Source organism: Xenia sp. Carnegie-2017, unplaced genomic scaffold (genome assembly GCF_021976095.1).
Source record: "Xenia sp. Carnegie-2017 unplaced genomic scaffold, XeniaSp_v1 HiC_scaffold_26, whole genome shotgun sequence".
Taxonomy (NCBI): domain Eukaryota; kingdom Metazoa; phylum Cnidaria; class Anthozoa; order Malacalcyonacea; family Xeniidae; genus Xenia; species Xenia sp. Carnegie-2017.
The window spans coordinates 1,057,497-1,119,675 of NW_025813489.1; the positions used below are offsets into that span (position 1 = coordinate 1,057,497).

Here is a 62,179-nt window from a genome sequence, read left to right on the forward strand (position 1 = left end):
ATTTCTATTTCTATTATCTATTCTCATTTCTCTTTTTAAAGTTTTAACATCATACTACGTAATGAAGACAACTTAGACTGTGGCTGTGACAATAGTATATAGAGGGACTTAAGATTAGACTCAAGTTATCTAGTTATTTCTGAATATGACACATGACACGACTAAACATGACCTCTTCATGACTCTAGACTAGTAGAAATTAAATATCAAATCACTCTTGATGTAGTATGTGCGTAAGAATCAAAGTTTCAACATTATGTCACTGCCGAAGAAGCCATTATATTGGGGTGTATAATAACCCAAGAATGAACTCTTAAAAATCAAGTTGTAATAATTGCTTAAATTTGAACCTAGGGAGAAGTCAGTAGACATGGAATAACACCTTGAATTATCACAAATTACCTTACCTGGGAACAACTGGCAATTTTACTTGTAGGCAATCCAATATTTGGCGCCCAGGCCACATCACACACCCAATCGCTATGTGCTTCCAGCTTCTCTTCCTCTTCCCACTGGCCATCAGTTGCACTTAATTAATAATGGAGAGATTACATAGAAAACCACGCTGACTTTTGTAAATTGCTGTTTTCTGAATAACATAAAATAATGGAAAACAGTATGGGGTTTACAACGCAAGTCTAGGAGGTGAAATTAAAGGCAATAAAGACCGTTAAAATAGAGTTATAATTGTTATCAAAGGAAAAACAAAACATGAACACAATATAAAATCCGTCGATCATTCACGATGTTAGTAAGCCCTTAATAACCGAGCACGAGAATAATAAAAGGTTTAATAAAGGTGTAAAAAAACGTTCTTTCTTTTCTCGTTCTCGCTGCTTTACAAAGACTTGTTTTCACTCCTCCACTCTTCGTCCGCAAAAAGAAATGATTTGAAAATGTGTCCTCCAAAAAACTAATTTTCTGAGTGCTCTTCCTTTCCCTTACATTCCTACATGATTTTTTCTTGTTTTTTTTTCGTTTCACAAAAATTTTAATGTTTGCTTCACGAAGCTAACATTTATTTGAAAAAATTACATGCAATGGAGCGCTGATCCATTACAGGAAAGTAATTCTGCGCCAGCAAAAATACTTCTGAGCCAATCAAAACACGCCATTTCACCGGAAGTGTCGCTTGCCATATAAATATACATAGTTAAAGTACCTCATCTTCCATATTTTTACCAAACTATCGCAGCCTCCAGTCACTAATCGTTTCTCTATTTCGCCACGCTTCGGTTCATCAGCAATCTAAAGAACACGAAATTATATTCAAATCCCACAAGTCATGCACCATGTTCCGTCAAAAATTGTTACTCTAAATCAAACATGCTTTTAGCTACAGTCTGATTTGAAAGTTTAAAGTCGTTCCTATGAAAAGTAACTTTTCAATGTTACAATGAAAAAATGTTCAATTCTTTAGTTAGTTTCCATATTATGTAATACTACTTACATTAAAAAGGGACCCAGGATGCGTCGAAGGCGCCCAACTGACAGCATTACATCCAATCTAGAAGAACATTAAAAATTGCAACACAGAAAAGTTTCAGTACATGGGCCGTTTGTACGAAAGGCGTTTTAATCATCGTTCAAATCGCTATCTACCATATAAATTTCAAACGCTTAATTTAAATTCATTTCACAATACGTTATGGTGTGTTTTATGTGACATCAAAGCAGTGGCAACGGAGTGGAGAAATACTATTACTTCTTACTGTGTGTGCATTGTTGATCTTTTTTACCTGCCAGTGTCCGTCACCTACGGTACAAACAGAGTTTCATTAGAGCAAGATATTTTCACATGAAAATAACAAAGTCTTTTCATTAATTAATATCGTAATATTTTTACCAGTCTTTTGTCTTAGTAAGGTAAATGATTCTTTAAGACAAGCATACATTCATAAATTTACGAGGTACGTATCTTGTCATCATACGTACAATACTGCTATATTTCTATGTTTAAAAATATCGTATACCTTCACTTGATATGATTGAAACACTTCCATCTGAGGAGCCACAAGCCAGCATCAATCCATAGGCTTCGGGAGCCCAGCAAAGAGAATTCACTACAAATGGTATAGTAGTTATATAGGTGCTGTGTATGCTAAATGTGATTCCTAAAGCATGGTATATGGACCATATGCGTGTGTTCTGACCCTACGGATGAATTGCAAGACATGTATGTCAACTTTTGTAAAGTAAACTGTAAGATTCGGGCATGTTTTGGCCGTTATTTCGAGATGGCCAATGGATAGATGTAATTCTACAACTAGTTGACCGGTCACAAAAATTTGGTGTGTCAAAGCAATGAATATGGCTGGTTAATGACCACTGACCAACACTTCTTGGTAACCCGAGAGGTTACCAGTAGCGTAGCCAGCCTGGGGATTTACTCCTAATAGTAAAAGTCGGGCTAACTAAGCTACTGATGGTGATGTGTTGATACCTGATGAATCGTGGTTGATAAATTCTTGCAGCTTCATCCATCCATTACTGTTTTCTTTCCAGATAATTACCTACGTACCACAGTTAAAATATTGTAACGTTGAGCCGTATAACGGTCAGATTTGGATCCTCATGTCCCTCGGTATATGCACTTGCGCCAGGAAATCATACACTTGCCACGTATCGTTATTGTTGCATTATATTTAATCATACGAGTTTATATACAATTTTACTATGCTCTATTCATCTCTTGTCTTGTCTTGTCTTGTCTTGTCGTGCATTTATGTAATAACTAAAGGGAGTGTTCTCCGTCATGTCCTGCACGTAATAGTGGGATGACTTAGTTCATTCTAAGCGCGTTATAGCTGCTTTCATGCTTTGTGGTCGGGCTTGTGTGGTTAGCTTGTAGCGCGTTGTTGTGCTTACTCACATCCTATATCCGTTGACGCACAACAACTATGACTAAGCTTGATTCGTCGCTACACTACCCCCTTCTTAGAGAAAGCATGTCCCATGCGCTGATAAACCTAGTATGTGATATATGTCTACTAAATCATGCAAAATTTAAACAATTAAAATCATGTTGTTCAGAATATTCAGTTTATGTCTACGTCAAAATCCGCCATCCATCCGGGAGGTCGAATTTGACGCCGTGGTCGGGACAATGAAGGTTGCCGTTCCTCATGTATGGGCAGTTCGCCCTCATGTATTGGGTTTGTGTACTCGAAGACAGGTGAGTCGTGGGTGTACATAAGATCAGTTTCGTCCGGAACGTAACGTTGCTCGTTGACACGAGGTCGGTCATCTTCATGAACACTCTGTCCACGCGTTGCTTGAGGGTGACTATTCTCCACAGAATTGATTGTGCAATGTTTCAACCGATTGTAGTGAACAATTTGCTTTCTTCCTTCTCCATTCTCTGCCCCAATCTTGTAATTCACGTCAGAAAGTTTGTCAAGGATGACAAACGGTCCTACCCATGGTGATCGTAACTTGCGTGACTCACCTTGTTTCATTGCGGAATTGAGAAGCCAAACACAATCGCCGATACCAAAACCATCACCAGTACCGCGAGCGTCATAATACCGCTTTTGCCGCTTCTGTGCTGTTTTCAGGTGTTCACGAGCTAGATCGTGCGCTGCCACGAGGCTGTCTCTCAACTCCTCGACGTACGCGTGCACATCCTTTGATTGGTCAGGAGTGTTTCCGAACATCACATCTGCAGGTAAACGGATTTCTCGTCCAAACATTAGCTGGTATGGAGTAAAGCCAGTTGATTCCTGCACACTCGATCGGTAAGCCATCATTACTCGGGAAGATGTACGTCCCAATCCTTTTGATGTTTTGCTACATATTTGGAAAGCATCGCTTCAAGAGTTCTATTAAAGCGTTCAATCATTCCATCTCCTCCGGGCGATACGCCGATGTGCGAGTCTTATGGATTCCCAAAGCCTACACACTTCTTGGAATAGTGAAGACTCAAAATTCCTACCTTGATCTGTGTGGATGGTATCTGGTGCACCAAAACGGCAGATGAATTCGTTCACCAACTTTTCCGCAACTGTATATGCCTCTTGGTTTGGAATGGCATAACTCTCCGTCCATTTTGACAAGTAGTCGCCAACCACCATGATGTATTTGTTGCCGTTTGTAGACACTGGTAAAGGTCCCAGTATATCGATTGCAATTCGTTCTAAAGGATAACCAGGGGGACAACTTACCAGTGGTGCCCGATTCCCTTTGTTGCACCCTTACCTACAGCGCACTTTTCACATTTCATCAACCATTCTTCGACATCTTGACGTTGACCAGGCCAGTAAAATCTCTGTCGTACTTTCGAGAGAGTTTTTGTTATGCCCAGGTGACCGGAAGTTGGACTGTCGTGCAGACTTCGTAACACATCGTTCACTAAACAACGAGGTACTACCAACAGGGCTCCGTCGTTGTGCCATCGTCATTTTCTAACGACGATACAAAACACCGTCACGAATTTCCAAAACGTCCCAATGTGAACACAAATTGTGCACAGCTCGGCTTAATCCTTTTAATTCTTCTTTTCGTGGAGGATCTACCTGGATCTCCTTCTTAGACAACACATAGCAAATCGTAGGGTCAGCTAACTGTAGTGATCGTAACTCAGCGGACGTCCACGTGGGACACCAAGCTTCCTCAGAATTCGTCCGTTTTTCAAGTTCTATATTTCCTACGTTATGAACTTCGATAGACGGGTTGGGCCGTCGTGACAAACTGTCCGCATGTCCATGTCGCTTCCCAGGTCGAGACTGCACCTTAAAATCAAATTCTGCAAGTTTTTCTAGCCAACGTGCTACTTGCCCGTTTGGTTCTTTAAAGTTCGTTAACCAACGTAAGGCGTCATGATCCGTTCTCGCAATGAAACGTAGTCCGTACGGATAGTGCCGAAATTGTTGGGTATAGAAAACTAAAGCCAACATTTCTCGTTTCGTCACTGAATAGTTACGCTCACTCTTGCGTATCTTTAACAGGGTGTTTTAATGGTATACCCCTACGGCCGTTGTAATTTATCGTTTTTACTTTTCTAAGCATATCTAAAGCTTTGTTCGTAAGTTCTATATCATTATCAGCATATTGAAGTTCTTGTCTTAGCTGTTGTATTTTATCATGCTGTTTGACTTCATTTTCATAGAACGCCTCTTTAGCCTTTGATAAGTCCTCTAGAGCCTTGTTGTGACGTTTCATTTCCTCAGCATAACCGTTTTTATCAAGTTTATGAAATAGCCAGCCTGCTAGGGAAAAACCTAACCCATTAACAACTGCTCCTATAGATGTTGATAATCCACTAGTAATAACACTTGTCATATATATTTATACAGATTTAACTGGATTTTCAGGAATCCATTTTTTGTCTTGAGCATATTTAACTAGCATTGTTGATGCTGTAACAGCAATAGCTAGTTTTGCAAAATCTTTGATACTGTTTGTGTCTGTTAATTTTTGACCTAGTAGTTTTTTAGACGCCATAGAAAGACCTACAGCAGTTGTTGTCACAAGCACTGCATCAAAAGCTTCATTCATAAATTGTTTCTTAGTCATAGTATTACTCATATATAATAGGAAATATTTTATTCAAATGAGTCTAAATTATATTGTTTATTTTTTGTATCAAAACATGTTTTCACTAGTTGTTTCTTCTCTCGCTTTATCGTTTGTTAATTTTTCCTGTCTTTTATCATCTTTCCGTGCATAATAGAGGCTAGCAATAGCGGTTATCACTCCAACTGCTCCAAATAAGAATCCATAATTAATATTCCAGCTATCATCCTCAATTTTCTTTTTATTTTCTAATTCAATCCTATCTCGCATCTTTTTTTCTTTAGAAGCTTTCGATATAGCAGCCAAGCGTTTCCCAGCTTCAACCCTAAATGCATCTTTCTCTTTCTTAACAGTAGTTATCTTTAAGTTTTCTTCAGACATGTTATATAATACTGTAGATTTTGTTCACAGGTAACTAACAGATAATCTTATAGATAACTCACAGATAACTTATAGATAACTCACAGATAATCTTATAGATAACTAACAGATAACTTACAGATCATTATATTTTTTGTTATATTTACTCACCATACCATCTATAGTAGTACAAAAGTCGATTATAATATCATCGATAACTTTTATGTCTGATAGAAATATCAATTCATCATAAGCTAATCCTCTTAAATAAGATCTTATAGTCATAAGTATTTTTTCATATAATTTATATGCAAATTTACACATTTCTAAGTTATTATTAATTTTACTTTTAACAATATAACCTTGAATTAAAGCCCCTAAACCACTCAAGGTGGCTATAACTATCGGGTTTACGGTTACACTGCCAGCAATTGCACCAGTCGAGACTAGAAAAATACTTCCCATGTTTAATGATAGTCTAATTTTATTTAATTTATTATACTTCCATTTATAACAGGTATACATCTTGTGATAGTATAAATACAATTTTTTCAGCTTTTCAAATTCCTCTTGACTCAACTCACTCGAAATATGATTAAAATCTATAACTTTTTCATATTATATTATAAGACGTATTTAATTAATATAAATGATGATAGCGTTGATATACCGAGTAAAGTAATCATATCTGTTTGATGGGGATTATTTACTATCATTTTGTATGTTTATGTACTACTGGTTTTTTATGCACTTCATCTAGATTATCTAGGTGTTGTGAGGTTGTATTATCTTGATGTACTTTTTTTCGTTCTTCCTTTTCAACTCCATAATAATTTATTTTAGAATTAATACCGAATTTCATAGTTTTATTAGCTAATGTTAAAATATTATTATACCCATCAATCTTTTTATCTAAGAAAATCATACGGCTGGGTATTAAAATCATACCAGGGCTGATTGCCATATTTAAAATAACATTCGTGTCTTTTATACTCTTTCTCATGTTAGATATCAATACAGTCGTATCATTCTGTACTATAGTATCCTCTAATAATTTCCTAAAAACGGTTTGAGTTTGCAAGCTCTTAGCTCCATGATTAACTATTACCCATCTTGTATTTGCCTGTGAACCAAGAATTGTATAAACAAAGCTTTCAATGCTCTCCTGCAAAAGAACTTTTCCGATTTTTGTAATACCTTCAGAATTATATGCAATGAAGTTCCTATAATCAGTATTTGAATATTGAAAATTAACATAATATCCCCAACCAGTTTCTCCATCACCGTCTTTAGTGGGTGAGAATTTTAAAATACCTTTATAAGGTATATGCTTTTTCAATTCCGTAAAGTCATATTTGTCTAATAACGATGGATGCTTCATAAATTTTCGGATCTGATAATACAAATGGTATTTAACAAGGCTTTGTATAATTCTACTTTTATTAAAACTTAAATGATTAAGCGCAATACCACATAAAAAACTAGCAACATAAGCCCCACAAATCATAGCGTAGTACGCTTCTTTTTTATAATTTAAATGACTTTTAATATTGTATCTTATACCAGTCGGCTGTTCTTTTTTACTTTTAATTTCACTTGTCCACGTTGCTGTTATAGGTGGTAAACTACTCATAAAATAATCATTCTCTGTGACATAAAATCTGAAGTTACAGATGTCGACATTTACCGGCCTTTGAAATGTAGGTTTTACAATAAACTTTGAGGTCCAACGATGTAACATATGATCGAAATAATCCTGACTATGACCTTCATCCCCATTAACAGCTGGTATAAGATTTGTAAACAAAGGCGTTTTAGTTGTTTCTAAATATATTTTTACCATGATGTATATGATACATGTTTTAAATCATCATCTCCTAATTTTATAGCATTTTCTTCTATTTGCTTGTTTGACATATAATATAAGCTATGTTATATATGAAAAAGTTCACTTTTTTTATAAACGGAGATAGTACAAAAATTGACTTACAAGAAAGTATAGTAACATCTAACTATTCATATTTATATATCAAAAAAGCTTATGTGTATTGGGAATATAAAAATGTGAAATTAAATAATACTTTAGCTTTTACAATAGGCGTTATAAAATATAATATAGATGCTGGTTACTGGACTTTTAAAATGCTTAAAACGTTTCTTGAGTCTGTTAACGTAAAGCTTGAGATGGTAGAAAACAACGGAACTTGTAAAATAACTAATAATAATTACGAGATATTAGTATTATCTGATACTCTTATTAAAATGTTAGGTTTTAATGATACCATAAAAACTATTAGAAAAGGTATCGTACAAAATGGTGTTTCTAAAGTGGATATAAACAGAGGATTAAAGTGTGTGCAAATTTCTTCTAATATTGTAAATTCAAGTTATAATTATAACCCTGAAGGAAAAAAAAGTAATATAGCTTTAACTTTACCAGTAATAACAATTCAGTCGTTATTTGGTACTGTATACGAATACAACGATATTGAATCTAAAGTTACAATTATAAAAGGAGTCTTTAACGAGCTAATATTTAATATATTAGATCAAGATGGTAACCCTGTGAATGTAGGTAGCATTCTACTGGAATGTTATCTTGAGTAAGTTAAATGGATGAAGACATTAAAATTGAGCAAAGTTTAAGAGATATTTATGATGATCCAAAAACAGGGTATCAATCAGCAGAACGGCTTTATCAGAAAGCATTAGAAGAAGGTATAGATGTTAGCAGAAAACAGGTTAAAGAATGGTTAATATCTCAAGATACATACACTAGATATAAACCTATTATTAGGAGACATAAATTCAGACAAACAAGGGTAAACTATCTTGGTGAACAAATACAAATGGATTTAGTTGATATGGGTTCTTATAAGTATAAAAACAATGGTTATTATTGGATATTAACAGCTATTGAAATATTAAGTAGATATGCATTTACTATCCCTGTTTATAGAAAAGACACAAATAATATGACAAAAGCTGTTGCAGAACTATTAATTCAATTTAAAGATAGATTTAATGATTACCCAAAACTAGCACAATTTGATGATGGTAAAGAATTTTATAATTTAGGTGTAAAATCATTATTAGAGAAACATGGAATTAAGTACTTCTCTACTAAAAATGATAAAAAGGCTGCAATTGTCGAACGATTCAACAGAACGCTTAAAACATCTATGTGGAAATATTTTTACAGTAAAGGAACATATAAATGGATTGATATATTAGGTGAATTAGTATATAATTATAACAATACAAAACACAGTACAATCTTGATGAAGCCAAAAGATGTTAATAAAAATAATGAAGATGAAGTATGGAATACATTATACGGTTATGAAGTTGCTGATTTACCATTACCTAAGATTAAAATTGATGATATGGTTAGAATATCAAAGTATAAATCTATATTTACGAAAGGCTATGAAGCAAATTTTACAGAAGAGTTGTTTAAAGTGACTAAAGTTATTAGAGGAGATCCAAATTTATATGAGATAGAAGATGTAGAAAGAGAGCCTATAATTGGTAAATTTTATGAAGTGTGAATAAGAAAGATGATGTTTATAGGGTTGAAAAGATATTAAAACGTAAGAAGGTTAAAGGTAAAAAGATGGTTTTAGTTAAATGGTTAGGTTATGATAATAAACATAACAGTTGGATTCCTGAAAGTGAAATACAAAATATAGAGTAATCTATATAATGGCTGAAGGAGGTTTTGATTATATTGAATTAGAAGATAATAAGCAAAAGATAATAATCAAGAAGATAATAAGGATGATAATGGAGATGAAGATTGGTCAAATTTTCAATTTATTGATGAAACATCATTTACTGATGATAATTATGGTGTAACAATAAGAAAAAAGATAAATAAAACTAATATTCTTCCTGATGTTCCTACTTCCACTCCTATTTATACAGATATTATTAGACCTGAAAACGAAGTTTCTTTTGCTGTTGAATATTTTATTACAAAAAATTATAAAAAAGAGTTTAGATTTAATCGCCTAAAAGGTATGGCAGCTTCTGAAGGTTTAAATTTTAGATTAAATTTAGGTAAAACTGAGTCGAATCATATTACTTACAGACCATTAAATACAAAAAATAAGCGAGGAAATAGTATAATTGTTTTAAAACGTAATAGTAATGGAGTGCTACAATATAATAAACTTAAAAGTGCTACAGAAGCTGTTAAACAATTTAAAAACGAAATTAAAAGAATTTTTAAATTGCAAGATGAATTTATAAAAACTGAAGAGAGTATGCCTATGGTTGATTTAAATAATCAACATACAGATAATTTCAACCAAATAACTAATGAAGAACTTAGAGAACATATAGGTGTGATGGCTCCTTCTGGAACTATTGATAAAAGAACACGACCACAATTCATAGAAGCACAAATAAATCACTTTGCTGAAGAGCTAAACAAAACTCTAGCTAGAATAGATGAAATAGAAAATGAAAATAGTATTAACAACAATATTGATGAAATCACTCGTTTGCATGAAAGAGCCGCGGAATTAGAAATTATAATTAGAGAAGAAGAAGAACAATTAGAGAAAGAGGATGTACGAGAGAAACAAGAAGAAGACATTACTAGATTACAGCGGTTTAAAGAATGGGTTAAGGAAAATATCCCAGGATTATCAGCTTTAGTTATATCTGTGGCTGGGATAATTATAACCATTGTCATTAGTGCAAGAAAAGCAATCCTACAAGGTGCTCAAGCTACTAGTAAATTTTCTAAGGCTTTAGCAACTCTAGGTAAAAAATTATGGTCAGTATTAGGACCATTATTGAATATTATCGCCCAGGCTATATCTTGGGGAGCTAAAGGTTTAGCATGGTTATCTTCTAATCTTTGGGTTTTAGCTATTATGATTTTAGCTATTATATATGACCAGCATAAACAAAGAAAAAAATAAAATATGTTTTAATATATATATGAACAGATTACAAGAAGAGCTTTTACCTGGTTATAAAAGAACTGCTAAAACAAAAATTAAAGGAAATAGAACTTTTTATAGTATAACCTTTAACCCAAATAGTGTTAAACCGAATGAACAAGTTTATGTTAATATACCAAAATTAAAACCAAATAGTTGCTTAGTGCCTGGTTCAGTTAATCTATCGTTTGATCTTAAAATCAGTAATACAAAAAGTCACTTTCTAAATAATCTCAGTCAGATTTTACAAAATAGACTACAAATTAAAGTTGCTGGTGAGACATTATACGACTGTAAGAATCATAATGTTATAAGTATATACAAAGACTTGTGGATGCCGAAAAGTGATCGACAAGGCCTTATTGAATATGGTATTTGCCGTCAAAATCTAAGAAAATTGATTTCTGGGGATGATAGTGCTGCAACAAGTGGGGATTCAGAAAAAGTAGCAGACAAATTAATGTATGATATTTATGGTACAAGGCAGAAAATTAATATTGATAATATTCTTAAAGATCATGGTCTTTATTGTCCTTCAATATGAATAATAACTTTCAACACATAATAACATTACCAGCAAGTGATCAAGTCCTTATCCCTCAAAGTGGTCAATCTATTGGTGATTATGAATTAGAAAATATTCAGCTAGAATATGAAACTATATTGAAAATCAAGAAATTGCAGATGAGGTGACAAATTTATATTCTCAAGGAAGGAGTCTATTTTATGAACATATAACCCTCTTAAAAAAGGAAAAATGGGATAAGTCAAGTACATTACAGAATGTTAACGTCAATGTGCCTCGTAAAAGTATGAAAGGCATTGTACTACTATTCACAGAAAATTCAGTTAGTGATAGTGAAAGATTTCCTTACGCACTCATCGATGAAGTTAAAATAACTGTCGAGGGGTGCCTAATGTTATTCTCGCCCAAGGTATGAATAAAAAACTATTTTATGAAGAATCAAGAAGATTTTTTGATAAAACTATCCCAATAAATAGCTTCATGACAATTGAAAAATTTTATAAGGATAAATTTGCATTAGTTATCGATCTACGCACCTTTCAAGAAAAAAATATTGCTGGTAACGGGAAACGAATCGTTAATACTCAAAATGGTATTTTACTAGAGATTAAAAAAAGAGCATATACAAAAGATTTAAACTGTTACATCTATGTTGTTAGTGATGCTCTTGTTCAATTTGTTAATAATGATTTACAAAGTATTCAATACTAAAATAACCAGTAATATATAAATGAATACACCTTTTAATATGATTATTTTAGGTATGACTAATTGTGGAAAATCTTTTTACCTTCTCAAAATGTTAGAAGAAAACTTTAATCACCATTTTGATTACATTATTTTATTATGTCCAACGCTATCATATAATAAAACCTATCACGAATGGAAATATATAAATGATTCTGATTTAATTAAAGTAGAATGTGACCAAGATCGTGTAGATATTTTTTTAAAATATGTTAGTGATGTATATAAAGGCACCAATAGTCTTATTATACTTGATGACTGTGCGAGTTGCTTAGATGTTAAAAATAGGACATCGGAATTAGTAAGATTAGGGTACAGTGCTCGCCATTATGGGCTTTCTACTATTGTGATTACACAGCAATTGACTAGTATTTCTAAACCTTATCGCGAAAATATAAGTTATTTAGTTACATTTTATAATACAAACCGCAATGATATGAAAACCATATTTGATGATTATCTTTATGGTGTTGAAAAAGATGATATAGAAAAAATAACCAAAAAATCGAAAAATAATAAGTATGCACATTTAGAAATCCAACTTGTATACCCATACCAATGGAAAATAGTTATTCCGCAATAAAACATGTGTTATATATATATGCCAAAGCGTAAAGAGCCTGAAACAATTGATGATATAATTAATGAGATTGATTCCACAAATGATATTATCAAAGACGCGGTATGTGATGAAAATATACAAGATAAATCGCAAGAGGGTTTTAATAAAAGAGATCAACTACTTAAGCTAGCTGAAGATGGTTATTTAGACAAGTCAGTTGCTTACATTAAAAAAGCTAGTCAAAAAATTATTGATAAATTATACACTGAATACGAGAAAAAAAGATTACAAAAAACTAATGAGTTTTTAACTGATTTAGTTATATCAAAATTTTCAGATATATTAAAAGGGTTTGATGCTATTGAAGATCCCAAAAAATTAACAAAACAGCTTAAATCAGACGACCTTTTAAAACGAGATGTGTACAGTTTAGTAGAAAAAGTATCACCCCTATTACCTTTTTTAGGGTTTTTATCTGGTGGTTTAACAACTGTTAAACATGTTTACGAACATAAAAATAATAAACCGGATATAAAATCTGAGTAATAATATAAATGAGCTTATTTTATGGGCATGATAAAACAGATATTAATTTAAATATACAAGGATTTGTAGATAAAACACATCTATCAGATAATTATTATACTAAAACTCAAGCTGATGGTAAATTTAATGACTACTATACTAAAACACAAGCTGATGGTAAGTATGCTTTGACTTCTAATTTACTAAAATATTATACTAAAATGCAAGCTGATAATAAATATGTTTTTGTTTCAAGATTAGCCAACTATTATACAAAGAATGAAACAAATGGTAAGTATGCTTTAAGTTCTAATTTAACTAAATATTATACAAAAAATGAAACAGGTAGTAAGTATGCTTTAAATTCTAATTTAACTAACTATTATACTAAAACACAAGCTGATGGTAAGTATGCTTTAAGTTCTAATTTAACTAACTATTATACAAAGAATGAGATTGATAGCAGAGTAAATGGTAAAATAGTATACCATAGCAATCAATTAAATTATAATACAAATGTTAATAGCCGACAAGATACTATCAGAATTATTTTTAATAATATTAAATTTATTGAATTTACACTTTTATTAATAAATCCGTCTGATAACTCTAAAACATTTGAATTAGATATGATGGTAGATAAGATTAAAAAAAAATTTATCATTAAACTAACAAATGATAATGAAAAACAGATAGTTAATGCATTACTAGATTTATATTACGTATACTGTGTTGATGATGATTTCAACTATATTTATATTATTATTGAACCAAAAAAATCTACAGCTTCAATTGATTATAACGAATGGAAAAGAAAATGGCTGACAACATTAAATGGATTAACCAAAATGCAAGTTTATTCACAACATCAATCTACATTATCTAAGACATTTAATAGTTTTTCACAAAATTTTGGGGCTATTATAGAAAATAATATTCCATCAACTAAAAAATTTGTAAATGATGAAATCGAAAAATTAAAAAAATTTATTAAAGATAACTATCAAGCTAAAACTTAAGATGAAGAATAATCCTCAAGTTTGACTACATATCACATAACTGTTTGCAATAAGTAATTAATACAAAAGCGATATACAAAAAAATGCGAAATCCTGAAACAATTAGTAACAAACACTTTTAACAAAAATTATATAAAACATTAAATTATTAAAATGCGGCGACTTACATGTGCTGGTTACATTAAGCAACCATTGTTAAAAACATGCACTAAGACACGCGCCTGACAGACAAATTAAAAAACATATAGATTCCATATTTTTCAAAAGAGCATATGTTAAATGTCTGACATGCTCAAAATTCCAGCTTGGAGCTGGAATTTTTCGCCCCTAGAAACTGGCGAAACAGATGCTTTATTAACAATTGGTTGCTAAATATAGTTTTTAAAGAGCATATGTTAAATATCTGACATGCTCAAAATTCCAGCTTAAAGCTGGAATTTTTCGCCCCTAGAAACTAGCGAAACAGATGCTTTATTAACAATTGGTTGCTAAAGATAGTTTTTAAAGAGCATATGTTAAATGTCTGTTGTCCTTCGGACTCCAACGAAGCGAGCCCGAAAATTCTAGCTAAAGCTAGAATTTTTTACCCACCTGGGCTCGCACGATTCTCGAAAATCCCATCCCCCTGCTCGATCACTTCGTGATCTGCTCTGCCGGATTTTCTCCGAAAAGATGCTTTGTTAACATTTATTTGTAAAGACTGCTTGTAAAATTTAAACGCACCTATATGTTTTTGAAATATATAGATTCCATATTTTTTAAAAGAGCATATGTTAAATGTCTGTTATTCTTCGAATTCTTCGAATTCTCGAATGCCACTTCGGGCTCCGAATTTTCACTTCGTGAAAATTTTCCCCACCGAGCCCGAGGATTCTCGGAAACTCCATTCCCCTGCTCGAGCACTTTGTGCTCTGCGCTGCCGAGTTTCCTCCGAACCGATGCTATGTTAACATTTACTTGTAAAGACTGCTTGTAAAACTTAAACGCCCATATATATTTGAAAAAACATATAGATTCCAAATTTTTAAACGATAGATTGTAAACTCGAGATTTTTACCCACCTTTACAGTACATGAGGGTACAAGCGCAAAAATAACCTGTTAAAACAGGTTCTTTTTTTGCGCTAGTACCCCCATGTACTATACTACTAACATTTTCACGCCATGTATTTCATATGACGAAAATTTTATCTTTATTTGGTCTGTTAGGGACTCCACAATGGATATGACGTAAATGGAAAATCATATTTGCAAGATAAAGCTTTCATTACACAAGCTATAGCAAAAAAAGTATTGCAAATCTTCTTAAAAAACAATAAAAATTCAATTGGTACATATGTGTGTAATTTGACGACATCATCTGACTCTGAGCAAATAATCAAAATAAAATTGTTAGGGCGCTATTTTTTACGAGTCGGTGCACTCACTTCTGCCTGAAACTTCCTGAAATAAACTGCAAACAATGTGTGGTGGTCAAAAGTATTTTTTAACTTATGAGATAATTAGTGAAATATTGATTTCTTGCCGATAGCATTTTGCAATATTGACATAAGAATTAGCAAATGAACATTAGAAAAAGAGAAGAGTAACTAAATCGCAAGGGCGGTGGAACATCGATAATTGGGAGAGGGGGCTATTATTTAAATATACATGTTGTAATTTATTGCTTTCTATCGAAATCAATTGCGATACGGATTATTTCATATGAATATTTGAATACAGCCCATCCCCCCAATTATCAATGTTCCCCCGTCTTTGCATGCTAATTCGCACTACAACATTAAGAAAAGAGGAAGGTACCTCTTACTACAACATTAAGAAAAGAGGAAAGTACCTCGCACTTCAACATTAGGAAAAGAGGAAAGTACCTCGCACTACAACATTACGAAAAGAGGAAGGTACCTCGTACTACAACATTAAGAAAAGAGGAAAGTACCTCGCACTACAATATTAGGAAAAGAGGAAAGTACCCCGCACTACAACATTAAGAAAAGAGGAATGTACCTCACACTACAACATTAGCAAAAGAGGAAAGTACCTCGCACTACAACATTAAGAAAAGAGGAAGGTACCTCACACTACAACATTAGGAAAAGAGGAAAGTACCTCGCACTACAACATTAAGAAAAGAGGAAGGTACCTCACACTACAACATTAGGAAAAGAGGAAAGTACCTCGCACTACAACATTAAGAAAAGAGAAAAGTACCTCGCACTACAACATTAGGAAAAGAGAAAAGTACCTCGCACTACAACATTACGAAAAGAGGTAGGTACCTCGCACTACAACATTACGAAAAGAGAAAAGTACCTCGCACTACAACATTAAGAAAAGAGAAAAGTACCTCGCACTACAACATTAGGAAAAGAGAAAGTACCTCGCACTACAACATTAAGAAAAGAGGAAAGTACCTCGCACTACAACATTACGAAAAGAGGAAGGTACCTCGTACTACAACATTAAGAAAAGAGGTAGGTACCTCGCACTACAACATTAAGAAAAGAGAAAAGTACCTCGCACTACAACATTAAGAAAAGAGAAAAGTACCTCGCACTACAACATTAGGAAAGAGAAAAGTACCTCGCACTACAACATTAAGAAAAGAGGTAGGTACCTCGCACTACAACATTACGAAAAGAGAAAAGTACCTTGCACTACAACATTAAGAAAAGAGAAAAGTACCTCGCACTACAACATTAAGAAAAGAGGAAGGTACTTCACACTACAACATTAGGAAAAGAGGAAAGTACCTCGCACTACAACAGTAAGAAGAGAGAAAAGTACCTCGCACTACAACATTAAGAAAAGAGGAAGGTACCTCGCACTACAACATTAAGAAAAGAGAAAAGTACCTCGCACTACAACATTAAGAAAAGAGAAAGTACCTCGCACTACAACATTAAGAAAAGAGAAAAGTACCTCGCACTACAACATTAAGAAAAGAGGAATGTACCTCGCACTACAACATTAAGAAAAGAGGAAGGTACCTCACACTACAACATTAGGAAAAGAGGAAAGTACCTCGCACTACAACATTAAGAAGAGAGAAAAGTACCTTGCACTACAACATTAAGAAAAGAGGAAGGTACCTCGCACTACAACATTAAGAAAAGAGAAAAGTACCTCACACTACAACATTAAGAAAAGAGAAAAGTACCTCGCACTACAACATTAAGAAAAGAGAAAGGTACCTCACACTACAACATTAGGAAAAGATTAAAGTACCTCGCACTACAACATTAAGAAAAGAGGAATGTACCTCACACTACAACATTAAGAAAAGAGGAAAGTATCTCGCACTACAACATTAAGAAGAGAGGAAGGTACCTCACACTACAACATTAGGAAAAGAGGAAAGTACCTTGCACTACAACATTAAGAAAAGAGGAAGCTACCTCACACTACAACATTAGGAAAAGAGGAAAGTACCTCGCACTACAACATTAAGAAAAGAGGAAAGTACCTCGCACTAGATCATTAAGAAAAGAGGAAGGTACCTCGTACTACAACATTAAGTAAAGAGGAAAGTACCTCGCACTACAATATTAGGAAAAGAGGAAAGTACCTCGCACTACAACATTAGGAAAAGAGGAAAGTACCCCGCACTACAACATTAAGAAAAGAGGAATGTACCTCACACTACAACATTAGCAAAAGAGGAAAGTACCTCGCACTACAACATTAAGAAAAGAGGAAGGTACCTCACACTACAACATTAGGAAAAGAGGAAAGTACCTCGCACTACAACATTAAGAAAAGAGGAAGGTACCTCACACTACAACATTAGGAAAAGAGGAAAGTACTTCGCACTACAACATTAAGAAAAGAGAAAAGTACCTCGCACTAGATCATTAAGAAAAGAGGAAGGTACCTCACACTACAACAATAGAAAAAGAGGATGATACCTCGCACTACAACATTAGAAGAGAAATAAGTTACTTGTGAGACCTATGTAAGAGAGGCGGAGTTTATCATCACAGTAGTACAACACCTTCTACCCATTTGTACAGTAGTGTAACACCTTCTACACATGCTTATTAATGTGGGATTTGTACAGTAGTGTAACACCTTCGAACCATTTGTAAAGTAGTGTAACGCCTGCTACTCATTCTTATTATTGTGGGATTTGTACAGTAAAGTAACACCTTCTACCCATTTGTACAGTAGTGTAACACCTTCCAACCATATGTACAATAGTGTAACACCTTCTACCCATACTTATCATTGCGGGAGTTTTAATTGTTATTGTACATCAAATAAAATTTTTAATACATCTTGAGACTTTATTTCGTTTTTATTTAATCTGTTGTGATTATTAGTGTAGTTTAGATAGATAGATAGATAGATAGATAGATATATAGATAGATAGATGATTTATTTCTTAAAACTGGCAGCCATAATGCTGAAATACGTTTAAGATTACATATAATTCATATATAAATAAATTAACTAAATTACATCTTCAAAGAGTTATAAGTTATGAAACTATTTCTAAAACGTTTGGTATTAAAGTTAGTATTAAATGAAGATTGAGTCCTAAGTTCCATAGTTGAACGTTCTAAACGAGGAGGCAAAAGGTCATGAAGCTTATGTGAGGAATCTGCTACTATCTTCTGAAACAACGCTGTTGTTATATCATTCCTCCTTTCGCTAAGGCGTTGCAAATTAGTAAACTGCAGAGCGTTTTCATATTCTTGATGAGGTAGGATTATTTTTAATGCTCGCTTTTGGACTGACTCTAGGTCATCTGACAGATACAATGTCAGACTATTGTGGAACACTGGGCAAGCATACTCCAGGACAGGTCTTATACACGTTTTGTAAAATTGGAGCAATTCCTTGACTTCGATATTTGCTCGTTTTAGTTGAATAAGATAATAGAGGCGTTTACGGCATTTCTTAATTATTTCATTTACGTGGATGTTCCACTTAAGGTTACTGGCTATAACCAATCCCAAAACTTTCGCGTGTTGGACAATATCCAGTGTAATGTTATTGATGGTAATTGGTTGAAGGTCATTGGTATTAGATCCAAAACAAATTCGCATCTCTTTACATTTGGTTTCATTTAACTGGAACTTATCAGGCGAGATGCTGTTCGCTAATGTGTCCATTTGGTTTTGTAAGTTACTTGTTTCATCTTTCTCAATTACTTCACTAACAGTGGTATCGTCCACGAATTTCCACATTTCATTATTTGGTAACTTGAGATCGTTAATCATTATCAAAATAGCCAAGGCCCCAATTTTGTGCCCTGCGGAACGCCTGCAGGTACGAGTTTCCACTCTTTGTACAGCTTTACTCTTTGTTTCCTGAAGGAGAGGAAATCCATAATCCAGTGTAGAACCCATTTCGGTATATCAAATGAACGTAGTTTTTCAACCAATAAGTTATGATCAATCAGATCAAAAGCTTTCTTGAAATCCAATAACAGCACACGAACGGCCGCCCGTTACCATCAGTTGCTTTATTCCACGACTGTAACATACTAAGTAAAGCTATAGTTGTGCTTGAATTTGGGATTGCCCCATACTGATTAGAGTCTATCTTTTTAAGTACAGCTGGCTTGACATAATTTTCCACAACAAACTCCTCGGCTACTTTTGATACAATCGCAGTAAGTGATATAGGCCTTAAGTGTTTATTAATATCTCGTACAGGTTTCTGCTTTGGAATTGGTGTAATATTTGCTTTTTTCCATGATTCTGGTAACCGGGCCTCTTTAAAGGAGATGTTTATAATATCTGCCACCGGAGCGGCCAATAAATCAGCATTCTCTTTTAGAACCCAGGCGGGAATACCGTCTGGGCCAGTTGCTTTCCTTGCGTTAAGAGCTGACAACATCTTGAAAGCAGTAAACTCAGTGACAGGTAATAACCTCGGAAAATCGTCATTCTCATTATCAAAGCATAAATGTTGGGGCAGTGGGTTGAAATCTTTCATGAGTGTTCTTGATCATGTTTGCAAGTTGCTCAGGAAAATGATCAGAGGGTGTTAGTGCATTATCAATATTTTGCAAGGTTGACATCACATCTTCCTGTGAAGAAACCGACGGTGAAATACCACTTAAGTTTTTTGATTTCCTTCCACCAACTTGCAGATGAACACGATTTTAAATGCTCTACTTTGTTTTGGTAAAAACGTTTCCGACAAGATTTTCTTTCTCGGTTTACTTGGTTTCTTAATTTCTTGAAAGAGTTAAGGTCTTTTTGTGCAAAAGCTTTTTCCCTTCGGCGGATCAGTTGTTTTAGCGATTTGTTCATCCAAGGAGGCTCATTATTGATCAGCACCTTCTTTTTTGTAGGGAGTAAGAAATCAAGACCAAAGTTAATGATGATCTCTAACATTTTCATTTTGTCATCACTATTTCTCATTTTGTCGTCACTATTTCTTCCTACCCACTGTTCGACATTAAACTCTTCTAAATATTTACCAAATGCCGAACGTTTGAATGGTCGCAGATCCCTTGACATTACCACTACTTTAGTCCCAGATTTTTCAGATCTTTTTAATGGTTGCACTTCTACGATGACATGATCGGATTGTCCAAAGGGAGGACGTTTAATTGGAGAATCGAAAATTTTTTTCAAATTTGTTAAAATCAAATCCAGCTTATTATCGCCACGAGTAGGAAAATTTACGATATGACGCAAATGGAAACTATTCTTTAGCAGACGAACGTTCAATTTGTTAAAATCGCCCGAGATAATTATCCCACAATTTGGAAATTTGTTTCAACTGTTTGTAGTGATTCAAAAAGAAAATTGATCATAGCCTCATCATTCGCCCCCGGTGGGTGGTACAAATTACATAAAATAATATTGGACACACCTCTTGGTAAGCGGGTCAGTCTTAGATCTAACCATAATGCTTCGAGCTCATTTGTTAGAAGGTCTTGCAGGATGCTAAAGTTAATTGTATTTCGAATATAGACGCAAACACCACCATGAATGCGTTCACGTCTATCGCGTCTAATTAAATTATATCCAGGTAGCGAAACAATGTTATCATCAATATGACTTTGCAACCAAGTTTCCACGATGCATAGAATATCCACACTTGAACTGGCAATGTACACATGTAATTCATCGATTTTTGGGGCCAGCGACATGATATTAGACAACATTATGGATGGTACAAATACATTTGGTGATCCACAACGTTTAAAGGATACTCTTGGAATAATAATACAATTGCTTTTGTTATGACCAGACGGTCTGCAACGGGAACGTAAGTTATAACGATCGCTTGAATTAAGAGACGATCTTACTAGTGTAGGTACTGTTCGAACGAACTCAAGCGATTGTGGGATAGACAAACAACACTCTAATGTACTATCTTCTTTTTCTTTAAAAATGTCTTTAACTATAAATTGATCGTGTTGGTGTTGTTGGCTGTCGCCTTTTTTACATAGCACAGGTATTCTCTCCAAGACTTTTGTTGTTCCTCTCTGAATTCTTTCGTCAGACTGAATTCCGTTGGTAATTTCTGTTGATGGGAATAAAGATGCTGAAGATGCCAAGAAGTCGACTGACGATTCTGCAAAGGAACTTGTTGATGGAAGTATTGGTGATAAGGGCGTCATTGGAACGACTGACGATGCCAAAAATGGGTTTGTTTATGGCCTGGTGCGGTCGAATGTACTCGCTTCATTACTCTATCACTACGTGTGATTTTTAAGTCTTTATCTACTTCAGAATTAAAGTTGCTCTGATGTTTTCGTTGATGCTCGGTATTCTTAGAGACAAGTTCGTTGCTAGGAATTTCATTTCTTTGCGCCTGCTTGTTTTGAGTGTTAATCGTTTCGCTGACTTTACAGCTTTGATAATTATTCCGCTGCTTGCATTGATATTCATGTATTTGGGACTCAAGTTGATTTAAGCATTTATTACTAGGGAAATCTTTCTGATATTTACTTTGTTGCTTTCGCCGATACTCAATAAGCTGTTTATCAATTTGAACTTGAGTCGTTCTACTCTTGCAGCCTTGACCTGCTGCAAGGGATTTTACTGAGTCCTGCACGCCTACGCTTGTCTCGAGATTAGCAGGTTTTGCATTACAAATTAAGGGCACATTGTTTTGCGATGTAGTCGTTTCGTCATTTAAAGGAATTTTTGGTTGAATAGTTGGCGTGGCATGGGACAAAACAAGCACTTCACTTTCCATCTTGTTAAGCGTGACTTTAGATTCAAATTTTCTGTCGTCAATTTGCATATATCTTGCTTGTTTTTAAGTATGACTTGCTTTTGTTCTGAAATTTTTGCCACCATTTTAAACACCGTTAATTCAATTTGATTTTTAAACTCATCAAACCTGTCCTCTAAGGATGTTTCAGTGTCTCCGGCTTGACATGGAGTTGCGCCGATAAGAGATTCCGTTAAATAGTCTTTATTTGTTTGAGAGGAAAATTTTTTATGAAAGGAACTATCAATAAAGTCCTGTAACTCCTCGATTGTCGACTGGTCAAAAGCCGATACAGGCAAATTTCGCGTTTCAGATTTAGCAAATTCGCCCCGTGTTTCACAGCTTTCACGTATAGTTTGCTCAGCAGATTCATGTTTATTTTCAATATCGGTGTTAATCTTATCTTGTACTTCAGACAAGTTAGCGCTTGAGGACTCCAAGACGCTTATCAACAAATTCCTAAATGATTCTCCGTCCTTTCCATTAAAAGACATTGTACTTAGCTTGCCTGGGTACCAAGTTATAATCAAATCTAAATCGCTGCTAACAAACTTTTTTGATTTGCCTCCGGGCGATTTCCAAATGCCCACCAATTCGACGGTGTTTTCGACAAAATTTCGCAAAGATGTCAGGTCACCTGTCCACTTTAATCGTTGACCATCAAACATCAAAGGGCTTCTTCTTTTATTAATTTAATCGCATGTATGTCCGTTATATCTCGTATGATCCGGCTTATTTCGAGCAAGTCCATTTGAACTTCTACCGCCGCCATATTGTTCACGTCTTAATTTAAATCGAGTGTCAGTAGACATGGCTGTACAGGATGAGTGTAAACTCCAATGAGACAATTGCTTAAATTGTCCAGCAAAGTGCGAAGATCATATCTTCATATAATTTCAAAAATACCGCACTGCATATAACATTCTTTCATAAAAAGTCAGGTTGTTGCGCAAAATTTGTTGTACATTATATATATATATATATATATATAAACTCCAATTATATAATTTTTATATAAATGACAACTTTTTTGAAAATAGACATGTTTCGACATCTCATGATGCCATCTTAAGAAACATAACATCTAATTCTGCTTTCCATTGTTTGGTTTGAAGATTTTCAAACTTGCACAATTCTGATAAGGAAACCTTTCCTTCGTATTTTGTGCTATGTCGTATATAATGTTTCCATAAATTCGTAAAAGCACTATTGCCAATACACATTTATTATAAACGACAACTTTTTGAAAATAGACATGTTTCGACATCTCATGATTCCATCTTAAGAAACATAACATCTAATTCTGCTTTCCAATTATGGTTTGAAGCTTTTCAAACTTCCGCAATTCTGATAAGGAAACCTTTCCTTCGTATTTTTGTGCTATGTCGTAAATAATGTTTCCATAATTTCGTAAAAGCACTATTGCCAATACACATTTAATATAAACGACAACTTTTTCATGTTTACAAGGTAAAACGACAAGTTCTATCAGTAGCATCAAGCAAATACCACATTTATAATCCGATCCCGAATAGGGGAAAGGTAATAAAAGCATTAACATTTATTCATTATGTGCTTTAACACATTATGAACACATGAATATGGGGTGATCCCCTCCGTTGATACTCGATTCTATAAAACCAATCTTTACCTTTGCCTAATGCAGACCTGCCAACCCCAAGGAATACAAAACCTTGAGATTAATGCAGAAAACCTGGAGATCTGGAAAAAACTGGAGATTTCTATTCTTGTATACGACATATTTTTAGATTGAGTTATTAGGCAAATGGCAATGATTACCTCAAGTGTTATGCACAAAAATTTTAACTCAACAAGACACATGCACTGTGTTTGCAGAAACATTTTTCATGTCACGAAAACACAAACATTGCAAGTATATATATAGCGCAGTGTATCATAAGGAAAAGTAAAGACTGTTTAAAAAGTTTTTTTTATGTCATGTATAAATACAAATAACATATTTCATGTAAACAATTGATGTTCTATTTTTGTATGTTGTGCGTAAAACCCAATAAAATGAAAATATAAGCACATCGCATATCACGAATAAGCTTGATGCGCAACATTTTAATATAAAACCAAAAATAAAATAAACACTGGGAAACTGAAATATTTATTTTCTATTAAAAGATCCAATGAACATTTTTAAACGTAAAAGACATCAATGATGCACGTAAAAGATGTATTTATAAAAAATATGTGCATAATACTGAAAATATTCAAATAAAATGTTTTTATCTATTTTTTAGCATTTTCCGTCTTTTAGTAGTTTGTCGGATCAACCTCGATTCTTGTCGAATACGTTTTTTTACGTAGATATCTCGCTAGGTATAAGCTAAGCATGGTACAATGCAGAAAAATTGTCTAAAAAACGACAAGAAATAAATTTTTTGACGGAATTCCCGTTGCCAAAAGTAAAAACAAACATTGATCGCCAAGAAAATATGCACCATTTAAGGGGTAGTAGACAAATTTTCTGACGTATATTAGCTTCATCCAATCACAGGACATTCTTAATAGAGTTATTCCAGTATATTTATAATTCAATTGCCCAAACTTGTCCAAAAATTCTTTGAAAATTATTGAAACTTACCGTTTGTTTCAAAACCATTTAGTCCAGAGAAAGAAGGAGCATTTTCAAACAACCGAACAATCTTTTCTGTACTTTCTTTCAGTTTCTTGACAGGTGAACCATCCCTGTTTGTCCAAAACTTCTCTTTGTATTGCAAACTTTTCGGCCATTTTGTTGTTCGTGCGCTTTTAACATTGATCAGTTTTTAACACAGGGATAATTAATCAACTTAGGGTTAAATTCGTAAATCTAAGGTTAGCTAACCCTGGGTTAAGACATTTAACCTTACGTTAAAAAGCGCGAAGCCAAATAGGGTCAATTTAAAATGCGAGTTCAATGAATACAACCAACCACAGTCGCAAAGCCAGCTTGAAAAGTTGTTTTGATTTTATTGATTACGTAGTTTTTCATCAATTGAAGATAGTCATATTTAAAAGTGATTCCTAGGTGTATTCAATGCAGTTATAGTACTCGCATTGTTGCAGATTTGTCAACAATTCGATTAATTTGTGCATCTTATACCAAACTGTCTGAAGCAAAGAACCTCAAAGCAATTACGACTTGTTTTAGATGAATAGCACAGCCTCGCTGCGTATCTAAATAAAGCTTGCAGAATTAGATTTTTTATACAATTTATTTTTCTACCGAATTTTATTTCTTGCCTTTAGCTCACTGTCGTAAAAACCTTTAGCATTTTGTCTACGTAGGATAATTAACATTGGAAATGAAGAGCAAATTGTATCATGAGTTGTTTTATTTACGAAAATAACAGATTAACCTTGAGTTAAGTACTTTAGCAAACCTGTCGAGGATGGTTAAAGCTAACCCTTGTTTTAACCAAGAGTTTAAGATAATCTAGTTTTTAGCAACGCAAACTAACCCATGGTTAAAAATTAATCCTGGGTTAGGCATATTTAATCCTGGGTTAGCGTTAATCGCCTTTTGAACAACCGGCCCCAGGTTATTACAGTGTCTAAACTGATCCACGTTAATACTGCCACAAGTGCAACGTGTAAAATGTCTTTTTCAACAACTAGAAGGGCAAAAACTTGGCTACGCCCAAAGATACGAGAAATAAGGTTTGGCCATTTTGAACACTAACTAACAAAGATAGATTGGTCAAATTAAGTTTAGTTTCTGTTGCAAATTCCTTTGCATCTGAATGACAAATGAAGGCTGGATTGTGACCAATTCACAAATGAAGATTTCCAGTGATAAGTGGAGTTCAGTGGTATTCAATTTGAATGTTTGTGTTCAATTTCTATAAATTTCTTGTTGTAATCGCTTATCAAATGACAAAAAAAAACAAAAAAGATATTTATACTTTTCTGAGATGAAGTTATTATTTAGAAATGTTTTTAAGACATTTTAGTAGCTAGAACATATACTTTTGAAGACCTTGCCCACTCATTTCATATTTTGCTGTGCCGTCCCTGCATTTAGAATCGAAATGCAAAACACAAAACTAAAAATAACATTTACCTCACGTGTGATCTTCCCGAAATACTCGCGTGTGAAACTTGACGCAGAAATGTATTTCAAAAAGGGTTTGTTCTCTTACCACAAAAATTAATGCATTACAAAAATTTTCGGTGTAAAACGTTCTTTTCCTAAAATTTCGGATGCAGCGAGGCGTTAAATGATTTTGGAAAATAGAAACGACTTTATACTTATCATCAGATTAATCTTCTAAATGTTGTTCGTCTTCGTCATGGTCATTTTACCCAATGACAGTTAAGATTACTACCAATAATTGAACTCTCTTTGTGTCTGCTTGCTAGTCTTGGTCCGTAAATTTAATTTGTAATATTAAAGTTCTTTCAATTTCATCTTGTGTACGACGCGAAAACAAATTAAATAGCATGCTTAGCTAAACATATTTGAATAAGTTTTAGTAACGAGTTGAATAAATTGAAAGTATATGACTTGAAAGCTTCGATGATAATGTTCTTGCAGTGTGAACTGAAGGAACTTATTTGCTGCGTTTGTGTCATTGTTAAAACGTTTGTATCTGAAAAATCCCTTGTGGGCAGTAAATGTCGTTTATAGCGACTATTGCAATCGCTAACCCAAGAACACTTTCACACGAAGTATAGTAATCTGAACATTATAGCTAGTTTGCGCAATCGCAACAATATGATTGAAGATAAACTCTTCTTTAATTTTTTCAAAAAAAGTTTGTTTATAAACAGTACACACAGTAAAACATAAACATTTTTAAAACGAAGGTTTGAATCCAGGCGTATCGTTACATATTTGTGGATATAGATTGTCCATGTTAGTAGATTCCTGAGGAATGTCATTGTGATGGTGACTGACGTTTCGACAACCTCAGCGATTAAGCGTCGGGGGTCGGTTATGTAAAAACGTAATTAACTTTAACTATAGTTAACGCTAACTACCGTAGTAAACTCCTTGACTGTAGTAACATAACTGCTCGACTTAACTACGTTGCACAAAACGTAGTTAGTCGGATAGTGTCTTATTTGAGCCATACGACTTTAGCTTGATGTTTGTGTGTTCAAGTTTAATTGATGGCATTTCTTGTAACAAGGTTCGATACGTTATTTTGTCTATGATGTTTACGCTCGCACCAGAATCTATCAGCATTCTGACTTCAGTCGCTTCAATTATTACGGTCGTTTTGAGCAATCCACTTTGGCTATCTGAGTTCATTGCGTTGATTACTTGGGAGTGAACAACGCATATTCTTCATCACTACTCGAGTCAAGCTGATTGTACACATCTCATCTGTTTGTAGTTTGATCACTTCATTCACTTGAGGTTGTTTTAAGGTAGTTTTACTACACTTTGCAAAGTGGTTTCGTTTCGCTCTACATGTCTTTCCTTTTGCTGGGCATGGATTATCTTTAGGATGGAGAAATTTTCCTCCGCAGTTAAAGCAAGTTGTAGTTCTTTTGTTCATGCGCCATTCATCCTGCCTTAGGCACCGCCCTTCTTTGCTTTTGTTTGATCTGTTATTCGCTGAATTCCTGTATTGCCAGCTGGATCCTTTTGTTCCCTAGATTTGGACTTTCTTGACTATTCTTTGATCTTGTCCTATTCTCAAAGCATGTGTTTCTGATGTTTCCGGATTCCTGCAAAGATCGAGAAGCTTTTTAAGTGTAAGTTTAGGATTTCGTAACGCCCTTCTGCGAAGCCGTAATGAGTTACTGTTCAGAATTATTTTGATTTGAATTCTGTGGGGTCGTCGGCAAATCTGCACGTAACTACTCAAAACAGACAAACAACAACCAGTCAAGTCTGGTGACAACCAGTCAAGTTTGTTCCATCAACATCTGACAAAGCAACTGGATTATTTGGTAAATCTAGTGCTCAAAAAACATTTAATTTACATAGTAAAGAAGAAAAACCAGAAGCATTTGGTGAAGGTAAAAAAACATTTGATTTACCTAGTAAGGAGGAAAATTCATTAGCATTCGGTGGATCTTGTCAATCAAAATTTGGTGGTGTGCCCATGGGTTCACGGGTTCATGGTCGACCTAGTGGTTTATTTTAAAAAACTTTTTTTTAAATATATCATTTTAAATTGTAAAAACATGTAATAAATTGTTTTTTCTTGATTAAAATTGTTTTGCAATTTTTTACATTTTTTTCATTTTTTTACATTATTGAATTTACTTTTTTTCAATTTTTTTCAACTTTTTTCAACTTTTTACAATAAATTTCATTTTTTTTACAATTTTCTCTATATTTATACTTTTTTCTATATCTACTTGTATCATAGATATTCAGTCGATCAAAGAGAGAAGATGTCTTTCAAAAGTAGAATTAATTCAATTATTGAAGCTCTGAAATATGATGGTCAATACTTGTTTATGACAGGTCTTCTTCATATTGGATTTTTTTTCTGTATTCATAAAGCAACGTCTTTGGTTCAAGCTGTTAATATTGGTGTTTGTGATTAATTTTATCTCAACTTTTTTGGTAAGCATATTTTAATTTTTATTATTTATTAACATTATGACACTTACTTGTTTATCATCATTGTTTTAGAAAAAATTTTGTTAAATATTAGAATGTGTGATATACGAACCAAGTCAATTTATCCATGTCTTTGTATGCAGATGAAAAGTTGTTTAAGTGGTATTGGGCCGATAATGAATTTGGTGAATTATTTGAGTCCTTTTATCGATTTTATATTGTGGATAAAGCATTGAAGCGAGACAATTTGTATCATCAATAAATTGGACTTTGGACTTTCCATATTATCATTCCAAAAATTTCGCGAAGAGGAAGCAGAGAAATTGCGGGTCGTTTCGTTTTTCGAGGACTTAATTTGGAAATTGTTGGTAAACGTTTCACCATAATTCTTATTACCATTTTTTTCTTCAGAATGAAAGAAGAATTCATCTGGCGGTGTCTCATCTCCAACATTTTCATCAACATCGTCATCTGAAAACTCAGAGACGATGACACGTCACTTCAGTTGCCTAAAGGGTTACCCCTTTAGGCAACTGAAGCGACGTGTCATCGTCTTCATTGTTAGTTGCAGTGGACCAACTCTCTTCTTCAAACTTATCTCCTTTCTTTGTACGAATCTTATTAGTTGTCTTGCGATCAAAGGTTGTGCTACGTTCAACATTTCGTGAAGAGGAAGCAGAGAAATTGCGGGTCGTTTCCTTTTTCGAGGACTTAATTTGGAAATTGTTGGTAAACGTTTCACCATAATTCTTATTACCATTTTTTTCTTCAGAATGAAAAAGAATTCATCTGGCGGTGTCTCATCTCCAACATTTTCATCAACATCGTCATCTGAAAACTCAGATCTCATTGAAATATTTGTCAGTTTTCCACTACTCTGTTTATTACCACGAATCCTGGCAAGTTTGTAACTTCAAACACTTGGCTCACCAGTTGGCCTGAATTACAAACACTTGGCTCAACAGTTGGAGCGAGAGAGCCAGTTCAAGATCCTCCATCACTCCTGTCAACAGTGAAAATGCGGTGAGCCAACCGACACTCGTATGGTCAGGAATAAAGCAAGAGAGTCCATCTAATGATGAAGAGGTAATGTCATTTAGAAATATATATATATAATATGTAAAAGATAAAAAGTTTCTCCGGATTTTAAGTGATTTTTATTGAGCTTTCGACTCGTTGCTTCGAGCCTTCATCAGAATGAGGATATTAAATAAAAATCACTTAAAATTCGGAGAAACTTTTATCTTTTATGTATTAAATGCCTGGATTACAAATTTTCAAACTTATATATAATATGATAACATATAGGATTCTCTGGATTTTTATTTTGAAATTTTTATTAAGCTTTCAACTCGGTGCTTCGAGCCTTCGTCAGAATGTGAGAATAAATTATTTATAAACAAGACAAACTCAAAATCTACATACAAACTCAAATCATACTTCACTAAACATAAAGACCGAACAACGAAAATAAGTAAATCACCGAATAAAATGGCAATGATAGTAATAATTCTAAATACTAATAATATAAGTACTAAATGTGGAAGCAAATATATTTTAGATTAATATAAAAAATTCATATCATGATATGATATTATTCTTTAAAACATAAACATTACCTGGCAAAGGATCGAAGTTTATTCCACATTTAATTTCGATGTCTTTCAAACTTGATTCCTCTTTTCCTGCGGCCACGAAATTTATGGCCACGCCATACGATCCTGTTTAACGTTCAAAACTAAACATAATCCCCAATAATGAATGAAATTTTTCCAATGTTGGGAAGATGTTTGACGTACGCATTAAAAAAATATGAAAAAATAGATGAGAAGTTGGTTCCCGTAGTCGATGACTTATCATACGATAAATGGCTTTGATAATGGCAATGTATTTCTGATGAGCCATCATGATAACAAATTATTCTTTAATAGACGGATGGGTTAGGTAGGTAACGATGGATTTTATAGGAATGTAAGTAGAATGGATTGGTGGCATGGGTTGATATAAGGGTACATAGGGTACAAACACAAGCTTATTTGTCATTTTATCGATGTCATTTTATATGTATTGATCAACATTTGTCTTTTTTCTTGTTGTGTAAAGACGTGTTACGTCGTGAACAAAAAAATAATATCATTGTCAAACACCGAAACATGACATTGTGTAAGTAAAAATGGCCAACCAGGTTAAAATCTTTCTACTTTGAGATCTATTATCCGTAAATATTTTAGCAGTATGTAAAATCGCCATTTTCAGTAACGCCATCTTCGTCAAAAAAATAATGGACGACTGTTGCAATTAGCTATCTATAAATAATTTAAATGGTGACCTACCGTAACGTCCAGCCCTCCCAACTCTATGTAAATATGTCTCAGAGTCACGTGGAAGATCCGTGTTAATCACAAGGTTCACACGTTCAGCATCGATGCCACGAGACATCTATAGATACAGAAGATAAAGTATGGATAGATGTTTTGATAAAGGGATAAATGTTGTGATGAGGGAGAGATGGTGCAACGAAGGGATCATCTCAGTACAAATGGATTTCCACATAAATTTTGAATGTTAATGCTCCTGTTTAAAGATAATTTTAAATCAAACAAATCATTATAATAATACCATTACTACTTATAATTACTTATAATGGTAGAGAAGATTCAATGGGAGATTCACTCTACACTATAATTCAAGATTCAATCTCTCGGGATGTTACCTCTGATATTAATCATAACATTAACGAGTGACGTTGTAACGCGGTATACTGGATGCTATCATTAATAAAATTTATCACAACATTGACGAGTTACTCTTGGAGATAATACAAGATGCTATCTTTAATATAAATCTAAATATTAACGAGTTACCCTTGGTTGTTGTACGTAATGCTACCGTATCACAATATTGACAAGTTACGCTAGTTAGTAATACAAGATCCTATCTTTAATACTAATGTAATCATAACATTGACAAGTTCCCCTAGATGGAATACAGATGATTTGTTTAAAATTAAGAATATTTCTACTATAACTGACGTCCAAGTATCCAAGCAAGAAAATATAGAAATCAGTTAACGTCACTTAAAAGACCTGTTGATATCAAAATACGACATTTGAGCTGCTTCAACTTCCTCATTGCATCAAGACGTTCATTTTGCCCTTGACCACCTTTCTCAAAAAAATAAACATAAAAAAATAAACATGACTGTATTTCATTCTTGGTTTATCCAATGACAGAGAACAAAATTAACATAGTGATGACAACTAACAGACCAGAGAGTACAAAAGCAGAGAAACTTGTTTTATAAACTAACACTAACCAAAGTATGACAAAACATCATGTTTCTAAAACACAGTGGCATGACCTCTCTACTTTGTTATTTACTTTGGTAAATATTTTATTAGAAAATACCAAGAAAGCATCTTGGTGTTCATGAATACGAAAAACAAAATAAGGAAAATTACCCTAAATGACAAATCAAACAAAGATAATTGACCAAGATTTATAAATTACATAGCAAACACTACCTGAAATATGTGTAGAAGGAAATCCAATTTTAGCCAAAGTTTCACTCAAATTCTTTGCTCTATGAAATAAATTTATACATAAAATTAAGAACCAACATACAAATTGTGACGGCAATGGATACTAAGTAGTTTTTTGTTAGATACATACCTTATTTGATAGTTAGAAAAGATAAGGCATTGATGGAAAGATATCTGTGACAACATAACCAGTAAATGAATAACCTAGAGTAGAATATTCAACACTTGAACAAATGCACAGATAAGGTAAATTATAAATGTCATATCACATAAGCCTGCAAAACATGCAGCACACTGGACAGCAGTTTCACAAGTTAATAGAATGAGTGACATACATTGAGTGGTAACATACAGAATAAAGATTTAGATAATGTCTAGACCAACAGTCCAGTGTTTGCATGCATGTGTAAGCCTATAGCCAACTAGGTATGACCAATACTACGAACCTTTTCATCAAATGTTTTATGTGGGAGAGAATGACTTGGTATTGTGCAAAAATAATGATGAATCCTTAAAAACATATTCATGTACTTTTAAAAGTCAGTACATACAATATAAATGTTCATGCAAAAGACTATAGATCACGAATTTTCATGCAAAAGACTGTAGATCATGAACTTTCATGCAAAAGACTATAGTACACGAATTTTGTATCGAAAGGTTTGTATCTTATTGAGACGAAACTGGGATGCTTTATTGGGAAGTATGACTCTTATTGAGACAAAACTGTTCTAATTTAAAGCCAATAAATATTTGAGGAAAAATACTAACAAAATCCTGCCTTGTTTTTCTTCCTCTTTAATCCATCCTCTTTCATTCCTAAAAACTAAAACAAAAGTACACGAATTTTCTTTCAAGGGACTGTACATCACGAATTTTCATGCAAAGACTATAGTACACGAATTTTCATGCAAAAGACTATAGATCACGAATTTTCATGCAAAACACTGTAGATCATGAACTTTCATGCAAAAGACTATAGTACACGAATTTTGTATCGAAAGGTTTGTATCTTATTGAGACGAAACTGGGATGCTTTATTGGGAAGTCTGACTCTTATTGAGACAAAACTGTTCTAATTTATGGGTAATAAATATTTGAGGAATAATACTAACAAAATCCTGCCTTGTTTTTCTTCCTCTTTAATCCATCCTCTTTCATTCCTAAAAGTAAAACAAAAGTACACGAATTTTCTTTCAAGGGACTATACATCACGAATTTTCATGCAAAGACTATAGTACACCAATTTTCATGCAAAAGACTATAGATCACGAATTTTCATGCAAAAGACTATAGATTACGAATTTTCATGCAAAGACTATAGTTCTCGATTTTTTCATGCAAAAGACTGTAGATTACGAATTTTCATGCAAAAGACTATAATTCACGAATTTTGAATCAAGAGGTTTGAATCTTATTGAGACGAAACTGGGATGCTTTATTGGGAAGTCTGACTCTTATTGAGACAAAACTGTTCTAATTTATGGGTAATAAATCTTTGAGGAAAAATACTAACAAAATCCTGCCTTGTTTTTCTCCTTCTTTAATCCATCCTCTTTCATTCCTAAAAGTAAAACAAAAGTACACGAATTTTCTTTCAAGGGACTATACATCACGAATTTTCATGCAAAAGACTATAGATCACGAATTTTTCATGCAAAAGACTGTAGATCACGAATTTCATGCAAAAGACTATAGTACACGAATTTTCATGCAAAAGACTATAGTACAAGAATTTTCATGCAAAGACTATAGATCACGAATTTTCATGCAAAACACTGTAGATCATGAACTTTCATGCAAAAGACTATAGTACACGAATTTTGTATCGAAAGGTTTGTATCTTATTGAGACGAAACTGGGATGCTTTATTGGGAAGTCTGACTCTTATTGAGACAAAACTGTTCTAATTTATGGGTAATAAATATTTGAGGAATAATACTAACAAAATCCTGCCTTGTTTTTCTTCCTCTTTAATCCATCCTCTTTCATTCCTAAAAGTAAAACAAAAGTACACGAATTTTCTTTCAAGGGACTATACATCACGAATTTTCATGCAAAAGACTATAGTACACCAATTTTCATGCAAAGACTGTAGATCACGAATTTTCATGCAAAAGACTATAATTCACGAATTTTGAATCAAGAGGTTTGAATCTTATTGAGACGAAACTGGGATGCTTTATTGGGAAGTCTGACTCTTATTGAGACAAAACTGTTCTAATTTATGGGTAATAAATCTTTGAGGAAAAATACTAACAAAATCCTGCCTTGTTTTTCTCCTTCTTTAATCCATCCTCTTTCATTCCTAAAAAGTAAAACAAAAGTACACGAATTTTCTTTCAAGGGACTATACATCACGAATTTTCATGCAAAAGACTATAGTACACGAATTTTCATGCAAAAGACTATAGATCACGAATTTTCATGCAAAACACTGTAGATCATGAACTTTCATGCAAAAGACTATAGTACACGAATTTTGTATCGAAAGGTTTGTATCTTATTGAGACGAACCTGGGATGCTTTATTGGGAAGTATGACTCTTATTGAGACAAAACTGTTCTAATTTAAAGCCAATAAATATTTGAGGAAAAATACTAACAAAATCCTGCCTTGTTTTTCTTCCTCTTTAATCCATCCTCTTTCATTCCTAAAACTAAAACAAAAGTACACGAATTTTCTTTCAAGGGACTATACATCACGAATTTTCATGCAAAAGACTATAGTACACGAATTTTCATGCAAAAGACTATAGATCACGAATTTTCATGCAAAACACTGTAGATCATGAACTTTCATGCAAAAGACTATAGTACACGAATTTTGTATCGAAAGGTTTGTATCTTATTGAGACGAAACTGGGATGCTTTATTGGGAAGTCTGACTCTTATTGAGACAAAACTGTTCTAATTTATGGGTAATAAATATTTGAGGAATAATACTAACAAAATCCTGCCTTGTTTTTCTTCCTCTTTAATCCATCCTCTTTCATTCCTAAAAAGTAAAACAAAAGTACACGAATTTTCTTTCAAGGGACTATACATCACGAATTTTCATGCAAAAGACTATAGTACACCAATTTTCATGCAAAAGACTATAGATCACGAATTTTCATGTAAAAGACTGTAGATCACGAATTTTCATGCAAAAGACTATAGACACGAATTTTCATGCAAAAGACTGTAGATCGCGAATTTCATGCAAAATACTATAGTATACGAATTTTCATGCAAAACACTATAGTACACGAATTTTGAATCGAAAGGTTTGTATCTTATTGAGACGAACTGGGGTGCTTTATTGGGAAGTCTGACTCTTATTGAGACAAAACTGTTCTAATTTATGGGTAATAAATATTTGAGGAAAAATACTAACAAAATCCTGCCTTGTTTTTCTCCTTCTTTAATCCATCCTCTTTCATTCCTAAAAAGTAAAACAAAAGTACACGAATTTTCTTTCAAGGGACTATACATCACGAATTTTCATGCAAAAGACTATAGTACACCAATTTTGAATCGAAAGGTTTGTATCTTATTGAGACGAAACTGGGTGCTTTATTGGGAAGTCCGACTCTTATTGAGACAAAACTGTTCTAAGTTAAAGCCAATAAATATTTGAGGAAAAATACTAACAAAATCCTGCCTTGTTTTTCTTCCTCTTTAATCCATCCTCTTTCATTCCTAAACAGTAAACAAAAGTACACGAATTTTCTTTCAAGGGAGCATACATCACGAATTTTCATGCAAAAGACTATAGTACACCAATTTTCATGCAAAAGACTATAGATGACGAATTTTCATGCAAAAGACTGTAGATCGCGAATTTCTTGCAAAATACTATAGTATACGAATTTTCATGCAAAAGACTATAGTACACGAATTTTCATGCAAAAGACTATAGATGACGAATTTTCATGCAAAAGACTGTAGATCGCGAATTTCATGAAAAATACTATAGTATACGAATTTTCATGCAAAAGACTATAGTACACGAATTTTCATGCAAAAGACTATAGTACACGAATTTTCATGCAAAAGACTATAGTACACGAATTTTCATGCAAAAGACTATAGACCACGAATTTTCATGCAAAACACAATAGTACACGAATTTTCATTCAAGGGACTATTTATCAGGAATTTTCATGCAAAAGACTATAGTACACGAATTTTCATGCAAAAGACAATAGTACACGAATTTTCAGTCAAGGGACTATACATCACGAATTTTCATGCAAAAGACTATAGTATACGAATTTTGAATCGAGAGGTTTGTATCTTATTGAGACGAAACTGGGATGCTTTATTGGGAAGTCTGACTCTTATTGAGACAAAACTGTTCTAATTTAAAGCCAATAAATATTTGAGGAAAAATACTAACAAAATCCTGCCTTGTTTTTCTTACTCTTTAATCCATCCTCTTTCATTCCTAAAAAGTAAAACAAAAGTACAAGAATTTTCTTTCAAGGGACTTGTTACTATCAAGTCGTCATACAACAAGAATAAGCCAATCACAAATTTATTAATTTCAAATTACTGTTTTCGAATTACTGTTCTCAAATTACTGGTTTAAATTACGTTAAGGACCGTTTGGTCCCACGTACAACATTCAACAACAACAATCTGTCTTTTACTCTTATTAAAAAACAACACTTTCAAACGTCACTTCCTGTTTTCCATTCCGTCCGTAGCGACAATCCATACGGTAGCCACACCAGCCCCTAAATGGAAATTGCAACGTAGGAATCCATTTAAACCATATCAAGCTACCGTTAAATCTGGTACATATCACAACAAGAACATAACTCTTAAATTCTAAATTATTTGGATATGTAAACTTCAATTGTCCATCTCAAGTAGACATAATTTAGTCACGGGACGGATCAAGGTTACCGTGTTCATCTTGTAATCTCCCTTTCGTTGATTTCGTTGATGTTTGGCTCTAGTCGATACTGTTGAACTAGGTTTACCTTCACTGTCCGAACATTACCGTCATTACTTGCTATTGCTTCTACAACGTGACCTAACGGCCATTGTCCCCTTGGGTAGTTTTCGTCAGCTACAAGTACTAGATCTCCTTTTAAGATTCCGTCTCGGTGTGTACCATTTCTTTCTCTATTAATGTTGGTAAGTATTCTTTGAGCCATCTACGCCAAAAACATTTGCTAAGTATTGAGCCTGCTTCCAATTCTTCTTACAGCACAAATCCTTTTTGTCAAATAATCCTGGGGGTAAACTAGTACTTGCTCGTAAATGCAATAAGTGGTTTGGAGTTAGAGGATCGTCATCGTCAGGACTGTCACTGTTGCGCGTGAGAGGTCTTGAATTAAGGATTAGAACCACCTCTGCAATCACGGTTTGCAGGACTTCGTCTGAAACTACTTGTTCTTTGAGAATTGCTTTGAGGATTTGTCTAACAGATCGTATCATTCTCTCCCATACGCCTCCCATATGGCTCGCTGAAGGCGGGTTAAAGTGCCACTTAATTCTTCTTTGCGTACAAAATTTGTCCACTTTACCTTGATCCCATTCTTCAATTCCTTTGTTCAATTCCTTGTTAGCACTCACAAAATTTGTTCCTCTATCACTCCTGATTTGCTCGGGACATCCTCGCATGCTAATAAATCTCCTGAGAGCGTTGATCATCGAGTCTGTATCCAAGGAATGAGCTATTTCTATATGGATTGCTCGGTCCGTGAAACATGTGAAAAGGCAACCATATCTTTTCATAACGATCTACCTCTTTTCACCAGCATGGGTCCAAAATAATCGATTCCTACTATAGTAAAGGGAGGTTTTTGGGGTGTCACTCGGCTTTCTGGTAGATCTGACATTAGCTGCTCACCCAAACGAGCCTTTCTTCTTTGACAAGCTAGGCAACTTCGTACTACGCGTCGAACTGCTGTTCTTCCTTTAATTATCCAGAATTCCTTTCTTAGTGATGATAAGACGGATTCTTGACCCATATGACCTACTTCAGCATGATGTTGACGAATTATCATATCCGTGACGGGATGCTTGAAGGGTAGAATAATAGGATGTTTTGATTTCCCGTTGATTGGCGCATTACCAAGCCTGCCTCCAACCTTTAGTAAGCCGTTCACCATCATTGGATTTAATTGTCGGATGGAGATTCCTGATTTTCTGAGTAGTGCTTTGTCAAGCTCGTTACTATTTCCTAGAACTGCAAACAGTTTTAGTTCTTGAGAGAATGTGGTGTTCTGTACATGTGCGAAGATCTCCCTATCGGCGGCATCCAATTCTTCCATTGTTAGTCGTCCAACTTTAAATTCCGATTCCAAATGAGGACCAGAAATAACGGATGTCTGTCAAAAAACGATTCCAAATGAGGACCAGAAATTCCGATTCCAAATGAGGACCAGAAATAACGGATGTCTGTCAAATAGGATGTCTGTACAACAAGCATAACGATGAGCGGTATGAAATCTTTTTCAAAGTATTATTCTGTTTGATTATTACGTCAAAATTACATTATACTTTGCGTTAAATATGTAGCTATTAGATGTATTGAGTATTTCTTTAAACCAGTTAAATACATCTAATTATGTATATACACAATAACATATGTATATACACAATATCTGTTGAAACTAAGTAAAGATTGTTTCAGCAAGAAATCTCTTTACACATAGCGCGGGAAAGATCGCCAAAAAGTCATACGACGTATTGATCAAAATAGGTCACGTGTCAAGTGGTATAAACATTCACCAGCAAGAGCTGGGTGACGCGGTATGTGTAAATTGATCAAATCGTGCAGAGATAGCACAAAATTTAATAGCATAGTAGGTTTCGTGTGATGTATTTAAAATACGATTGCTTTCATTTCAAGTTAAATATTATGTTTTAACTTGTTAAAACCCTGTATGATGTACTATTATATAGTAGCAAATACTGACAAATTATATCTGTATATAACACATACAATAAAGAGTCCTTGAAGTTGATGCATCAGTAAATTCTTCTACTTTGTAGACATATTATATTTACATATACTGAACTATACGTATGTTATATATATACAATAAAAGTTATACAATTTCCATGCTCTGTTTTTTTTGACAGACATCCTACAAGTTTTACCTTTTAACCATTATGTGTAGAAGGAACAGTTTGTTTTGTTGTTGTCGTCGTTGAAACAGATGATACCGTTGAAGTTTGCCTGTAAAATATTTGCTGAAAGTTTAGGGAAAAATTGATAAACTATTCATGAAATAATAGGTAGTAGCATTTTCTTTCTAAAACAAGCCTAAGTTTGAGTTCTTTGTGTTGTATTATTACGAAATAAAAGATTTTTACTGTGTTTGCACAGGCTTATGCAAACCGAGGAGACCTTTGGGAGAACACGAGAGCAGATCAGTGCAAGCCCGAAACCGAAGGTAGAGTGTTGCACATGCTCAAGATTTCTCACAAACATCTCCGAGGTTTGCATAAGGCAGTGCAAACAGAAAAAATATCTTTTTAAAAAAATATCAATAATGCGAAATAGACAAATTTAAAACAAACGATTTAATTTTTCCTCTAAAATGTATTCATGATTGATTTGCGAATTCTCTTTGATTGATTTGATTTGTTGGGCTCAGATCGGTTTGCAGAAGCTAATGAAAACACAGTTATAGACCAATCAGGGCATGCGCTAGATTGCTTTATGTTCTTGTTTTGACTTTCAATTTTTCTGTCTATTCTTGCCTTACAAACATTAACACTAAAATATCGTTTAATATTCTGTATATTGAACAATAAATTACACTCAAACATGATCACGTGTTTACTCACATGAAAAATGGAAAGTATTTGAACAAAGAACTCTTGCAAGGATTTTCACCTAACTCTGGAACAGCACCCAGACTATAATTGATCAATTGTCTCAAGTAATTTTCCAATTGTTTCCGACGTTTTTCCACAAAATTTACGTCACGATTTCCAAGAATTTTTTCGCGGGAACGTGAATTGTGCAACAGGTTTAAACTGCTTGCTTGTCTGTGCATAAAAAGGAAAAGGAAGGGATTGTACATTACGGCAAAACAATATGATTAAAAAATTAAAATACTGATGTTCATTAAAACCTTTTTATGTAGGGCATAAAATCCGAGTATCTTTGTAAACATTCCATTCATCGTCTTTGATACGGATATAAACCTTGTGAAGTAAACAATGTTAAATTCTTTATTGACGACAATAAATGGACCACTGAGCAGATGATATACATATATATATATATATGAGCACTGTGCTGACTCTACAATACAATCCATACAATGTGTAACCGTACGCCCTGTGTCCCAAGTGCAGGAATCACTATTTTAATATAGTGATAGCCGGGAGGGCACATTGTATATACACTTTGTATATATATAACAGTATAAAACAGTATAAATCCGTTTAAAACAGTGCTCGATGCCCGCGAGCAGAGCGTAAATATGTTTAGTGGTGTTGAGAAAAAATCACAAAACTACAGATTCATCCCGACAAGCCTGTTTCGTGATTAAAGGAAAATCCCCTGAAGAGTGAGCAATCACGAAACAGGCTTGTCGGGATGAATCTGTAGTTTTGTGATTTTTTCTCAACACCACTAAACATATACATATGAAAAGTGAAATATTTAGATACGATGACCACAAACACTTTTCTTAAGGGTGATGTATTTGAAACGAGGAAAATACCAAATATAGATAATAAATCTTGAAATATTTTCCCTAGTTATCCCTAACCTAGTCCAGATAACCATCAACATCACATCGGAAGAGTTATTTACTTTTTTTAGAGATAAATATATGGAAAAATTATACCTGATAAGAATGGTGAATGTTTGGAGACTTTCCTTGGACAAAACAGATGGAATCCAAATGTTAATTAAAGGACGAGTATTGACAGACATGAAATTTGGACCAAACTCCGTCAAATATAAACATTCATCATGATTATTGTCCTGAGGAAGCTAGAACATACGAAGATACGTAGTTTTATTAAGAAATACTTAGAAAATGAAAAGAATATTTACTGCTTTTCATATTCATACCAAACAGTTCATATTGTACATACCGATCAATATTGTACATCTATTGTACTATAATGAACACACGGGTCTTTACTGAACATACCGGTCCTCTAAGATTGACAAGCTCTTCTTTTAATTTTCTTAGCTGATATTCACGAGCGTTCAATAAGTTCGCCATGCATATCAGCGACCTTTAAACATGATAAACAACATTTCATCACAACTTACGCCATGACGCCATCACCATGAAATTCCCCAGACATGAACAAGAAACGCGAAATCAGTCAGAGTGGCGAGTTTTTTTAAACATATATCACGATTTCATTTCAGTTATTTATCCTCAGTTTTCATAAGTTAAAATATCTTCTTGTATTAGATATTTCTAAAAGTCACCGTGTGCAGAGTTTTCTATCAAATAAATTTCGGCTCATCTTCATGAAGCATATGATACATGAAGACCTTTTAAGGCAAATGTTTCGATTTGTAAAAGTATTATGGTTTAATGGAAATCTTACTTGGATCAACTTCCGCTCAAAATCTTTGTTTTTTTCCTTTCTACAAAAAGAAACGAAATTCAACGCCGTTGATTCACTTTTGCTACAAATTTACTGTAAATACCTCACTTCGTCGACGTCAGATTCCGGAGAAAGAATGATGGAAAAAGTCTTTCATTTTCTGGAGCTACACAAAAGATTATCGAATATCTTAGATTTCTACATCTATTTTAAAGATAAACTATCCCTCTAATAAACCTTCTTCCATAATGTCATTTCTTTTCAACGATTGAACAGCACCCACGTATTTCTTTAGTTGGTCAACAGGTCAACAGACATCTTTGATTAACGAAAATGCAGAGTTCTCAATGTCCTAACCTTTTCAAGCCGTTAAGAGCGACGCAATTTTCTTCATCTTTCGACGACATAGCTCTTTTTAAATCTTCTAATTGAAGACGAAGAGAAGCTGACTTCATCATCTCTTTTCCAAATGTTGTTGTAACGATCTACAGGAAAGATGACCGAAGGAAAAATCAGGGCAAAATAGTGTATATTCGAATGGAATGTTAATATTAAACGAAGGACGATAATACAACCTGTTACGTTCTTCAACTTCATCTTTTCTTAACATCATCGATACAATCGCCTGTTTTAATTCCTCTTCAACAATAAAAAATCACGTATTTATTGATATTCATGAAATTATAATTATTCACACTTACAATGATTCAGTTCACATGATGAAATTTGACCGATGCCTCCAAACAAGCAAAGCAACTACGATACAAATAGTAAAATCCAATTGCACTAAATATTTCTATATTTAAAACTAACTCTACCTGCTAATAGCCCATTTATAGTTTGAGAACCTGAGGCAAAAGTGCCTCTCCCGTTCCCAAAACATTTTTCCAAAAGATATAAGAAATAAAAACATTTAAATACGTGAATAGAAAAAACACACAAACCTGAAGTCATTTCTTTGCCTGATGGATATTCCTCTGATGGCTAAAGAACGAAAACATACCAAATATAACGAACTAAATATAACAAAGATATTTACAGATGGCTTTCTACCCTACCCTCCCCCCTCCTTAAAAAAGATAAAAGCATTTCATAATTAACTAACATTCATACAACCATCACCCATGGTTCTGACCAATGAAGATCCTGAGTAATCATTAATTTCTATGCTACCATCACGTGTGGCACATATCGCTGCAACAGTTGCCTCTATTGCTAAACTTGCATCATTCTCGACGTCTTCATCAGTGTAAATACTGAAAACAACATAAATTACCACCTCAGTTAAAATGGTCAACTCGTTAGAAATTCTTGTCGATAAAATAATGAAGTATCTTCTAAATGTCGCAACGTCTCAGGTGCAACAGTAAATCGCTCATTTTCATCTGACATAGCTAGACCCTAACTCCTTTATCGTCATCGGGGCAAACAAAGGGAATTAGAGATACACCGCTGTTCATATCAACAAGGGCTCAAACACTTCCTCCGACAAGAGCGATGAGTCAGTGTAACGCCCTGATTGCAAAGATGTTGTCAAAGAATGATTTTTTCAAATCATTCGCAGTTTTAAACTCGTCTTTAAGATGCAGAACTTCCTGGCTTTTCTTTGTTAATCGAGCCACTTGTTCATCTGTTTCATTCTCCTTGTTCTCAACGTTGGATTTCGCCATTGTGGAAGAAAGACTTGAATTCTCAGAATTTGAACAATAAGCCAACTGAGAGTTCTTTGGCACTTCAAGAAAATCGTCAGGCCTTTTAGTAAAGCATGGTTACCACGAGCATGTACCTGAGAATCAGTATTACGTTGTAATATATCGTATGCCGCTCGGGTAAAACTCGTGGAACTATCGTGAGCAGTCGTATTCGTGGAAGAACTACCATGAGAACTGACAGTACAAGTTCCTTCTTCCGTCTCTGTGAATTCAACATTTTCAATTTGCGCAATGTTTGCTTTCTTTTTACGTTTTGTCTTTTCTTTTCCTGAAACAAAAAGAAAGATAACAGTTACAACTTAATAAAGACGCGTGGGGATAAATGACTACGCATTGTTGAAGTATGATAAAGAATAAATGAGGATGCGCGGTTAAGGGATGATAAGGGATGAATAAAAAACAGGTATAGTTAAGGGATAAATGAAGACATGTAATAATGGGATAATAAAGGTTAAGGAGAACACATGGTTGGGGGATTACAAGGAATAAATGACATGTGTGGTTAAGGAATGATAAGATTAGCGATATATGAGATGAATGGTAGGGATAGTTAGGGATAAAAGCGATTATAGATTCATTTTAACTCTGAAGATGACTTCATATAGCACGTTTTAAGGGCATTATTTATACGTTGTATATTTAATCGGTTTCATAAATATGTATTTCCTAGGTGAAAGTGTGTCAAAAAGCGCTCAAATACTGGCATTTTGTCAATTCTATTATCTGAATCAGTAATAATCTCAAGGATGTCTGTTCCATCTTGCTTTTTGCAGTTTCCATTTCTACCTTCAATGCTGCTTCGTAAAAGTAATCTTATATAGGCAGCTGTGAACTGTTGGGCTGTTGGGTTATTGTTAAATCCTCCTGCTGATCGAATTGCCCCAAAAATAGCTCTAAGTGATCTTGGCTGAACTTGTATGTTAGTATGTATTTCATTGGTGCATTTTTTCTTTCAACCAGGTCAGAGAAAATTTGCTTGATGTTTGTTATTGCCACCAAGAGTCCCACAAATCCTGTCTTTCGGCGAGTGTTGTACAGCAGATTACCAGATACATCTCGCAGATTTATAATGTAGTTATAAGCTTCTGCTAAAAATGCCTCCCAAGTTTCTTTGTTGCTTTTTCGAAGAGCAGCCTTATAACCTTTGGCACATGGGTTTCGAGAGTTAAGAATGTCGAACAGATGATCTATGATGCGAATAAAGTAGACAGTGGCTTCCGATCCTTGAAATTGTGGAAGTTTAAGAGTGTTTGTGCAGTATTCTATTGCATCAGAAACACTGGAACTTAGTGTTTGGGCAGCCAAATTTACTTTCATTTTCTGCTGCCACCATTTTATATGTGCCTCCTTCAACTTGTTTCCAAGTCTCAAGCCTTCGTTATCTTGGAGCTTTTGTAATTCTGTAATATACTCCCAACATATTTTTTGACCATCACCATCAACTAATATTTTGCCATCTCCCAGCGTGTTCCTAACGAGCTTGATCATGTGGCAAATATCGAGGAACACATAAACTCTCCTGTTTTTATCTGAAGGATGGATGAAATATGGATGTAGTTGAGGTGGTGTCATACTTGCTCCAAGAGCTCGTAACATAGCGAAATGGCAGGATGGCCCATCACATACAAAAGAAATCACATCAACACCGATATGGTGAAGTTTCTTGATGCACAGCTCAACCAAATTTGCGCGCTCTTCACCGCTCAGTCCATCGATAAAGAAGTAGGCTACTGGAACTTTCCACGTTTGTTTCAAGCAAACTACCATAAAAACTAGAGCGTCCTTTGCAACGGGAGAAGAATCATCAGCTTCATCGTCGTTTCCGAGATCAACATAGCCACGAAATTTCTTGCCATCCCATGATACATGTTTTTTAATAGCCATTTCATCGATCATTAAGGAACACTCTAACTTCTCTTGATTTCTTACTTTCAAGGCAAGTGCTTCAAATGATGGCTGTGTAAATCCTGCTTCAGCAGGGACCTTCGTATACCATTTACGAATTTGTGTTGGATGAGGTAAAGCTAAATTGAATGTTTTGCGCACAAAATCGTAAGCTTTCGACGAATAAAACTGAAGAGTTAATGCAAATGACTTAAGTTCTGGTGAGTACTTGCATCCTTGGTGTGTCTTTGACATCATTTTTGTACAGCTCTGTTGGAAGACCAGCTATATTTCTTTCGAGCATTTCTTCGCAAGACGAGGAAATCAGATTCTTTTCTTTTAGCTGCTTTATAACTGACGTCAGTGAGGTAACTTTTGTTAAGGCGTCTTGCTTTCTGTTGGGTAGACTTAAGTTTCTTTTAAGTTTTGAAACCTTTTGCTGATGAATATTCTTCATTTCTTCTATTTCATGGTCGTCAAGCATTGTCTTCTTCTCAGGAGGATCGTCGTCATCGTCACTCGACAGTGGTAATTAGCGCTCGCTTTCTTGTCGTGGTGGTCTAACAGATTTAAATGTTTTCTGAATACGTTGGTGAAATTTTTGATCTTGCAGACAGTCAAACTGATCTTAATTGGTTTTATCATGTTGATGTACGATGCATGCATATCGTGTAGCAGGCAGAACTAATTTTAGCTACAGTGTGCAACTCAGTGTGAACAATTACATGTATATAGTTATGCAACTTTTATATAATCATTTTTTTCCAATCTTTGTTCCTATAAACTATTATACTAAATATTTCTTTAATTGTTGTTCACCTTTTTCATATGTTGTGGAAAGAGTTTAAAACGAGTTGGAACAGCATCTTTTTGTAACTTAACAACTTTTCCAGATCTGTCAAAACAGCTTTCCAGAAAGTGATCTGAACACAGCCTGCTCGTCGAAATATCAAAGCTAATAGAAATATCAAAGCTAATAGCATATAGTTCAAAAAGGATTATCGATCTTAAAGGATTATCTAAAAAATGCCAGACAATCGTGGCACTCAATGCTGCGCATACGGCTGTACAAAACGCAAGAAAAAAGTGAATGAGGAAGACGATGAGCTCAATCGGAGCAGTAGCGAAGGGCCATCTGACGACGAAACCTCCATTAAAAGACAGTTTCCACGGACGTTTCATCGGTAAGCTCTTTAACGTTCACAAGAATAGCACTGACAAAGTTAATTTTTGGGAGGGCAATTACTTAATTATCTTTCTGATCTTAATTACCTTATATGCACACAAATTTACATAGAATAATTGTAATGAGGGAGGGAGGTGTCCCCACACCTCCCTACAACGGTGTTTATGCATGTAGTGCACTTTTTTTCTACATTTGTACTTGATAAACGGTAAAAATAGCCACGATTTTTTTACTTTTGACAAGATTCCCTGCTGATCTTGAAAGAAGAAAGGTATGGATTAAAAATATACACAGAGAACGTTGGACACCTAGCTCGACGAGCAGGCTGTGTTCAGATCACTTTCTGGAAAGCTGTTTTGACAGATCTGGAAAAGTTGTTAAGTTACAAAAAGATGCTGTTCCAACTCGTTTTAAACTCTTTCCACAACATATGAAAAAGGTGAACAACAATTAAAGAAATATTTAGTATAATAGTTTATAGGAACAAAGATTGGAAAAAAAATGATTATATAAAAGTTGCATAACTATATACATGTAATTGTTCACACTGAGTTGCACACTGTAGCTAAAATTAGTTCTGCCTGCTACACGATATGCATGCATCGTACATCAACATGATAAAACCAATTAAGATCAGTTTGACTGTCTGCAAGATCAAAAATTTCACCAACGTATTCAGAAAACATTTAAATCTGTTAGACCACCACGACAAGAAAGCGAGCGCTAATTACCACTGTCGAGAGTGACGATGACGACGATCCTCCTGAGAAGAAGACAATGCTTGACGACCATGAAATAGAAGAAATGAAGAATATTCATCAGCAAAAGGTTTCAAAACTTAAAAGAAACTTAAGTCTACCCAACAGAAAGCAAGACGCCTTAACAAAAGTTACCTCACTGACGTCAGTTATAAAGCAGCTAAAAGAAAAGAATCTGATTTCCTCGTCTTGCGAAGAAATGCTCGAAAGAAATATAGCTGGTCTTCCAACAGAGCTGTACAAAAATGATGTCAAAGACACACCAAGGATGCAAGTACTCACCAGAACTTAAGTCATTTGCATTAACTCTTCAGTTTTATTCGTCGAAAGCTTACGATTTTGTGCGCAAAACATTCAATTTAGCTTTACCTCATCCAACACAAATTCGTAAATGGTATACGAAGGTCCCTGCTGAAGCAGGATTTACACAGCCATCATTTGAAGCACTTGCCTTGAAAGTAAGAAATCAAGAGAAGTTAGAGTGTTCCTTAATGATCGATGAAATGGCTATTAAAAAACATGTATCATGGGATGGCAAGAAATTTCGTGGCTATGTTGATCTCGGAAACGACGATGAAGCTGATGATTCTTCTCCCGTTGCAAAGGACGCTCTAGTTTTATGGTAGTTTGCTTGAAACAAACGTGGAAAGTTCCAGTAGCCTACTTCTTTATCGATGGACTGAGCGGTGAAGAGCGCGCAAATTTGGTTGAGCTGTGCATCAAGAAACTTCACCATATCGGTGTTGATGTGATTTCTTTTGTATGTGATGGGCCATCCTGCCATTTCGCTATGTTACGAGCTCTTGGAGCAAGTATGACACCACCTCAACTACATCCATATTTCATCCATCCTTCAGATAAAAACAGGAGAGTTTATGTGTTCCTCGATATTTGCAGAATTACAAAAGCTCCAAGATAACGAAGGCTTGAGACTTGGAAACAAGTTGAAGGAGGCACATATAAAATGGTGGCAGCAGAAAATGAAAGTAAATTTGGCTGCCCAAACACTAAGTTCCAGTGTTTCTGATGCAATAGAATACTGCACAAACACTCTTAAACTTCCACAATTTCAAGGATCGGAAGCCACTGTCTACTTTATTCGCATCATAGATCATCTGTTCGACATTCTTAACTCTCGAAACCCATGTGCCAAAGGTTATAAGGCTGCTCTTCGAAAAGCAACAAAGAAACTTGGGAGGCATTTTAGCAGAAGCTTATAACTACATTATAAATCTGAGATGTATCTGGTAATCTGCTGTACAACACTCGCGAAAGACAGGATTTGTGGGACTCTTGGTGGCAATAACAAACATCAAGCAAATTTTCTCTGACCTGGTTGAAAGAAAAAATGCACCAATGAAATACATACTAACATACAAGTTCAGCCAAGATCACTTAGAGCTATTTTTTGGGGCAATTCGATCAGCAGGAGGATTTAACAATAACCCAACAGCCCAACAGTTCACAGCTGCCTATAAAAGATTACTTTTACGAAGCAGCATTGAAGGTAGAAATGGAAACTGCAAAAAGCAAGATGGAACAGACATCCTTGAGATTATTACTGATTCAGATAATAGAATTGACAAAATGATAAATATAAATGATGTTGCACTCATTAGGAAATATGATCTGGAAAAAGTGTTTCTGAGTCAACAAGAAGAAAATTTCTCTAATGTGCCCAACATTCCTGTTGTCTCAGAATTTAAGACAGCTGCTATATCATATATAGCAGGCTTTGTTGTGAAGATGATTACAAGAAAAATTACCTGTTCTATTTGCTGTGGTGCACTTGGTTCAAGTCAACAATCTGCAGAATCTGATTTCCTGTCCTTGAAAGACAAAGGTGGTTTGATAAAACCAACAAAAAGTGTCATTGACATATGTATTGAAACTGAAAAATATTTTCAGCGAATGCTGTCTTCAACAGATGGGCATCTACCACAAAGCAGAGGCCTACCTAATGCTATCGCTACTTGGTCTTAAGTAGCACAAATATGGCAACTTCTTTTGAGGAACTAAATGAACACATGTTTGATACAACTGTCACTGACAACCATACTCACAAACTCATTAAAGCCATCTCAACATGTTATAGCAAGATCCGATTTTACCACTTAGGGAAGTGTTATACAGAGAAGTTGTACAATAACAAAGTCAGGAAGAAACTAAGTAAGTTGGTATTATTTAAACATCAATGACATTTAAACTATCAATTGTGTATATACATAATTAGATGTATTTAACTGGTTTAAAGAAATACTCAATACATCTAATAGCTACATATTTAACGCAAAGTATAATGTAATTTTGACGGTATAATCAAACAGAATAATATATTGAAAAAGATTTCATACCGCTCATCGTTATGCTTGTTGTACATCAATCAGCACAATACATCCATAGATCGAGTATGATATCGCTGTATTTGCCACACGAACTAAGCCACACTATCGCAGATTGTGCTGTGATATGATATTTAGATGTGGAAATTCCAGTACCTTAAGCCTTCGTCGCTGCTGATGCTTTCAAATCGAGCTACACTTGAAATGAATTTTACGGCGATGTATTGGCGTATTCTGTTATCTTTTCTTCAAAACTATGGTCACATTGATTTTTTCATTAATAGTGCAAAAGTTGATGCAACCTTCGCGATTTGCTAATAATTGCGAGATATTCACTTGGACCACATATTTTCTAATACAACGCCATATTGATTCTCACTACTTTGGGGCTCCGGAAGTAAATTTGCCCGGCTTCAACTTTTATGTCAGTTGCACTATCTAGTGTATTATTAGATCTGTGATGGTAACTCTTAGAATTTCAAATCAAAGATGATCGCGTGCTCGCATTGTTCGAAAAGTTGCTCTTCAAAAAACATTATAATTTTGTATCTCTAAGGAGGAAAGTTATTTTGTTAGTATTTCGGACCTTTCCTTTTGTTATTCCGATAATAATCAGAGTGAAAAATAATGGGGAATAGTCGAAATAGAAAGAGAAAAGCTGTTAGAACTCCGCCATCAAAAATGGCAAAGAAGTTAAAACATGGCGGAAACGATGACGCAAACCCTGGACCTTCTGGAAAGAAAATAAATCATCAAACAAGGAGCATTGGCGAAATTTTTAATAATATACACACTGCAAAAGAAGGCACCGTGTTTATGGACTTGTCTTTGCTGTTTGGTGTTTTTCATGAAATTTTAAAAGCCCTGATTGCGAAAGCAGTGTGGAATCCCATGTTGACTTGAGGAAAAGGAAAGGCTATGCACATTATATTGTTCTTCAATGTAAGAATAAAGAATGTGAGTGGAAGTATAGTTTCAACACATTTAACAGTTGTTGAACAACTGGCCAATGACAACATGCTCAGCAATGCTATGCATGTTAAAGAGGAGAATGGAGCACCAGAATGTGGAATATCTTTGGATGGTACATGGCAAAAGAGAGGGCATGATATAGGAAAGATGCCGAAGACCACATATGTTGAACAAGACACTGTTGCTCTTGCTACATACTTGGCTATACTTAAATTTAATGATAAAACAACTCCTGGACACAACTCCTGGAATGTTTCCAAGTAAAGGGCTCAAGATTGTGATCATCATCGGATAAAGTTGTCGGCAAAGAAGAGCTCAGAGAAGGTGAAGAAGCAAAGAAAAACATTAAGAAACATTAGAAAGAATTATATTAACAATGCTAAACATAAGGAAGGAGTTACTTATGAAGCTGGCAATTTTTAGGGCTTCCAGAGGTATAATATAGGTTATGTAAACTTTAAATGCTGTTTTCTCATTTTAGGTGATTTTAGCACTTAGGAAAACTTTGTGACATCATATTATCTTTGTTATTTGTCAGAGATGCCTGAAATTTTGTATATTGAAGGCTAGTAATATTATCTAGTGCTTGACATTTTTCAAATTTTGAAATTTTGCATTGTTGATGAAATATTTACTCGTTATGTCATAAAATATGTACCAAAAATGCAAAATTACTGAAGAAAATCAAATTTTGGAATATATTTTTGTTTATAAAGAATTAATAAAAAATTGAAAAGTGTCAAGCACTAGATTATGTTCTAAGCTTTTAAAAAAAACTTTACTCATTGAATTTGGATCATTGGTTCCCAAGGTATCATGTTCACAGCGAAGTTAATTTATTGGCTAATTAGTGGCCGCCATGTTGGATAATTAGTGTAATTAGCGATTTTCTAATTTTTTTTTCCCATTAGTTAATTCTCTTCATTAAAGTCTTTCAAATACTGATATTTTCTTATAATTATCTTTAAAAATGAAAAAAATTCAATTTTTTGTATATGACCACCGTACGTCCACACAACATCTGCGCTATGACAAATCTCATGCCAATTGGAAAGATGAAACGATCGGATGTTGAGCAAGGACAGCCACAAAAAAGCCCAAAATAATTTTTTGAAAAATTCAGAACGTTGATGGTGAAACCATAGTATCTAATTTTCAGGCTACCTGACAAACATCACCGCTTTTATGTCGACGACGGCAAGCACAGAAACAAGATTGGCCATTTCTTGCAACTGTGCATGTCGTCTACGGCATTAAATCGGAAATATCGACAGCCAGTCGGAAAATTAGGATTTTTAGGTTTTTTATTTTCATGTTAAAGAAATTCCATGTTTTTATTACAAAAATTTTCAATTAAATAATGTTGAAATTTGGGCATTTGATAGCGGCGTGGTTTTCTCCATCATTGCGATTGATTGCCAGTCGTGATGTTAGCAGGAAAACTCCCAGGAAAATGTTTTAGAAAAGGTCATAATATTGACTTTTCCATGGAAACAGGCGTTAGGCTGATGGATGCATTGCTCCAGAAGAGTGTTTAGCGTTTGCATTCTTTGTAGAGATGGTCTTTAGGGCATTAGAAGTCACGTATTTTCAATTTCATCAAAGTATATTGTTCATTCTTGATCATTATTCAGAAGATTCTCATTAAAGTATATTGTTCATCTTGATCATTCTTCAGAGGACTCGTTAAAGTACGCTGTTCATTCTTGATCATTGTTCAGAGGATTTCATTAAAGTACGTATATTGTCCATTCTTGATCAGAAGGTTTCTACAAAGGATAATTAAAGCCAATGTCAGTTCACACTATACTTCCATAAATGAAAAACATTGATAACATACTTATATTGAACATTTTATTTACTCGTAACGTAGTTCAAGGGAAGAAGGAACTGGTCGACAACAGCCACAATTCTCTTCAACCGCTGTGAACAACAACCAGTTTCTGTAATTGTAGAGTCCACGATCATGGTAAATACACCAACATTTGTTTGTTGTTTCTCAATCTCATTTGATGACTAATTGTCGCTTAAGAGAAGAATGTCCATGTCTAAAATCAAGCATAGAGGAAACAAAAGTTACTAAGACGAAAACTTTATGGAAAGGCCACACTGCACTTTGCATTAATGAACATCACATGTAGTGTCCCAATTCAATGTTTACTCAATGCAAAAGAACATGAAACAAGACATTTACCTGAACATTTTTCAAAGCACTCCAAGAGATATTTCACCTTGGAATAATTTCGACTTCGGCTAACTGTTCTGCTGTTCTTCGTGCAACTACAGACTTTCACGCACAAATGGCACGTTCTTAGTCTTAGACTATGGCCCAAGTTTCACGAACGTGTTGTATTCTGATTGGTCAGTGACTAGGCGTGTTGAAAACGTGTTGTGTTCTGATTGGTCATTTACCAGGTGTGACGTCAATTGTACATTGTGAAATTTAGAATTTGCATGATTCATCACTTAGAAGTAATTAATCCCCATAGAGCGGTAAATGCAATTTAATACAATATAAATAAAACGTATACTTCAGCTACAGCAAATAGCAAATTCCAAACATTTAAGTCTCCTTGGGGAACAACTTCAGCTGAATCATGCAAATTCTAAAGGTCCACTGATGTCAAAAATGATTTGATAAACCATCTAGATTGTATCTTCATCTCATTTTCTTATTGTATTTGTTAGCATTAACATTTGATCTCTTTTATTTAGCATTCTACAGGGTGTACATAAAAACGACGTTTGGCAATTAAACTACTGTAAAATTTCGAAACCCAATCACTGTGCTAACCTCACTAGTGCATTACATTTTCAATGGAGGAAAATCTTTGTGCTTGCATAAACGTAGCTAACAATGTTCCATGCACCTGTGGGCTTGGCGTAGTGACAGACATTGAAATTATATAAAGGTCTTCAATGGTAAATGAAGGCTGACCAACTAGTTTTGCACACATCAAAGGAATGAACAGGATAGAAAAATATTATTGCAATGTATTTTTTTAATTTTTTCATTCTACTTTCAGCCGGTATTATTTGTTGTCCCTTTTAAAGAATTTTCAATCTCCATGCGACAATGTGAAAGTGTGTAAAATGAAAGACTATAGTCTTTGGTGTGAAAGTGTGTGAAAATGCAAAGACTATAGTTTTTGATGTGAAAGTGTATAAAAATGCAAAGAGTATAGTCTGGCATGAAAGTTTGTAAAACTATAGTCTTTGGCATGAAAGTTTGTAAAAGTATAGTCTTTGACATGAAAGTTTGTAAAACTATAGTCTTTGGCATGAAATTGTGTAAAACTGCCTGAAATATAGTCTTTGGCATGAAAATGTGTAAAAATGCAAAGACTGTAGTAGACGGCAATGTATGCAGTTGATTACTTTCATGAACTTACCTTTAGTTTTAGGGACTATTTATATGAGCCCGATAGCCGTGATTCAGCGAACGAACATGTAACATGTAACATGTTCTTACACAAACTTTCGGCAGTTATTTCAGTAAACAGTAAAGATACAAACGATGGACATAAAAGCAGCTAATATTGGAGGCAACAATTCGCCAAGAGAAACCCGACCTTGTGCAACGAAAATTTCCGCAATGCCATTCTGTAACGGTCGTCATTTCGTTAACGTCTTTTCTGACTTCTTGAACGACTTTTTCAAAGAGCTTAGCAAAAAATAATCATGTATTTAACGTAAAGATCTTTGATAAACCAGCAATTGTCAAACCTCTGGTAAAAAAAACCCACCATGTACAACAAAAACTTCGGCAATGCCATGTTTCTTCGTCAAATTCTTTTCTGACTTCTTGAAAGACTTTTCCCGACAGCTTTGAAAAATGAATGAGGAATGAAGTATAAAGTTTGACTGAGGAAGAAGCAGCTGATATTTTAGGGTAAAACTGATATAAGTTTTTGTAAAAAACGTAACTCTTCAACGGCCATCTTCGTTTTTTCGAGTTTGGAAACGACTTTTTGCAACAGCTTCAAAGAAAGAATCATGTATTCAACAGGTTTAACTTGTTGTGATGTTATAAAATATTGTGAAAATGGTTTGCAAGGCGGAAAGCGAATTCTTAGTTTAAATATAATTGCCCATCATAAAACTTTTAATATGGCCATGGGTATATAATTTTATCAACAATAACGTTTCGTCTTTAGCTGAAGACATCTTCATATTACAATAGATACATGTAGGAAGTAGTAAATCCTATTCTTAGAAATTTTGTACAATACTTACAATAACGACTCTATGCGTTACCCTTCTTTGAAATAAAAAGGTTATATTACTCAATGTAATACTTTGAAACTTATAAATGAAATATTTTACGTAATACTTACGATAAAGATTGTTTCAGCAAGAAATCTCTTTACACATAGCGCGGGAAAGATCGCCAAAAAGTCATACGACGTATTGATCAAAATAGGTCACGTGTCAAGTGGTATAAACATTCACCAGCAAGAGCTGGGTGACGCGGTATGTGTAAATTGATCAAATCGTGCAGAGATAGCACAAAATTTAATAGCATAGTAGGTTTCGTGTGATGTATTTAAAATACGATTGCTTTCATTTCAAGTTAAATATTATGTTTTAACTTGTTAAAACCCTGTATGATGTACTATTATATAGTAGCAAATACTGACAAATTATATCTGTATATAACACATACAATAAAGAGTCCTTGAAGTTGATGCATCAGTAAATTCTTCTACTTTGTAGACATATTATATTTACATATACTGAACTATACGTATGTTATATATATACAATAAAAGTTATACAATTTCCATGCTCTGTTTTTTTTGACAGACATCCTACAAGTTTTACCTTTTAACCATTATGTGTAGAAGGAACAGTTTGTTTTGTTGTTGTCGTCGTTGAAACAGATGATACCGTTGAAGTTTGCCTGTAAAATATTTGCTGAAAGTTTAGGGAAAAATTGATAAACTATTCATGAAATAATAGGTAGTAGCATTTTCTTTCTAAAACAAGCCTAAGTTTGAGTTCTTTGTGTTGTATTATTACGAAATAAAAGATTTTACTGTGTTTGCACAGGCTTATGCAAACCGAGGAGACCTTTGGGAGAACACGAGAGCAGATCAGTGCAAGCCCGAAACCGAAGGTAGAGTGTTGCACATGCTCAAGATTTCACAAACATCTCCGAGGTTTGCATAAGGCAGTGCAAACAGAAAAATATCTTTTAAAAAATATCAATAATGCGAAATAGACAAATTTAAAACAAACGATTTAATTTTTCCTCTAAAATGTATTCATGATTGATTTGCGAATTCTCTTTGATTGATTTGATTTGTTGGGCTCAGATCGGTTTGCAGAAGCTAATGAAAACACAGTTATAGACCAATCAGGGCATGCGCTAGATTGCTTTATGTTCTTGTTTTGACTTTCAATTTTTCTGTCTATTCTTGCCTTACAAACATTAACACTAAAATATCGTTTAATATTCTGTATATTGAACAATAAATTACACTCAAACATGATCACGTGTTTACTCACATGAAAAATGGAAAGTATTTGAACAAAGAACTCTTGCAAGGATTTTCACCTAACTCTGGAACAGCACCCAGACTATAATTGATCAATTGTCTCAAGTAATTTTCCAATTGTTTCCGACGTTTTTCCACAAAATTTACGTCACGATTTCCAAGAATTTTTTTTCGCGGGAAACGTGAATTGTGCAACAGGTTTAAACTGCTTGCTTGTCTGTGCATAAAAAGGAAAAGGAAGGGATTGTACATTACGGCAAAACAATATGATTAAAAAAATTAAAATACTGATGTTCATTAAAAACCTTTTTATGTAGGGCATAAAAATCCGAGTATCTTTTGTAAACATTCCATTCATCGTCTTTGATACGGATATAAACCTTGTGAAGTAAACAATGTTAAATTCTTTATTGACGACAATAAATGGACCACTGAGCAGATGATATACATATATATATATATGAGCACTGTGCTGACTCTACAATACAATCCATACAATGTGTAACCGTACGCCCTGTGTCCCAAGTGCAGGAATCACTATTTTAATATAGTGATAGCCGGGAGGGCACATTGTATATACACTTTGTATATATATAACAGTATAAAACAGTATAAATCCGTTTAAAACAGTGCTCGATGCCCGAGAGCAGAGCGTAAATATGTTTAGTGGTGTTGAGAAAAATCACAAAATTAAAAATTCATCCCGACAAGCCTGTTTCGTGATTAAAGGAAAATCCCCTGAGGAGTGAGCAATCACGAAACAGGCTTGTCGGGATGAATCTGTAGTTTTGTGATTTTTTCTCAACACCACTAAACATATACATATGAAAAGTGAAATATTTGAGCAGTAAATTTAAACTACAACATGATCTTTTAAATACGATGACCACAAACACTTTTCTCAAGGGTGATGTATTTGAAACGAGGAAAATACCAAATTTAGATCATAAATCTTGAAATATTTTCCTAGTTATCCCTAACCTAGTCCAGATAACCATCAACATCACATCGGAAGAGTTATTTACTTTTTTTAGAGATAAATATATGGAAAAATTATACCTGATAAGAATGGTGAATGTTTGGAGACTTTCCTTGGACAAAAACAGATGGAATCCAAATGTTAATTAAAGGACGAGTATTGACAGACATGAAATTTGGACCAAACTCCGTCAAATATAAACATTCATCATGATTATTGTCCTGAGGAAGCTAGAACATACGAAGATACGTAGTTTTATTAAGAAATACTTAGAAAATGAAAAGAATATTTACTGCTTTTCATATTCATACCAAACAGTTCATATTGTACATACCGATCAATATTGTACATCTATTGTACTATAATGAACACACGGGTCTTTACTGAACATACCGGTCCTCTAAGATTGACAAGCTCTTCTTTAATTTTCTTAGCTGATATTCACGAGCGTTCAATAAGTTCGCCATGCATATCAGCGACCTTTAAACATGATAAACAACATTTCATCACAACTTACGCCATGACGCCATCACCATGAAATTCCCCAGACATGAACAGAAACGCGAAATCAGTCAGAGTGGCGATTTTTAAACATATAACGATTATTTCAGTTATTTATCCTCATTTTCATAAGTTAAAATATCTTCATTAGATGTCACCGTTTTCTATCAAATAAATTTCGGCTCATCTTCATGAAGCATATGATACATGAAGACCTTTTAGGCAAATGTTTCGATTTGTAAAAGTATTATGGTTTAATGGAAATCTTACTTGGATCAACTTCCGCTCAAAATCTTTGTTGAAACGAAATTCAACGCCGTTGATTCACTTTTGCTACAAATTTACTGTAAATACCTCACTTCGTCGACGTCAGATTCCGGAGAAAGAATGATGGAAAAAGTCTTTCATTTTCTGGAGCTACACAAAAGATTATCGAATATCTTAGATTTCTACATCTATTTTAAAGATAAACTATCCCTCTAATAAACCTTCTTCCATAATGTCATTTCTTTTCAACGATTGAACAGCACCCACGTATTTCTTTAGTTGGTCAACAGGTCAACAGACATCTTTGATTAACGAAAATGCAGAGTTCTCAATGTCCTAACCTTTTCAAGCCGTTAAGAGCGACGCAATTTTCTTCATCTTTCGACGACATAGCTCTTTTTAAATCTTCTAATTGAAGACGAAGAGAAGCTGACTTCATCATCTCTTTTCCAAATGTTGTTGTAACGATCTACAGGAAAGATGACCGAAGGAAAAATCAGGGCAAAATAGTGTATATTCGAATGGAATGTTAATATTAAACGAAGGACGATAATACAACCTGTTACGTTCTTCAACTTCATCTTTTCTTAACATCATCGATACAATCGCCTGTTTTAATTCCTCTTCAACAATAAAAAATCACGTATTTATTGATATTCATGAAATTATAATTATTCACACTTACAATGATTCAGTTCACATGATGAAATTTGACCGATGCCTCCAAACAAGCAAAGCAACTACGATACAAATAGTAAAATCCAATTGCACTAAATATTTCTATATTTAAAACTAACTCTACCTGCTAATAGCCCATTTATAGTTTGAGAACCTGAGGCAAAAGTGCCTCTCCCGTTCCCAAAACATTTTTCCAAAAGATATAAGAAATAAAACATTTAAATACGTGAATAGAAAAACACACAAACCTGAAGTCATTTCTTTGCCTGATGGATATTCCTCTGATGGCTAAAGAACGAAAACATACCAAATATAACGAACTAAATATAACAAAGATATTTACAGATGGCTTTCTACCCTACCCCCCCTTAAAAAAGATAAAAGCATTTCATAATTAACTAACATTCATACAACCATCACCCATGGTTCTGACCAATGAAGATCCTGAGTAATCATTAATTTCTATGCTACCATCACGTGTGGCACATATCGCTGCAACAGTTGCCTCTATTGCTAAACTTGCATCATTCTCGACGTCTTCATCAGTGTAAATACTGAAAACAACATAAATTACCACCTCAGTTAAAATGGTCAACTCGTTAGAAATTCTTGTCGATAAAATAATGAAGTATCTTCTAAATGTCGCGACGTCTCAGGTGCAACAGTAAATCGCTCATTTTCATCTGACATAGCTAGACCCTAACTCCTTTATCGTCATCGGGGCAAACAACGGGAATTAGAGATACACCGCTGTTCATATCAACAAGGGCTCAAACACTTCCTCCGACAAGAGCGATGAGTCAGTGTAACGCCCTGATTGCAAAGATGTTGTCAAAGAATGATTTTTTTTCAAATCATTCGCAGTTTTAAACTCGTCTTTAAGATGCAGAACTTCCTGGCTTTTCTTTGTTAATCGAGCCACTTGTTCATCTGTTTCATTCTCCTTGTTCTCAACGTTGGATTTCGCCATTGTGGAAGAAAGACTTGAATTCTCAGAATTTGAACAATAAGCCAACTGAGAGTTCTTTGGCACTTCAAGAAAATCGTCAGGCCTTTTAGTAAAAGCATGGTTACCACGAGCATGTACCTGAGAATCAGTATTACGTTGTAATATATCGTATGCCGCTCGGGTAAAACTCGTGGAACTATCGTGAGCAGTCGTATTCGTGGATGAACTACCATGAGAACTGACAGTACAAGTTCCTTCTTCCGCCTCTGTGAATTCAACATTTTCAATTTGCGCAATGTTTGCTTTCTTTTTTTTACGTTTTGTCTTTTCTTTTCCTGAAACAAAAAAGAAAGATAACAGTTACAACTTAATAAAGACGCGTGGGGATAAATGACTACGCATTGTTGAAGTATGATAAAGAATAAATGAGGATGCGCGGTTAAGGGATGATAAGGGATGAATAAAAAACAGGTATAGTTAAGGGATAAATGAAGACATGTAATAATGGGATAATAAAGGTTAAGGAGAACACATGGTTGGGGGATTACAAGGAATAAATGACATGTGTGGTTAAGGAATGATAAGATTAGCGATATATGAGATGAATGGTAGGGATAGTTAGGGATAAAAGCGATTATAGATTCATTTTAACTCTGAAGATGACTTCATATAGCACGTTTTAAGGGCATTATTTATACGTTGTATATTTAATCGGTTTCATAAATATGTATTTCCTAGGTGAAAGTGTCAAAAGCGCTCAAATACTGGCATTTTGTCAATTCTATTATCTGAATCAGTAATAATCTCAAGGATGTCTGTTCCATCTTGCTTTTTGCAGTTTCCATTTCTACCTTCAATGCTGCTTCGTAAAAGTAATCTTATATAGGCAGCTGTGAACTGTTGGGCTGTTGGGTTATTGTTAAATCCTCCTGCTGATCGAATTGCCCCAAAAAATAGCTCTAAGTGATCTTGGCTGAACTTGTATGTTAGTATGTATTTCATTGGTGCATTTTTTCTTTCAACCAGGTCAGAGAAAATTTGCTTGATGTTTGTTATTGCCACCAAGAGTCCCACAAATCCTGTCTTTCGGCGAGTGTTGTACAGCAGATTACCAGATACATCTCGCAGATTTATAATGTAGTTATAAGCTTCTGCTAAAAATGCCTCCCAAGTTTCTTTGTTGCTTTTTCGAAGAGCAGCCTTATAACCTTTGGCACATGGGTTTCGAGAGTTTACTAAAGTAGGGATTCCAATCCCCTGAAAATGAATGTTATCATATTTCCATATTTTCACCAAATGACTAATTCATGCATTTGAACATAGTTTCCTCTTAAAAAAAAACTTTTACAAAAAATTAAGTCCACCCCCCCTCCTGAATATAAGTTTTATAATATTTTTATATTTTCACTATAAAGCTATATGTAATGCACTTTAACACATTTTCCACTTAAAACAACTTTAACAAGAATAGGATTCCACCTCATCCTGAAAATTAATTTTATCATATTTCTATTATTTGCAATTTCCATCATCAAAATATTATAATTCAAGCATTTGAACACATTTTCCACTATAAAACAACTTTTATGAAAGAAGTGATTTCAAGCCCCTGAAAATAAATGTTATCATATTTCCTTATTTTTACCAACAGTCTAATTCCATGCATTTGAACACATTTTTCTTTTAAAACAACTTTTACAAAATATTAAGTCCACCCTCCTGAATATAAGTCTTATAATATTTTCATATTTTCACTATAAAACTATAATTCAAGCAATTGAACACATTTTCCACTTCAAAACAACTTTTACTTAAAGTAGGATTAATCCCTGAAAATGAATGTTATCATATTTCCATATTTTCACCAACAGACTAATTCCATGCATTTGAACACATTTCCACTTAAAACAACTTTTACAAAAATTAAGTCCACCCCTCCTGAATATAAGTTTTATAATATTTTCATATTTTCACTATAAAACTATAATTAATGCATTTCAACACATTTTCCACTTAAAAACAACTTTAACAAAACAGGGATTCCAACAATTCTGAAAACGAATTTAATCATATTTCCATATTTTAATCAAAAGACTATAATTCTTCATGCATTTGAACACATTTTGCACAATAAAAAGAAGCATTAAAAACAACTTTTACTAAAGTAGGGATTCCAATCCCCTGAAAATGAATGTTATCATATCTCCATATTTTCACCAAATGACTAATTCATGCATTTGAACATAATTTCCTCTTAAAAAAAGTTTTACAAAAAAAATAAGTCCACCCCCCTCCTGAATATAAGTTTTATAATATTTTCATATTTTCACTATAAAACTATAATTAATGCATTCAACACATTTTCCCTTAAAAACAACTTTTACAAAACAGGGATTAAAACCATTCTAAAATGAATTTTATCATATTTCCATATTTTTTATCAAAA

The 62,179-nt window shown here is 34.1% G+C and overlaps 3 protein-coding genes and 4 long non-coding RNA genes across 13 annotated transcripts in view; 2 read left to right on the plus strand and 5 right to left on the minus strand.

The window, feature by feature from the left end:
* LOC124453948 (protein SEC13 homolog) overlaps positions 1-2,527 on the minus strand; it is a 2,963-nt gene extending 436 nt beyond the window's left edge. For both annotated transcript variants that reach the window (XM_047004775.1, XM_047004773.1), the window contains exons 1-6: positions 2,444-2,527; positions 1,974-2,063; positions 1,713-1,756; positions 1,451-1,507; positions 1,163-1,248; positions 408-528 (exon numbers count right to left, since the gene is read on the minus strand). In XM_047004775.1, coding sequence (XP_046860731.1) covers positions 408-528; positions 1,163-1,248; positions 1,451-1,507; positions 1,713-1,756; positions 1,974-2,063; positions 2,444-2,480 — 435 coding nt within the window. In that variant the 5' untranslated portion in view covers positions 2,481-2,527. The remainder of the gene's footprint in view (positions 1-407; positions 529-1,162; positions 1,249-1,450; positions 1,508-1,712; positions 1,757-1,973; positions 2,064-2,443) is intronic.
* A 12,748-nt stretch (positions 2,528-15,275) lies between these two features.
* On the plus strand, positions 15,276-18,731 carry LOC124453953. Its single transcript, XR_006951265.1, has 3 exons — positions 15,276-15,286; positions 15,622-15,624; positions 18,569-18,731. It is a non-coding gene; the product is annotated as an uncharacterized LOC124453953 (long non-coding RNA).
* An 8,367-nt stretch (positions 18,732-27,098) lies between these two features.
* Positions 27,099-36,872, minus strand: LOC124453947 (probable ATP-dependent RNA helicase DDX20). The gene is made up of 19 exons (XM_047004772.1): positions 36,855-36,872; positions 36,107-36,154; positions 35,850-35,897; positions 35,421-35,468; positions 35,077-35,130; positions 34,732-34,779; positions 34,418-34,465; positions 33,988-34,035; positions 33,587-33,634; positions 33,243-33,290; positions 32,918-32,981; positions 32,602-32,675; positions 32,454-32,512; positions 32,011-32,093; positions 31,263-31,368; positions 30,549-30,650; positions 29,326-30,001; positions 28,398-28,487; positions 27,099-28,082 (listed from the first exon to the last, which is right to left on the minus strand). Exons 12-17 carry the CDS (start codon positions 32,655-32,657, stop codon positions 29,856-29,858), a joined length of 552 nt encoding a protein of 183 aa, XP_046860728.1. The 5' UTR covers positions 32,658-32,675; positions 32,918-32,981; positions 33,243-33,290; positions 33,587-33,634; positions 33,988-34,035; positions 34,418-34,465; positions 34,732-34,779; positions 35,077-35,130; positions 35,421-35,468; positions 35,850-35,897; positions 36,107-36,154; positions 36,855-36,872; the 3' UTR covers positions 27,099-28,082; positions 28,398-28,487; positions 29,326-29,855.
* A 2,405-nt stretch (positions 36,873-39,277) lies between these two features.
* Positions 39,278-40,421, minus strand: LOC124453950. Its single transcript, XR_006951262.1, has 2 exons — positions 40,268-40,421; positions 39,278-39,653 (listed from the first exon to the last, which is right to left on the minus strand). It is a non-coding gene; the product is annotated as an uncharacterized LOC124453950 (long non-coding RNA).
* A 6,180-nt stretch (positions 40,422-46,601) lies between these two features.
* On the plus strand, positions 46,602-47,649 carry LOC124453818 (THAP domain-containing protein 2-like). The gene is made up of 3 exons (XM_047004665.1): positions 46,602-46,784; positions 47,030-47,225; positions 47,466-47,649. The coding sequence occupies exons 1-3, from the start codon at positions 46,627-46,629 to the stop codon at positions 47,511-47,513; spliced, it is 402 nt and encodes a 133-aa protein (XP_046860621.1). The 5' UTR covers positions 46,602-46,626; the 3' UTR covers positions 47,514-47,649.
* A 1,183-nt stretch (positions 47,650-48,832) lies between these two features.
* LOC124453819 lies at positions 48,833-57,779 on the minus strand. 6 transcript variants are annotated; one of them, XR_006951209.1, is made up of 7 exons: positions 57,732-57,778; positions 57,419-57,568; positions 56,665-56,739; positions 56,370-56,576; positions 55,683-55,761; positions 49,311-49,373; positions 48,833-48,876 (listed from the first exon to the last, which is right to left on the minus strand). It is a non-coding gene; the product is annotated as an uncharacterized LOC124453819 (long non-coding RNA). The 6 variants fall into 6 exon arrangements; XR_006951210.1 differs by lacking the exon at positions 48,833-48,876 and having other exon boundaries at positions 49,310-49,373; XR_006951211.1 differs by lacking the exons at positions 48,833-48,876; positions 49,311-49,373 and adding an exon at positions 49,520-49,559.
* A 772-nt stretch (positions 57,780-58,551) lies between these two features.
* Positions 58,552-59,476, minus strand: LOC124453820. Its single transcript, XR_006951213.1, has 3 exons — positions 59,188-59,476; positions 59,033-59,072; positions 58,552-58,729 (listed from the first exon to the last, which is right to left on the minus strand). It is a non-coding gene; the product is annotated as an uncharacterized LOC124453820 (long non-coding RNA).
* Positions 59,477-62,179: the final 2,703 nt, after the last annotated feature.

What these genes read in the sequence shown, in the direction of transcription:
- LOC124453818 (XM_047004665.1), top strand. Translation starts at nt 46,627, where the DNA reads ATGCCAGACAATCGTGGCACTCAATGCTGCGCATACGGCTGTACAAAA. An exon ending in TTTCCACGGACGTTTCATCG is followed by an intron (nt 46,785 to 47,029) that starts GTAAGCTCTTTA and finishes ACTTTTGACAAG; the next exon opens with ATTCCCTGCTGATCTTGAAA. An exon ending in TTCCACAACATATGAAAAAG is followed by an intron (nt 47,226 to 47,465) that starts GTGAACAACAAT and finishes CAACGTATTCAG; the next exon opens with AAAACATTTAAATCTGTTAG.
- LOC124453947 (XM_047004772.1), bottom strand. Translation starts at nt 32,657, where the DNA reads ATGTTGTCACAGATATCTTTCCATCAATGCCTTATCTTTTCTAACTAT. An exon ending in TTTTCTAACTATCAAATAAG is followed by an intron (nt 32,513 to 32,601) that starts GTATGTATCTAA and finishes TTTATTTCATAG; the next exon opens with AGCAAAGAATTTGAGTGAAA. An exon ending in TGGGAGGGCTGGACGTTACG is followed by an intron (nt 30,651 to 31,262) that starts GTAGGTCACCAT and finishes AACGTTAAACAG; the next exon opens with GATCGTATGGCGTGGCCATA.